This window comes from Jatropha curcas, chromosome 1 (assembly GCF_041381405.1).
Source record: "Jatropha curcas cultivar XTBG-Jc1 chromosome 1, XTBG_Jcur_1.0, whole genome shotgun sequence".
NCBI lineage: Eukaryota > Viridiplantae > Streptophyta > Magnoliopsida > Malpighiales > Euphorbiaceae > Jatropha > Jatropha curcas.
The window spans coordinates 9,943,438-10,015,526 of record NC_143151.1 but is presented as its reverse complement, the minus strand read 5'-3'; the positions used below and the strand labels follow the sequence as shown (position 1 = coordinate 10,015,526).

The 72,089-nt window shown below is 35.4% G+C and overlaps 1 protein-coding gene and 1 long non-coding RNA gene across 2 annotated transcripts; one reads left to right on the top strand and one right to left on the bottom strand.

Annotated features, from left to right (window-relative positions):
• Window positions 1-33,300: 33,300 nt before the first annotated feature.
• LOC105646304 (sec23/sec24 transport family protein) lies at window positions 33,301-41,504 on the bottom strand. Its single transcript, XM_012232131.4, has 14 exons — window positions 40,969-41,504; window positions 40,703-40,768; window positions 40,047-40,100; window positions 39,775-39,947; window positions 39,390-39,576; window positions 39,093-39,238; window positions 38,858-39,012; window positions 38,585-38,666; window positions 38,393-38,508; window positions 36,249-36,347; window positions 35,903-36,026; window positions 35,137-35,414; window positions 34,084-34,298; window positions 33,301-34,007 (listed from the first exon to the last, which is right to left on the bottom strand). The coding sequence occupies exons 1-14, from the start codon at window positions 41,294-41,296 to the stop codon at window positions 33,796-33,798; spliced, it is 2,235 nt and encodes a 744-aa protein (XP_012087521.1). The 5' UTR covers window positions 41,297-41,504; the 3' UTR covers window positions 33,301-33,795.
• A 23,909-nt stretch (window positions 41,505-65,413) lies between these two features.
• LOC149498973 (uncharacterized) lies at window positions 65,414-67,716 on the top strand. The gene is made up of 3 exons (XR_016322956.1): window positions 65,414-65,791; window positions 66,456-66,521; window positions 67,384-67,716. It is a non-coding gene; the product is annotated as an uncharacterized LOC149498973 (long non-coding RNA).
• The last annotated feature ends 4,373 nt before the right edge of the window (window positions 67,717-72,089 follow it).

Genomic DNA, 72,089 nt, shown 5'->3' with positions numbered 1-72,089 from the left:
TCGCCAACCTGGAATTGGAGATTTCCGACTTCTGACCGTTGTTCGTGACATGCCATTGCACCATCATACTCTCTTTATGATGATCAAGGGAGAAATGATGTGTTGGGTCAAGGATATTGCCCTTCACATCACCGACTTCAATGTTCATCATCGCAGTTGTCCACTGCTATTACAAGCCTGGGCTCTGGACAAATTAAGCCTGATTCCTCCGGTTCCGGCTCGCTTAATTCCAACCTATGGGGCTGCCATTTTTCAATCTCGGTCTCGGAGACGCTTCGATTTTGGGGGTAACCCCACTATTCGGTGGACTTGTCCTTGGTGGAGGATTAGACTGGTCACGACCGGAAGTATAAATCTTAACTATGTGTTGTATGCCAGTCTAGACCGTTCTATGGCCTATTTCCCAGATAAGATCAGCCGTCAGTATGGGATGATACAGTGTGTTCCCAGAGTCCATAACTTTGAGAGTGGTCTGATAACACCACATCTGTTGACCAATTTGGCTGACCGTTGGCGAAATCGAAACACCGTGTATTTAGATGAAGGAATGATGCAGGACACCGTGACACCCGCGTATGCCAACTGGTTCTTTACCCCATAGTGATGTCATGCTCTGTGAAAATTGGCTTCTACTAATAGGCCCCACTAGAATAAATTGTTGTTTGTTGCTTTTCTTTTGTACTCAGGCCATGAGCTTTTATTTGAATGTATCTGCTCTCCTTTTAGTTAATGATCCCGATGATCTTGTCTTTATTAATTCCTGCTTTCTGCAGACATGAATCAACAACAGACAACAAATTTTTTCTTTCGAAATCGTTTGTTGCGTTAGTTACTTGGGCCTCCTGCCCTCGGGTTAATAAATGAAAGCTCATAAAAAAGAGATTATTCTGTAAAGATAAAAGCTTACACTGGGAAATAACAAAGAATGGGGTGACTATTTTATTACCTGCACAAATCAGACAAAAATAACAAATGTAACTTCTTTTATGTATGCATGAACCTATGTAAGTACTAAGGCTTATTCACGGTTTTATATTGATCTTTCCAGGGAAATCACTGAGAAAATGGTGTTCGTCCCTCTGATCAATGTCTTAAAAGAGTTCATTGTTTAGGCAGGACCAACAGCCAGAACATTTTAAACCAGATGAGTCGATCTTTATTTAAATAAGCAGAGAGGAAGGTCTTGCATTCTTCGACCACAACCCCGGAACAAAAAGAAAAATTTTGAAATTCAAATCCTTTATTGATCTTACTTCTTTTCAACATTATACAGAAGTAAAAAGAATTTATTTTAATACAATGGTCATTTGCTCTAACTATTCGATTTCCTATTCTCCTTCAAGTCGAGTTGATGACGTTGAGCAACCAATCACAAATTTATCACGAACGCATGGCATGGATTCTGCATTTAAACTAAGCACCACACGTTGATCCCGAAAATTTTATTTTATTATTATTTTTATTCATGCTCTAACTTTTGCCTAGGCTGCCCTTTCGAGTTTTCAACCTAGCGAGCTTAATTTTTGCCTAAGCCGCCCTTTCGGGTTTTCAACTTAGCTAAAATTTTTTTTTTAATCGAAATCATCATTTCAGGCATAAAATCTCTTCATTTGATCCTGATTGACAATTCGGTTGACAGGCTCCCCTTCCATGGTGATTAATTCAGCGGCGCCTTTTGCTAATAGCTTGTGAACTCTGAACGGTCCGTGCCAGTTGGGCTTAAATTTCCCACCAGGATGATTCTGGGCTTCGTGATCCAATAATCTGATCAAAACCAAATCTCCGTTCTTTAATGCCCTTGGATGTACTCGTTTATTGTAGAAACGAGCAATTCTTCTTTTTCTCATCTGATCCTGGAATCGAGCGTTCAGTCTTTTTCCGTCTAAGAGCGCCAAATCTTCATACCTCTTTTTGACCCATTCTTCTTCGGTCAGACCAGCTTCTACCACAACCCGGAGAAACTTCTTTTCGAGCTCTATCGGTAACACTGCCTCCATTCCGTATACAAGTTCAAAAGGAGAGGCTCCATTTACTGATTTGAATGTAGTGCGATGCCCCCAGAGTGCGAAAGGAAGTTTCTCAGCCCAGCTTCTGTACCTTTCACACATCTTCGACAGGATTCTCTTGATCTCCTTATTCGCAACTTCTACTGCGTCATTAGCCTGAGAGCGATAAGGAGAAGAATGGTGATGTTCAACCTTATATCTATAAAGCAATTGGCCAACATCTGCTTGAAAATGAGAACCATTATCTGTAACTATGTGATGGGGAACACCATAGCGACAGAAAATGTTCTGTTCAATGAATCTAGCCACATGTTTGGCGGTTAAGGTTTTGTAAGATTGAGCCTCAATCCATCTAGAGAAGTAGTCAACTGCAACCAATATACACTAATGGCCGTTCGATGCTGCTGGTGAGATTTTGCCGATGACGTCTATACCCCATGCAGAAAAAGGCCAAGAAGGAGTTGTTGGATGGAGTTCAACAGCAGGTAAGTGGCTCTTATTGTCATGATATTGGCAAGCTTTGCAATGACACACATACTAAACACAGTCACCTTCCATCTGCATCCAGAAATAACCCTGCCTCATGATTTTTCTCGCTAGGCTCATGCCGCTTAGATGAGTACCGCAAACTCCTTCATGCACCTTCCTCATTATGTCTTCTCCCTCTTTCTTACTCACGCATCTCAGCAACACCCCATCCCAAGCTCTTCCATAGAGTTCGCCATCTGCTAGAACATAATTCAAAGCCATTTTTCTGAGAACTGCACGGTCTTCTTTTGTCGCATCATCAGAAAAAGTACCGTCTTTCACATACCTCAGAATATCCATAAACCATGGTTCTTCCTCCGGCTCTACCTGGTTCACAAAATGTTCTTTATAGCACGGGATATTGGCTGTGGTAATGATAAATGGCTTCTTCGGAACTTTACTCAAATCCTGCCAAGCCGATGCTAAGTTTGCCAAGGCATCTGGAATTCTGTTATAGGTTCTTCCTATGTGAGTGAAAGTGATCTTGTCGAATAGTGCTGCCTTTTTCAACAAGTACTCAACATAGGGCTTCAATCTTTCTTCCTCTACCTTCCATCTCTCGTTAGCATGTTCAATAACCAATAACGAATCTCCTATTACCTCGACCTCCTTAGCGCCAGATGCAAGGAGAGCTTCCATCCCCATAATGCATGCTTCGTATTCTGCCATGTTGTTAGTGACCGGGAACAACAGTCTCTTGCACATCGTGGTAACCTCGCCATTAGGTGCTTCAATTACAATACCAGCTCCGGCTTCGTTTCTGTTGGCTGATCCATCAAAGTACAATTTCCAAGCCCCTGTTTCGATACATAGTAAGTGCTCATCTGGAAACTCCAATTCCCAAGGTTCATCAATTGTAATTGGATTTTCTGCCAGGAATTCTGCTACAGCCCGACCTTTGACCGTTTTCTTTGTTACAAATTCTGCATCCACGCTAGACATCTGAATTAACCAGTTAGACAACCGTCCTTCTAGAGTAGGCGTTTTCTGCAAATACTTCAAAGGATCAATTTTGGAGACAAAAGTGACCTTGAAGGAATCAAAGTAAGGCCTCAACTTCTTTATTGACCATACTACCGCCATGCATGTTTTCTCTACCAAATTATACTTCTCCTCTATAGGCAGTAGTTTCTTGCTAATATAGTAAATGGCCTTTTCTACTCCAGCGGCGTCCGGTTGTACCAACATTGCTCCAACTCCTGCATCTTCTACAGACAGATACAAGATCAAAGGTTCTCCTGGTCTTGGTGAACTAAGCACCGGTGGATTCATCAAGTATTTCTTTATGTGATCAAAGGCTTTCTAGCAATCCTCATTCCACCTAACTGGCTGATTCTTTTTCAGTAGCTTGAAAATTGGAGCACAGGTGATGGATAACCTCGAAATAAACCTGCTGATGTACTGAATTTTACCCAAGAAGCTTCTAACCTGATGTTTTGTTCTTGGCGGTTCCATATCCTGAATGGCTTTTATTTTGTCGGGGTCAACCTCAATCCCGTTAGGCCCCACAACAAAACCTAACAACTTCCCTTTCGTTACTCCGAATACGCACTTCTTGGGATTGAGTCTCAAGTTATACTGCTTAACCCGTGCAAAGAACTTTTCCAACATCTCTGCGTGTTCTTCCTGTGTTTTTATCATGATCACCATGTCATCCACATATACTTCTAACCCTTTATGGATCATATCATGAAATAACGTTGTAGCCATCCTCTGGTATGTTGCCCCGGCGTTCTTCAATCCAAACGGCATTACTTTGTAGCAAAACATTCCGAAATCCGTGGTGAAGGCCGTCTTGTGCTTGTCCACTAAAGCCATCAGTATTTGGTTGTATCCCGAGAATCCGTCCATGATAGAATAACATCCCATTCCGGCAGCACTGTCGATCAAAACATCTATGTGGGGAAGTGGAAAGTCATCTTTAGGCGAGGCTTTATTCAGGTCCCTGTAGTCAACACAGACCCTTATCCTCCCGTCTTTCTTCAGCACTGGGACTATATTTGCCAACCACTCCGGATAGTGAACTACTTCTAAGAATCCTGCATCCAACTGCTTCTGGACTTCAGCTTTGATCTTATCCTGCCACTTTGGTCTGACCCTTCTCCTTTTCTGCTTTACTGGCTTAACACTCGGATCAGTAGGAATGAAGTGCTCTGCTATTGATCTGTCAATCCCTGGCAAGTCCACATAGCTCCAGGCAAATACCTCTGAATTTTTTCTAATGCATTCTTGAAGATCCTGTCTGAGCTCAGGTTTAAAGTCTGATCCGATTTCGATTATTCTAGGATCTTCAGTGGTGCTTAAGTTAAATGCAAAATGATGCAATGCATTTATGTCAAATATGCGTGTGGTATAATCAATGCCATGAACATGACAATCAGGAAAATAAGAAAACAAGTAGTCAAAGTTCACTTCCATTGATTGAAATAAGAGAGGAAAACCATCCATATTGTTCTCAAAACAAGCATCAGAAAAACAAAATACAAGATTAATTGCCCGTTCAATACATTCATTACAAGTGTTCTTTATTGCCTGGATTACTTCATCGGCAGCTGCATCTTCTTCTTCCTCCGGGGTAGCTTCCACTTTCTCTTCCACCGGCTTCATCTTCAATACCTTCCTCTCTGCCTCTTCGGCATCTTCAACAGCTAGAACCGACTGGAGGATTCGTGCCTTGGCCTTCTACTCTTGCACCAGCTTGGAAGCTTCATCCCCAATCCCCAAAAAGTCTTTAAACTCAGATATCTTCTTTGACCACTCAGATTCGGTGCTTGCTTCCGTCATACACACCATAAACTCAGTTCCATCCACCAGCTGGTCCAAGGACGGTTCGGGCGACTTGATCAGCTTCTCCTCATAGTCGGTCATAAATATCTCCAAGCCGGGGTAGGTCTTCCCCCTACTCTGAAATTCTCCTTCGGCTTGTGGAACAAAGAAGATATGATTCAAGTTTGACCCTCTGACCGGAGACCGAATCTCATACCTTTCCTTTTTTCTATTTTCAGAGTATCCCAATCTGCGCTTGTCTTGCTGTCCAAGTGCCGAGGAGAGAGGTTCAAACCTTCCTTGCAGCTCCCGACCTAAACCCTTGTCGTACTGCCAATGCATCTTCTTCATCATCTTCCTTGAGAAAGGACTCATTCTATTCACTGCACTCTTGCTCTTGGTGGCGGGCGTATCAATCACTGCCACCTGAAAACCCGATAATGGTACCGCCAACTCTAAGCCTTCCACTGTTGCCACATTCAGATCCTCTTGCGCATTGACTGTCACCACGTCTGTACCCCATGGAATTTTTACTTTTCTGTGCAGAGTGGACGGAACTGGACCTAAAGGATGGAGCCAGGGTCTTCCCAACAAAAGAGCATAGTTGGCTAAGATGTCAAGCACAACCACATCTACCCAGCTTTCCATGGCCCCTATGGATATCTTTGCTTTAAAAGTTCCTTTTGCATTCCTCATAGTGTTGTCATAAGCTTTGACCACCATATTTGATGGTTCAAGTTCTGACTCTTCAATTTTAAACTTGGATAGCATCTTCAATGGGCATACGCACAGTGCCGATCCGTTATCCACCATTACGTTCCGGGTATCACGTCCATTGACGGCGATCTGGATGTACAATGGCTTACAGTGGTTTCTTCCTTCTGGTGGGAGGTCCGAGTTAAAGAAAGTGACCTCGCCTATTCTTCGCTGTAGCACGTTGATCATATCAACACTTTGAATCCGAGCCGGCACTCTGACAAAAGTCATGGCTTCAAGTAGAGCTTCTCTATGCTCCTTAGATGCTATCAGCAAGTCCCATATTGAAATATCTAGTCTTGTTCTTTGCAATTGACTCAGTACCGAACTAGCGGTCACCCCACTAGGTATTTTATTCTGACTGCTTTCTCCAACCTCGACAGTCTTTTTGTGCCCTTTCATTACCTCTTCCTCTTTTTTTTTCTCTTTCGGCTCCTCTCCGCCTTTCTCTGTTACTCTCTTCTTTGTTCCATCAGCAACAATCTCTTTTCCCTTAGCCTGTACACTGCTCTCGGGATTGTATACTCGCCCACTGCAGGTTAAGCTCTGGACGCCAACCTCATTCACGTCCTCCGCACTGCTATAGTACCATTGTTCTTCTTGGTCCGCTAAGCTCTTTTAAATTGCAAGCTGGAGTTGCTCATCCTCATCTTCTGGCACATCACCCACCTTCACTGTGATGCTTTTCTCAATTTCTATCTTTACTGGCATCTTCCCTTCCTCATCGCTACTCCAATCATCCCATATGTTCAACATTGCGCAAATCCGCTCCTCCCATTAGGCTTCCGCCAATACCACTTCTTCTGGTAATCCACTCCCGATCGCGTTAACCGATCCACCTGACTGAGACTTACGGGGTGGATAGTTATACTGATATTGGGGAAGCGAGTTGTTCTTAGTGCTGGGCTTGTTCCTCTCCGAAGGCTTGGTAATTTTCCCGCTGTCAATCAGATCTTGGATATCGTGCCTTAATTTGAAACAATCGTCAGTCAAATGTCCCTTGCACTGATGGTAATCACAATTTCGATCCATATATCTTCCTCGCATGGGCTTAGTCGGATCGACTGGCAGCTTCGACAGCACTCCATTCTTAATGCATGATCTTAGCACTGTACTCAAAGGTCTTCCTAAATCGGTGAACTCTCTTCTGATTCTTTCATTAACTGCTCCCACTGTATTACTGTTCCCCGACTGGTTCTGATTACTACTTTCGGCATTCCTATCACCATAAGAAGTCCGGTAGTTGCCAAACCCTCTATTCTTCTTCTTTTCCTCCTTGTACAGCTCCTCAATGTTCAAACCAGCGCTTTGAACTAAAGCAAAATTAGTGAGAGGCTGGGTTAACATCCTTTCCTTGAAGAAGGGCAACAAGCTCCTACTGAAGATTCTGATCAACTCTTTGTCTTTTGGCCTTGTCTGAACTCTATACAACTTTGTTCTCCATCTCCTATAGTAGTCAGAAAAGCTTTCGTCCTTCCCCTGTCTTAAACCCTCCAAATCGCGCAAACCGAACTCGTCACTCTCGTCGGTCTTGAAATGCTTGAGAAAAGCGGTCTGCAGTTTGATCCAATTCTTCTGAACCTCCTCATCTAGACCATCATACCACCTCCGATAGTCCTTGTGTAATGTTTGCGGGAATGCTCGCAAAACATCTTCCTCATTGTACCGGTTCATCTGAGAGACTCGGAGAAATTCGGACAGGTGAGAACGGGGATCATTGTCTCCTTCGAATATAGTATGCTTGAATGTCTTAAATGAGGCAGAATTGGTTGGGTGTAAAACATACTCGATTATATGAAAGTTGGTGACCGGGTCTTTTTTCTTTACTGCAGCCATTTTGTCAAATCTTTCTTTCAGCTCGGCAAGTTGCTTGAGCACATCATTCTCGATGAGGGTAGTGTTTCCCACAGAGGTCTGATTATCTGACACAGGATCTGGAGTTTGCCTCTCTTCAACCACAGGTTGGCTGCTAGAAGGGGGAGTATTTTGGTTTTGGGCCCTATCTTGGGCGAGAGCAGCGGCTACAATCTGAGCAATGGTCCTTATCTGAGCTTGCGAAAATCCGGGCTCATCCCCTATATCATTTGCCATTTCTACTAGATCTGGATTGGGCTCTGAATCTGATGAACTTAAATAGCTCACTGAACTGACTGGAATAAACTCGGGGATTGGGGATGTTCTGAATAGACGCTGACCAGGATGTCGGTTCCAAGCTCTCGAAGCAGTTTCCCGGGAAGGATCAATTTTGACAAAAAATTTCTGAGTTAAAGAGGGTCCTGCATGTATGCATGCGAAAATGAAAGCACATAGGATGAGAAATGCATTTCTAATGTGCTAAGGCCAGCATGGAAATAAGATCTCGATTTCGACGATTGGACCAAAAATTCAATATGAATAATACGTCAATAACTTATTTTGTATTTGAACATTTTGGGCATTATCTGTTGTCGACCGTTCCTTTTGGATTTACGATCAACTATTTTCTTTCAAATCCCTAACTTTTGCCTCAGAATGAAAGAATCTCCGAGCGGGATTTTGCCATTCATTATTTTGTTGTATCCTTACTTTTTGCCTTGGGACATATGGCCCCAAGCAGGATTTTCATTTCATTTTGTTACAAAATTTTGTAATCTCTCACTTATTTTCAGATAATGCGAGAAATGTAAAAATACAAAGGAATCACAACCCCCTTATATCTCCCTTTTCTTTTGGGTATTGATTCACTATAAGTGATTGCATAATATTATTCGAAACGAATATGAAGTCCAATCTCAAAATCAAGGTCAAATGTCCATACCGAACATTAGCTCTTATTAATGCATGGCTGAAAAGAAAAATATTACATGGTGCATGAATGTCACAACATATATTCAGTTTATATCATACAAGGGAACGGGTGTTGGGAAATGCATGCCTTCCAACCTTATTTCTCCCACACACAGATTCCATTGGTATAAAATTCCGACATCTGTTTCCTAAGAATTGGTCTAATCTTGACAACCAACAGAGGGTTTTGAGATTGACGATTTCAACTCTCGAAAATGAATGTGGCACAACAACAGCAAATAGAACCGGGTATTTTCCTTAAGGGAAGTAACTACGGCTTTTAACTATATGCATTGGCTTTAGTCTTATTGGGCTTAACAAAGTCGGGGTTCCGCAAACAGGATTCGGGCTTTGTTGGGCCTACTCCTTTTGACGCACCTTTAAGGTACTAGGCTTGCGGTTGGTAGTAATGTTAATTCTCGGATGGATGCACCTAAATCGCATGGTTTAGGCTAGATCCACCATCAAACTTAACACCAGTACCGAAGGGTAGTATGGGTAGAATGAGGTGAGAAGAGTGAAATGCGAATGAATGCAAAAATCCTAGAAAGAAAAAGGAAAGCATTTTAAACACATACGGACGATTAAAAATTTTCCATCAGCTTTTCTAACCAATTTTATTTAAAAAGTAGGCTTTTTAGAGTCAATTCCTAATTGCAACCACTAAATTATTTATTAAAAATAACCGGGGATTAGTGGGTTCAAATTCTCCAGTGAAGTCGCCAAACTGTTTTCGCCCCATTTGAGATCCCTTCAAAACCCCGGATGGATTTCGGAAAACATCTCTTTTTATTATTTATCGTTGTTTATTTTGGAAAAAGGTGATAAAAATCTTTTTTGGATACGCGATGCCGATAAATCGGTCTTATAAATTATTTTTGAGTCGCCACCCATTTTTTCGGCAATGGGACCGTTTCCAATTTTAATTTTATTAAATGACTCCATTTAACCCATTTTTATTCAAGGCCAAATTATTTAGAAAAACTGGTCAGGCGAACCAATGAGGTTCTGGGTAAGGGAATTGGGTAAGTCGATCCGTTGGAAACTGACGCCTGGAAAACCGGCCTCTTTTAACCTACGATTTCTAATTGATTTTATTTTAGAAAAAGCCAATTATTTAACTAAACCCAACCCGAATAAACTGAACCGAGTTCCTATGTGGAAAATTAATTAATCGTCCCAACTAGATTCATTCATTGCATTCATCATAAATTAATCATCACATCCACCATTCATCCATAATACATATTAAATAAAATTAAAAGACCCGCTCTTGCCTTATGGTTAAAGGCGGGCCACATACCGAGTTTAATAATATAATCAATAATAAACAATAAGTAATAAATCCTAAAATCTCATAATCACAAATAATTAATCGATCTGGTTTGATTAAGACTTAATTTGCCCATTATTGATCATTTTCCGGATTAAGATTAAAAATCTATCTAATGACATAAAATTAAAATGAGATAAACAAAATATTTTGAAATTTAAAGGCAGTCGCGTCACGCATCTGTTCTATGAAGAACAGTCGCGTGAAGGAACTTTATCATTTATTCTGGAACTTGGAACAGTTGCGTCATGTGGGTGTTCTATAAAGAACAGTCGCGTGACGGAACTCTAGTTATTGTCTTGGAAATTGGAATAGTTACGTCACGCAGCTGTTCTATGAAGAACAGTCGCGTGACGGAACTCCTAGCTACGTGACGGAACTGTTCGTGACTTATTTAAAATCCTCAGGCATGTTGATTATTTATTCAAAACAAAATATTAAATACAAATATACAAACAAAATGGAAACTAAATACACGAACAGCTGCGTCACGCGGGTGGTCCAGTCCAGGTTAAGGGCTTTTGGACATGAACAGTCGCGTCACGCAGGTAGTAGCTGCGTGACGCGGCTGCTCTGGTCCGCAACTACCTTTCAAACTACATTTTTTACGTGTTCTTTTTGTCAAAAGTGATTAAACTCAACTCAGAAAAGTCCAACAATAGGGCAAAACTACACCTAACCAATAACAGATCAACTAAATACTATGAAAATAGGATTTTTAAAAGATAAAAGACTAGAAATGAAAAAGAAAATTTAAAATGGTTACCTGGCCCTCAGATTTGAGGATTGCATGCACCTTGATTAGCTCAGGAAGACAGTCTCACAATCCCAGAAGCGAAGTTACCACGTTTTTCACAGAACAAAATTTTTCTCTCTTTCTTTCCTTTCTCTCTTTTTTCTCTTCTTATATTTTTATGCTTTTTGATTTCAAAAACTAAGTTGTTAGTGGTTTGATCTTCCTCAAGTTTACTCACTTGAGTTCTTGGGGAAGAAAACCCTAGCCGTTTAATGAAAACTTAGATTAAAACCTTAGGATTTTTAGAGAAAAATGAGAGAAAAGTGCAAAAGTCCCGTTTTTAGTGTAAAATGTTGTATTTATATGGCTACGGCAACAGAACATAGTCGCGTCACGCAGGTAGAAGCTGCGTGATGCACCCGTAAGCTGCGTGATGCAGCTTACTTTTCGTACAGTTGCCGCGTATCCATACAAATAGTGCAGGCCGTTGCACGGGCGCGCGCCAGAGGTGTCAGCCTCGTTAGAGTTGCGTGACGCTACTAAGAGTGCCGTCAAGCAGGTAATAGCTGCGTGACGCAACCCTAACGCGGGTCAGACTCCTTTGGGCCGGTTTGATTCAATCTTTTGGTTTAAACACTTTTGGTTGATCGTGATGCCTTATCCCTTATCCTCATATCATCATCGGGTCAGGTGGGGGCATAAAATTACGCGTCAACACATACTATAGAAAACTTCGATATGAACCTACTGTGAATCCTAGCACTTTCCCAGAAGTTACCTCGAACACACACTTCTTTGGGTTTAACCGCAGCTTGTACTTAATTACTCTATCCATGAACTTTTCCAAGGCTGTTGGATGCTCTTCTGGTGTCTTCGTCATGAAAATCATATCATCAATATACACCTCTAACTCCTTGTGGATCATGTCATGAAATAATGTAGTAGCCATCCATTGTTACGTAGCCTCAGCGTTCTTTAAGCCAAACGGCATTACCCGGTAGCAAAAAGAACCAAACTCCGTCACAAATGTTGTCTTGACCTTGTCTAGTAATGTCATAAGAATCTGGTTATATCCTGTAAACCCATCCATAATGGAGTAGCATCCCATCATTGCTGCATTATCAATCAGGATATCAATATGAGGGAGAGGAAAATCATCATTCGGTGATGCTTTGTTCAAATCCCTATAGTCCACACACATTCTGACCCTTCCATCTTTCTTAGGAACTGAGACTATATTCACTAACCATTCTGGATAGTGAACCACTTTTAGAAATCCTACAACTATTTGCTTGGTCACTTCCTCTTTAATTTTCTCGGCCCATTCCAGTCTCAACCTTCTTCTTTTCTATTTCACTAGCCTAGCTCAAGGATACAGGAAAATTGTGTGCTAAGCTATAGATCTATCTATCCCTGTCATGTCCTTATAACTCCATGCAAAGGCTTCCTTTTTGTCCTTGCGCCTCACGCTTATATTGCACGCCACACGTAGTGGCGTAAGGCCTTTTCGAGAACAGGAAGGCTTCTAGTGTTTATTGGGTGTAAACAGGGGATCTAGGCAATAGTGGTGTGAGGCACTAGGAAGTGGCGCATGTCACTCTTGTTAACCTCATGACATAGAGGTGAAAACTCCTTGTTTGATTGATCTTAGGTCTCCCTCACAACTAGACCTAAAGAAGGTGTTTTAAACACCGAAAAAGAAAAGAAAAAGACGAAGAGATGGATTAAAGGTTCTCAAAAACTACCTTTGATAGTTTCCCTTGAAGATTGAATAAAAAATAGATGAAGAACCCAATTCCTTGGTTCTCAATCCAATTCTCAATCCAATGATCCGAATTTCTAGATTAAAGTGTGTTTTTTTTTAGGATTTCAGCTTGATCATAGGGGGTTTTTTGATTGATTAAGTGATAGATCTCAACTTAAATCCAAGGTAAATACACGTTGCCTTAAGATTTAAAGTTGAGTTTTAAAAATGAAAGAGTCTCCCCTAGTTTCCCCTAAAATCCTCCCAATGGCACACCCCCTAATGCCTATTTATAGGCAAATGAGGTTGGGTGGCCCCATTTTAGGACTGACGTGGCAAAATGCCACTGTTAGGCCTCACAACGGGACCAGGACCACATTTACAAAATTAGACCAGGTGGCACGCAAATTGAGATGGTGTACCGGGAAGCGCGTCGGGCGGGCCTAGCAAGCTTGTCGGGCCCGATTTCGTCGTGAAATCCCGATAAATTGAAAAGTAAAAAATGGTTTAACACGTGGATAATGTCAGCCACGGACCATCAATTCTAAAACTAGGGACATCAAGAACCCCGATCCAAATTTATGTGAAAAATGGTGTATCATCACTGAATCTTTTAGAGGCAAAATTTAAGCATCTACAAACACCTTAGCTCTATCTGCTCCATGCCAAATCATTTGACAAAACCTACTAATTTCAAGGTTTGTGTGAAATTTCCAAACCACTTGATAAAACCTACTAATTTTATTGCCATAATCACATATCAACTTAGAACTTGCATCCCTATTTGTGTGCAATCTTGTCATTACTATTCTTCTATGTCTTCTAACATAGATATTGTGTTCTTTATTCTAGTTTCTGTAATGCTACCGTTAAAAGCTTCACACGAGTTATTGTCTACAATATCACATTTTACCTATGTATTGAAGTAGGCTATGCACCAGTGACTTGGATGTATGTGGATAATATCATTAAATCTTTATTTTGACATCTTTCTTAGCTCATTCATGTTTCCTTCAAAGTCAAGCATGTTGCATGACTTTACACATGCCCCCAATTACTGATGAAGTTCATTGCATCTGTGTTTCTTCCTCTAATTGGTATAAAGGTGTCTTGCACGATACCTTTGCTCACACAGAGTCAATTTCTTATAAATGGTACCAAGTAATCCTTGAAACACACAACATTAATAAAGAAATCATTAATGCTTAACACAAAGGTCATGAAATACAAAGAAAGAATGCATGAACTATAATACAAAGAAAGAATGCATGAAAGTTGAATTTACCTTTTATTGGTCAAATATAAATGTTCGCTCACATATAGTCAATTTGTCATAAATGGTACCAAGTAATCAATGAAACACACAACATTAATAAAGAAATCATTAATGCTTAACAAAAAGGCAGTGAAATACAAAGAAAAAATACATGAAAATTGAATTTACCTTTTGTTGGTTAGATATAAATGTCCAACCTTCACCATCAATAGTGCCCAAATCCATTTTTAAATGATCAATGAATCAATGCCATGTTGATTTGCACTCCACATTCACAACAACCCGTTTAGTAGGAAATATCTAGTTATTACCATCTCTTTCTACTTTAGTTGACAATTCCCCTTTAATATCACCCTTAAGAAAGTACCCACCAAGTCCAACTACCTTCCCACCCAACTAGAAACCCTTTCTTCAATACATCAAAGTAAATGTACATTATATCAAAAATAGTAAACCATTAAAGATAGGCCTCCGAACTTCTAATTGCTACTATTGTTATGATTTGATCTTGCCACTTCACCTAAATAATCCCATAGTTTGGCATATTCACCCTTGGAGTCCATTCAATCTTGCCAAATATATCAATTTTATTCTCCTCAACTTATAATGTTGACTTCCACACCAAAATCATTCTTAACTTGCTTTACAGGTCAACTAGTGTCATTGTTTCACATGCGCTAATCTTAGGCAACACATGCTTTGCCATCCACTTTGCACTACATCTTTTATTCTTGAAAGAAATTGAGCAAGTATGCTCATTTGTGAATGTTTTTAAAACTATGTCTTGCCTGGCTCCTTCCATTTATGTATAAATAATCCAAGGGCGCTCCTTCACACACTTAGCTCTAAGCTGGGTTCTTGTGTTCCTTATAAACTTCATCTCTCTTCTCTCCTAGATTGCAAATAAGGCAAATGCTCCTCAAACTCTTCAGGATTCTTGAAAGTCATAGCTAAAGCAAAATTTACCTGCTCAATTGTAGGGTCAAAGGCTTTATATTTGCCTTTTCTTCTCAAAGCATACTCTTGGTCACTTCCTTCTCCATCAGTGCTCTCTATGTTAATATATCCATCAAAATCTGCATAATTTGTTATGTCGCCACCATTTTCATTTCTAGTAGGCTCAGCATTTGCTTGGACATTGGATGTTTGATACATTAGGTCTTGTATCAACCTCACTTGCTCTCTATTTCTTTCTCTCTCTAAACCTTCTCATACCAACTCTTGCTTCTTATAACTCCTAATCTCTTGATATTCATTCATATTCATTCACACTCAACTAACTCTTCATCTTCATCTTGAGCCTCATCATGATTAACATCTTCCACATCTAGTATATCCCACCTCAACATTTACAACCACATAATCTCCATTAGTAGCACCTACATGTATAATTATAGCTTCTCTCTATAAGTTGACCCCTCTCTCCTTAAGATCCAGTGGCTTATTACTCTTCTCTACTACCTCATTTACTACTTCATTTAATTCTTTAGTTGTACTGACACTAAGCCTAGTTTTGCTTTCTACCCTAGTGTCACTCAACTCACTACTAGGCATGGCCACCGGTTCGGTTCTAACTGAAACCGAACCGTACTGTAGACGAACCGAAATCAGCGGTTCAAAATTTTAATCTGGAACTGGCAATTTAAGGGTCGATTAAGGTTCATATGAATGTTAAAAAATAAACCTGAAATTGAGATTATTTTTCTCTTACTAATAATGTTTTAAGGTATGTCCGTCAATTGTACAATGAGTATTCTAAATTAGTATCTTCCCTTCCTCAAGTATCACATCCACAAACTACACAATGCACTAAATTTCTTTCTACACAATTTACTTTCATGCAAAATGTTTCAAAAAAAACCAAGGGAGGGTCCATATTGATCCACAGAAATTGAGACATATATTAGCACATATTTTAGTTTTTAGGTGATGATGCGGATGGTGACCCAACAAAATTTGACATTTTGGGTTGGTAGAAAAAGCATGCAAATCGCTTTCCAGTCTTAGCTTCAATTGCAAAAGATATTCTTGCTTGTTCAATTTCTATTGTTGCTATCGAACAAGCTTTTAGTGCTGGTCAACAAATTTTAGATCCAACACGGTCAAGATTATCGCCAAATAATGTGGAAATGCAAGAATGCATTGACGATTGGACTAGAGCGGCATTGAGAACTCAAGACTAATAAAATTCCAGCGATGATGATGATTCCGGCTCATTAACGGGGACTAATGGCACCGATGACTAAATTTAATTGTAATAATTGGGAGATTATTTTCCATTGTAATAAAAAAAAGAACTATGTGATCTTTGATTTCCTCTAATTTTCAAGAGGATACGTAGGCAATTAAATTAAATTTTTATAATTTTAATTGAATTCAAGCCAAAAATAAAAAAATTATAATTTCTGTATTATAGTGAATTAGCAAAAATTTATAAATTTAATGTAATAATAGTTTAAAGTTAATAGAAGTTTTTCTTTTAAAATTTTATAATAATTTATTTAGTTAAAAAAATCTAAACATTTTAAAATTATTATTTATTTATGAATTCGGAATCAAAATTTTTTTAATTTTTTAAAAAATTTGTATAATACCGGAATCGAATCGGAACTGTAATTCGAACCGTCGATTCATCGGAACTATGCCAGAACTGGAACTGAAGGTTCAAGGGTCAGTTCCAGTTCAAAATTTTAAATATCTCGAACCGGCAGTTCAATGAACCGGAACCAGCGGTTCATTGAACCGGCCATGCCTACTCACTACCATTAGTGCATATATCTTGACCCTTAATGAGATCACATATAGTAGACAAAACTTATCGCTTGGATTTACTAGTCTATCCTTATACATTTTATGTTCAACGTATACTTCTATTCTTTCTTACTTTATCCCATATCACGCATATCTTGAATAGACCCATCTCAAACAATTCTATACCCATGTGATAAGTTGTTCTCTATAGATTTAAAATGAATTTGGACCACTGTTCTTATCCCCATCTCTTTTTGGATATTCTCAACAAATCTTTTCAATGAGCAATTACCAATATCTACCTCCACTTGCATAAAATCACCACCCACATACTCCTTATTCACACCTCTCTCATCAGTCCTGAAAAAATATCATTGTAGTACACATCAGTTAGAGGAATTGTCATTCAATCGTATTTAAAATCACAAAATGCATAGTTTTTTTAATAATATTCTATATATATATACATTTCAAAGTCAAAAAAATCAAAAGTACAATAAAGAATCAATTCATCTAAACCCTTAGACTTTCTATTCCCCTCCGATCCCAAAATCTATGTAAACAACTTATATTGATAAAAACACAATCTTAATATTTGAGAACACAATAGTAATAAAGATTGTGTCTTCCTTCAACTCAAAGAAAAATGCATAAAAAAAACAAGATTACAAATCGATATTTCATCCTAACTTGTGATAAAACACGAATGAATCTTAAATCTATAGTAGCCAAATCATTTTCTAACTATAGTGGACAATGAATCTATGATGAAGAGGACTTCCATGAAACCTTGAATATCCTAGAAACTGTCATTAAGTATTGTATGGGAGAAGGGGTTTTCATAGACATGATGATCAAGAAAGTCAAGATTTTCGGATGAAAGTTAATATTCCAAACTTCATTGACATTTACAACATAAAAAAAAATTCTTGGATCGAATAACTATGTAGAAAGATTCTTTAACTATATGGAGACAACTCCAAAAAGAAAGGTCAAGATAATAGCATGTTAATTGAAAGTGTTGGAATTATAACTGATCCCTAGTGGGGCTCGCGGAAAAATGCCAGTGGTAGAAGTAAAATAAAATTACCGACGATAAAAATTAATAGCGCAGATAAAGATTTAAATTACTATTACCACACATACCTCCAATAATTACATATTTGACATTAACGATCGAATCCACCAAAAAAAATAACCACGGTAAAAAATTAAATAATTACCGTAAATGCCAGATGAAAAATAAGGACATCGAGATTTACGTGGTTTAACCCTTCAACTGTTATGGGCTACGTCTATGAAACTTCGAATAATTCTTCCACTAAAAATAGTAAGTACAAAAGAGATTACAAAAATTGTGGCACTCTAAGTGTTTCCCAAAAAAAACACCCTAAAAATTATAATCCTCACTATTTTCTCTCTTTCCCAATTTTAGGAACCCTTTCCTAAAATTTTCTCTACACTTAACTATGTAGACTTCTTGGTTTTGTTTTTGTGCGATTTATTGAGTGAAAATTTCTCCTATTTATAGGAGAAGGGGATGCGTTAATCAACGCGTCCACCGACAGCGCGCAATTAACGCATCCATCTTCGTGTAGCCTTCTTTGAACAAAGAAAAAAAAATGTGTCTTTCCCCTTTTTTTTCTTTTCTTTTTTTTTTAAACTTGTGTGTGTCCCACATGTCGGAGGGACCCACAACAATTCTCCCCCTCTTGACTACATGGTGGGACTCTCCATTCCTGCCGTTTTGACACATAGTTTGAACTTCTCCTTCGGAACAACCTTTGTCAATATATCTGCAGCATTTTTGTCTGTGTGAATCTTTCGTAACTGGAACTGCTTCTCTTCAATGGCAGATCTAAGCCAATGATATCTTACATCAATATGCTTTGTCCGCGCATGATACATAGTATTTTTGCTCAAGTCTAATGCACTTTGACTATCACAATAAACTATATATTCTTCCTGCTACACACCCAATTCTTGAAAGAATCACTTTAACCAAAGCATTTCCTTTCCTGCTTCTGTTGCTGCAACGTACTCTGCTTCGATCATTGATAACGAAACACATTTTTATAATCTTGACTGCCATGAAATAGCTCCCCCTAAGAATGTAAATAGGTATCCTGATGTAGATTTTCTTTCATCAAGATCACCGGCCATATCTGTATCTGTGTAACCAACAAGTGCAAGCTTTTCACCTCCAAAAGTTAAACATAACTTTGAAGTTCCTCTTAGGCATCTGAAGATCCACTTCACTGCTTCCCAATGTGTCTTCTGGGGATTTGACAAAAATCGGCTCACAACGCCAACTGCATGAGCGATATCTGGTCTCGTACACACCATTGCGTACATCAAACTTCCGACCGCTGAGGAATATGGAACATTTGACATATCTCCTTTTTCTTTCTCTGTTGATGGGTAGGATTTCTTACTCAACTTGAAGTGAGCGGCAAGTGGAGTGCTAACTGGTTTAGCATTCTTCATATTGAACCTCTCTAGAACTCGTTCAATATATTTTTCCTACGATAACCATAAACTGCAGGACTTTCTGTCTCGGATAATCTCCATTCCGAGAATTTGCCTTATCGATCCCAAATCCTTTATGTCAAATGCTTTTGACAAATCACTTTTTAACCTGCTAATCATGTGTGCATCTGGTCCAACGATTAGCATATCATCAACATATAAGAGAAGGATGATAAATTTACCGTCAAGGAATTTCTGGATATATACACAAGGATATGCATCTGTCATTTTGTATCCTTGATTCACCATGAAAGAATCAAACTTTTTATACCATTGTCGCGGTGCTTGTTTCAACCCGTACAAGCTCTTGTTCAAGTGACAAACCATGTCCTCTTTTCCCTTGACCTTGAAACCTTCTGGTTGTTCCATATAGATTTCTTCCTCTAGATCCCATGTAAGAATGCGGTCTTTACATCAAGCTGCTCTAACTCAAGATTCAAACTAGCTACTAGACCTAGCACAACTCGAATAGAACTCATTTTCATAACTGGTGAAAAATCTCATCAAAGTCAATACCTTTCTTTTGAGTAAAGCCTTTGACAACCAATCGAGCTTTGTATCTCACTAGGTTGCCATCATCTTTCTTTAGTTTGTACACCCATTTGTTCTTGAGTGTTCTCTTCCCTTTTGGAAGTTTCACCAGCTCATATGTATCATTCTTTTTCAAAGAATTCATCTCCTCTTGCATGGCCTTTGTCCAGCAATCTATGTCTTTGTAAGATTGCACATCTTAGAAGCTCTCTGGCTCCCCCTCATCAGTAATCAAAATGTAACAAGAACTAGGGTACCTTGTAGATGGTTGGCGTTCTCTGGTTGACCTTCTTAACTGAGGTTCAACTCCTTCTGGTGGAATGGGGTTCTCTGGCTCCCCCTGCTCAATAACCACTACATCACTATTATCATCTACAATCATCTCTTGATCCCCCATGACTGGCTCTTCTTCTTCTTCTCGTTTTGATTCTGGCATTCCTCCTCTCGTGACATCATCTGTAGGAATGCATCCTGGTTTAATATCAACAACACAATCACTTGTGGATTCTTCACAAGTTGTATCTGCCACAATCTCATTCTCGTGGAATACTACATCTCAACTCCGGACAACTTTCTTTTTCACTGGGTCCCACAACCTGTAGCCAAACTCTTCGTCTCCATAACCGATAAAAGTGCAAGGAACTAACTTATCATCAAGCTTTGATCTCTGCTCCTTCGGAACATGCATAAATGCCTTGTAGCCAAATACCCTCAGGTGAGAGTATGAAATATTTCTAACTGTCCAGACCTTCTCCGGGATATCAAAATCCAAAGGCATTGAAGGTAGTCGGTTGATTAGGTAGACAACAGTATTGACAGCTTCTCCCCAAAATGGCTTAGGTAAGTTGGCCATTTTAAGCATGGTTCTGACTCTTTTAACAATGGTGCGATTCATCCGTTCAGCAACGCCATTCTGTTGAGGCGTACCAGGAACTATCTTTTCATGCCTAATACCATGCTGACTACAATAATCTCTAAACTCCTTAGAGATGTATTCACCACCATTATCTGTGCGCAAACACTTCAAAGGCACTCCAGTTTCCCTTTCCACCATCGCATGGAGTTGCTGAAAGTGCTTGAATACTTGGCCCTTTGTGCACAACAAATATATCCATGTTTTTCGTGAGCAATCATCAATGAAGGTTAGAAAATATCTACTTCCTCCAAGTGATTCAACCTCCATGGGACCACATATGTCAAAGTGTACCAACTCCAACTTATTGTCTCTTCATCTAGAGCTTTTCTGAAATGAGACACGATGTTGCTTCCCAAATAAACAATGATCACAAGGGTTTATTTTACCTTTGGCTAATGGGATGAGGGACTTCTTAGCCAACATATTTAACCCTTTCTCACTAACGTGCGCCAGCCGCCTATGCCACAAATTTGGTGAAGCATCATCTGCAACTGTATTCAATTGATCCGCACATATTGTTGCGTGCGTCTTATACAGCGAGTAGCATAATTTTCCTCTCACCCCCACCAAAGACCTTTGGTGAGTTTCCAGTTACCATCACCTGTATGGTGGTGATAGCCTTCCTTGTCCAGTACACTGACAAACAACAGGTTCAACCGAAGATCGGGAATATGTCTCACATTTTTAAGTACTAATGTGCACCCGACACTTATCTTTACGCAGACATCACCAATTCCCACCATTTGCGAGACATTATTATTTCCCATTCTAATAGTGGCAAAATCTCTTGCTTTATAAGTGGAGAAGTATTCCCTTTTTGGAACACAGTGGTATGAAGCACCGGAGTCTACTATCCACTCGGTATCTGCATCTCCAACATGACAGCAATCTGCATCATGAGTGACTAAAATTATCTCACCATCTTCTACTAAGACTGTAGCAGATGTATTTCTGTCATTCTCCTGTCTTCGGTTTACATTATCTTGTTTGAGTAAATGGCAATTCCTTTGAGATGACCCTCCTTGCCGCAATGATAACACTTTCTCATTTCTTTGGACTTGGATCTACCACCTGATTTTTCATGCCTTGGACCTCTACTCTTGCTCCGGCCCCTATTCTTTGTGACAAGGGCTTGTGAACTGGTACTGGCAACGTCTCTTCTTCATAGCTCTTCATTGAGTAGTCTATTTTTTACCATAGACATTATTACCACTCCATTTGGAGCTAAGTTACTCAATGATACTACAAGAGTATCCCAACTATCCAGTAGAGATCTCAACAATAGGCATGCTTGCATCTCGTCATCCAAGGACATACCGCTAACTGCTAACTAAGTTACGAGTCCTTCAAAATCGTTCAGGTGCTGTGTATCTGATCACCCCTCTGACAACTTTAAGTTCATGACTTTACGAATAATGAACACTTTACCTTGAGCGTTTGTAGCCTCGTACATATTCTCTAATTTCTTCCAGAGAACTTGGGAATCTTTTTCATTTCTCACGTGGTTGTACAGACTAGCATCTATCCATTGGCGTATTGTACCCAATGTCTGCTTTTTTAATTTGTCCCACTGTCTTTCTTTCATTTCTTTTGGCTTTGCACTGTCAGCTTCAATTGGATCATACAGATCTTTGCAATTGAGGTAGTCCTCCATTTTGGATTTCCATATTGAATAATTCGAATCCGTCAATTTGATCATTGCCCCGTCGTTAGCCATGTCGAATTCTGAATCTGACAAAATTTTTCGATTCACGAAATTCACTATTCACGTGAATAGTAGCTTTGTAGAAAACTGACAGAATTTACCAACCAGGCTCTGATACCAGTTGTTGGGATTATAACTGATCCCGAGTGGGGCCCGCGGAAAATGCCAATGGTAGAAGTAAAATAAAATTACCGACGATAAAAGTTAATAGTGCCGATAAAGATTTAAATTACTATTACCACATATACCTCCAATAATTACGTATTTGACATTGACAATCGAATCCACCAGAAATAATAACCATGGTAAAAAATTAAATAATTACCGTAAATGCCAGATGAAAAATAAGGACACCGAGATTTACGTGGTTCACCCTTCAACTGTTATGGGCTACGTCCACGGACAAAAAATTCAAATAATTCTTCCACTAAAAATAGTAGGTACAAAAAAGATTACAAAAATAGTGGCACTCTAAGTGTTTCCCAAAAAAAACACCCCAAAAATTATAATCCTCACTATTTTCTCTCTTTTCCAATTTTAGGAACCATTTCCTAAAATTTTCTCTACACTTAACTGTGTAGACTTCTTTGTTTTGTTTTTGTGCGATTTGTTGAGGGAAAATTCTCCTATTTATAGGAGAAGGGGATGCGTTAATCAACGTGTCCACTGACTGCGCGCAATTAACTCATCCATCTTCGCGCGACCTTCTTTGAATAAAGAAAAAAAATGTTTCTTTCCCCTTTTTTTTCTTTTCTTTTTTTTTCAAACTTTTGTGTGTCCCACATGTCGGAGGGACCCACAACAGAAAGGTGGAGCCTCCGCTTCGTAGGAAAGGTTGTAAGCTAGAAGGGAGCGAGTAAGCAAAGGTCTAGTTCGTACATAATATCAGATGAAGTACTTTTTGCTGTAAAAATTTCTACTATCAGATTTTTAACAAATCCTCTTCCAACAATACCAAGGTGTCAACGAGACGATCAAACGGTGCATCAATATACATCTAAATTCATTACGCTAGTTGAAAGAAAATAATATTCATAAATTTGAAGGACAACATGTTACGAGATATTTAGAAGGATTGAACCTACAATTAAAGACTAAATTGAAGTCCAAATGTTAAAGACCTTATTGAAAGTTGAAAACATTGCTACAAAAGTAAAGATGATGCAATACGAAAGAAGTAAAAGAGTTTTTGACTCTTAGAAACCTCATGTTCAAGTGTTCAAGCCATAACTCATGAATGTGAGAAGTATGCCAACAATCATTTTAACAAGGAACAATTCCAAAAAGTATGGCAACAATCATTTTAACACGACATAATGTGAAGTTGTAGATATATATATGTGTTATCACTAACTGTTTGGGAGGCCATGGTAATTTAATGTTAATGCTCAACACTCAGAAAAAAGCAACACCTGTAGCCTAGAGAAAGAGGCAGTGAAATACACCCTAATGCCATTGAAGCACAAACCACAAAGGAGGCACAAACTTTCTTCACCATCACAAAGGAGTTTGAGATGGAGACAAAGGATACAAGGCAAGTACTTGCGTTGATAGTGAAACAAATCCTTCTGGGGAAAGCAAAGCTACAAGTGGACGAGCCTCCTAAGTTGATCCAACCATTATTAAAAAGAGTTTAAGGAATTGTTGGATGCCATACCATGGTTTCCACTCATGTGCAACATCCAACAATAAATTAATCTTATACCAAGTGTAAACTTTTCTAATTTTCCATACTATAGAATGGGTCTAAAGAGGAAGAGATACTTAAGGAGAAAGTATAGGAGCTCTTTCGAAAAGGGCTAATCAAAGAGAGTACGAGTCCATGTGTCGTGCCCGTGGGAGTTAGAGGAAGTTTGTAGATAGTTGCACTATCAACAAAATAGCGATGGGTTATAAATTTCCAATTCCTCGACCAGATGACATATTGGGATGGATACCATAGATGGTTCATCAAGTTAGACTTGAGGAATAGATACCATCAAATTTGCATAAAGCTTGGTCATGAGTAGGGATGACCATGGTTCGATTTCAAACTGCAACTGAGTTGAAATCGAACCGGCCAAAACAAACATTAAATCGTTAACCTAGTTCCCAACGGTAAGCGAAACTGTGTACTTAAGGTTTGGTCTAAAGTCGGTGATCCTGGTTTGAAACCGTGAAAAACATGTTTTTAAATAAACTCTCAACTTATTTTTTACTTTATTATAATTTTTAAATAAATTTTAACAATTTTTATTAAATTGGTTTAGTGTTTTTCAATATTAATATTTATTATTATTATTTATTCAAGCTATAAATTTTAAAAAGTTTGAAATAAAATATCTAATTTTGGTTCCAAATTAGAGTTGGCGGTTCCAAAACCGGCTAAAAGCGGTTCAATTTCGGTCCCACTTTTCTTATTATTGGAACCAAAGGTTTTGGAACCGAAACTGGCAATTCTGAAACTATGGTTATGCCTAGTCATGAATGGAAAACAAACTTCAAGATAAAAAAATGGGCTTTACCAATGTACCTAATACCTTCATGAGGTTTATGAATCAGGTATTTAAGCCTTTTATTATGCAGTTTATGGTTGTTTATTTTGAGGACAAAACTATGATAAAGAACAAAAAATTTCTTTAATGATACAAAATGTGTTTTTTACCGTTAGATTAGAAATATCTAGATATAAATCATTGATTGAAAATTTATTGAATAACTTGTTACTTATAGGATATGTTATAAAGTAAGTTATTTAATGTAAATAAAAAAATATTCTTTCCAACAAAGCTATAAAAAATAAAAAAATTTCAACAATAAAAAATTATCTAATATCAAATTCATTTATCCAAAAAAATTATTTAGAATTCTAATAAATTTATAATTTTTTATTTATTTTATTGTTAAAACATTTACAATGTATTTATTCAATTAAAAGCATACTATATATAAATGGCTTTTTATTATCTTTTTATAATTTTTTTAAAAAATTGAGAAAGTTAAATGATATAATTCAAATGTTTGACTTAAAATGTTTCTCCCATTTTTTCTAATAATAAAATTAATTCTCCTAATGTATATAATCAAATTTGATATCATAAAATTTCATGTGTCTATTAATATTACACTTATTTGATTTAAGGCTTTTACTACAATACAGATTCTATTATTCGATGAGATGTGGCAAATGAACCTGCTATAGCAGGTTACATTTTCTTTGAAAGATATTATAACAGGTTACTTGATTGATCTTTTTTTTTTTCGAATTGCATTTAAATTGTCACGACCCGAAACCATGGGCTGGACCGGCACTGTGGCTTAGGTAAGAATAAGGCCCCCAAGACCCGTAGTAAGCTTGAATCACTAAATTCAATCACATCACATTTGATCATATGAACAATAAGCCCATATTATTTATATAACAAATCTTATGATTATACTATATATTGGCCCAAATCCAACATTTCAAATATTTCATAACTTGGGCTCAATTACATTACACATTATCTATGATATGGGCTAACAGTCCGTATGCACCTATAGTTCTCTAAATCATCAACCTACAGTTACCCATTAACATGATTACACTCGTACATAATTGGATTTATCATGATCCAACAACTGTGGAGTTCAATATCAAATAGTAATAAATAGGTTCTTGTACATAACGCTCACAATTTAAATAATTATTGAAATTAAGAAATTACTTTTCTAGCTCTATGGTGAAGGAAACAGAGTTTTTCCCTGGACAAAGAAAAATCTACTTCATGGAAAAGTTAAACAAAGAAATGAGTTTTGTAATGAATAATAAATATCGCATAACACAAGCATTCACACAAAATGCTTCCTAAAATACTAAAATGAACACACAAACAGTCAAGCATATGGCACAACATTAGCACTCACAAGTAATTACACCTTCAAATAATCAAACAAGTGTAAATTGGTCAGTGGCATCACCGAAACCTCCGATGAGCCGTCCTCACACATGGCCCATCCTCTCATGACGTGTGCACTAGTGAGCTGATCCCTCATACATGGCCGACCAATCTAATCCTCACTTGACCAGCCCTCTCATTTTTTTATACTCTCTTTTCTTTCCATACCAACAGGAGGCCACCCTATGGTTTTCCATATAATTAGTATCATCAAATGCACATGGGGGCGCCGATCTCCCCATACATGGCCAACGATATCGAAGACCGCCCTCACAAATCCAATGGTGACCCACTTCATCCAAATTCCACACACACGGCACATCATCATCACAACACATCTAATCAAACATGGCATTTGAATGCAAGGACATTAAATAAACAAATATTGTTATGCAAACACATAAATATACACATATATACTTAAGTATAAAGTAATGAATATTTATGCTATAAAAAGAAATAATTACTAATTAAATAAATAGGTAATTATAGCATTACGTGGTAATGTAACTATGCATTATGCAGATGGTAGTGCACTATTTATTAGTATTTCAGTAATGAAGAAGAGAGGAAGCTCTTGGATTTTTGATTCGCGAGAGCGATGGACAAACTCGGACAATCTAATAAATTATAAATGCAAAAGGAAAGAACTGAAGTAAATAAAGAGATTTCTTTTAAATATATCAAATTAAAGAATTATTCCAAGCAGACTTATTAACTTATCCATTAAATATAACTAGCCTAGATTCTATCGAAATTTCGGCATCACCTCCCCTAAAAATGGGACTATCAACCTTTTTAAATATCCCAATAACAGTAATTATTATTCAATCAAAACACACAGCTCGTCCATCGGGCAATTAAATAAATTTATTTCCCTTCTTCCACCCAAAGTAATCACATCAATTTACAACTTAAAGTAACTTTAAACCTGTTACCACTTTATTATCAATCATTCTAGCCCATTCACTAAGCACCAATGTTTAATTTAAATTAGAATTCAATAAAATACATCTTCTAAGTAACCAATTCACAACTTTTAATGTGTAAGTCATTTGAAATTTTCAAATAACAACATTATACAATAACTAAACTGTTCATAAGCCTTTTTGCTAAATCATTATCCAGGGTTTATATCAAGCCATAGCTTTATATTATTTAGTTAATAACACTCAATGAAAACTTACTCACATTTTCTATATTAAAATTAATCATCATAATCCTTATTAAATTGATTACCAAGTGAAGATTAAATTAATAACATTAGGCAAGCTCTACTTTTCCCAAATTTATGGAATTTGGTCTAGCTAGCTGCTGCCATTTCAGTAAACATCTCAGTTACTAGGCTAAAAATTATCCTAAACATGTTTAATTATCCATTTCCCACCAAGATACAATTACACGACATCAGTCCTCATCTTAATATTTCCAAAACTCATAAAAAGAATAAGCAATTTGGTTGCTACCGTTTTAGATCTCTCATGTTTATAATCGGGACTTGCATGTAACTTGTTCGGTTCGATGAAGTAAAAGATATGTAACTTCATATTCTATCTCACTATAAAGAAATATACAAAACTAGATGATTGTTTGCTGCCATATCAAAGAAAATCAGAGTTCTTTGTTTAAAACTTATAATTTATATGCTAGCCTAACCATTTCCTATCAATAATTTGATATAAGACATCACTTCCTATTATAATAAAATATAAACAATTTATCAAGTTAACTGCTGCCATATCCAAAAGTCTAGATTTCTTGATTAAATTTTTATACTTTCACATTAACTAACTCACTACCCTACCAAAAACTAAATTTACAACCTTGCTTTTAAACCTTCATACTATCAACTCATAAAAGCAAATAAAATAGTCATTGTCATAATAAGAAAATTACAGTCTCCTTGTCAAGCTTGTAAGAAATTCATTAATCTAATCATTACTATATAAGAATTCAACTCATAGCTTCAATTGCTTATTAATTCAAATACTTCTCCTAAAAATTTTTCTTAACAGTAACTTAGCACCTAGTTTTTCCTCCAATACCATGATTCCAAGCAATAACCTTCAAGTTAATTTTCACATTAATAGTAGCTAAAATTAAATGTATATTGTTATTCCCTAACAAGAATTATATTCGATTAACTATTTAGTCGAAATCAACTTAATCATCTGTTGACTCAAAGGTCATTTTTATCTTGAAATTTTGATGATTATGCAAAACAAATAAATTTAATATTTCTTTTTGTATATGCTAATATTAATTTATGCAGAATTTCTAATATAAAATTGCTAAAGAAGGCTTGTCCCTAAAAATTTAAGATTTTGAAAACCATGAAGATTATTGAAGATCTTTTTTTAGTGGTTAGTATCTTAAGATAATTTGCTGGATAGAGAGAATATTCTTTTATAAGCACAAAAATATTTTTCTTCTCTCTCAAAAGGATTTTTGGAAGTTACCTTAATAATAAAAGTCAAAACTTAATCTTTTAAATTTACTTACCTAAATGAAAAAGATTTTGGCTTAATTATTTTTAGTAACAAAATATTTGACAGAGATTTGCATATCTCTGTATTTTCAGAAATCATTTTATAAAAAGGAAAGTCAAATCTTTTTCTTTATTCTAGTTTCCTAAATTAAAAGATTTCTTACTCAAATATTTTTGGCAACAAATATATAAAGATCTTTTCGTATCTCTCATTTTTTGAATGCCAAAAATATTCTTTAAACTAAATATCATGCTTTCTAAACGGGATCTTCATCCCTCCATAAAAGACGTTTTCCTCTTGTGAAAACGTGGGTATTTTTTTTTAAGAGTAGGAGTCCATCGATCATGTATTTTTAATCTTTTAAAGCTCTCTCTCAAAAGCCCTCTTATTTCTTTTCATCTTTTTGCTTCAAGAAATATTTATAAGAGAAAAGAAAATTTAATAACAACATTTTTTGAAAAACAGTTTTAATCTTTAATCTGTTTTTTAAATCTGTTTTTTATATTTTCTGTACTTATAATTGCATTTCTCTCTGTCTATATAGATTTTGTTATCTGTTGTAGGTTAGAGCTTTTTAATTGAACAACTTTTGTGTAATAGCTTAGGTAAAAAGCTATGGTGTAATAGGTTATCAAGCAAAACATTCTCCTTGTGTGAGATTCTAATATCTTGATTTGAGTTTTTGTTCTCTGCAAAAATAGAAAGGGTTGAGGTTGACTAGAACATTTGAAAAATCTAGTGGGACAAGGGTTAAATCTAGGTGTTAATCTATTTTCTTGTAATGTTGGTTTGTCTCTTACCCTTGAAAAGAGATAATATAGTGAAGGATCTCAAGATAAGTCTTGAGGAGTGGATCTAGGCGAGTTAGTGCCGAACCACTATAAATCCCTATGTTTATCTTCTTTTATTTTCTGAAGTTCTACTTGATTATATTTTATTTACACAACTATTAATCTTTTTAGAAATACATTGTTAATGAATTTCTATTTCTAAACATGAATAAGTTTTATCTTTGTGGAACATTAGAACTCTAGATTTCCGTATTGTGATTACTCCAGGTTCTTATCTGTCCTTCTATATTCGGTGTATTCACTATATGAATTATAATCAGTTTTTTAATCTTGCTTAAAGTTTTGTGAGACAGTTCTAAAATGCAATAACTGTTTTTCAGAATCTTTTTAAGTAGCAATCAACTTTTTGAAGCAGTTCTAAACGCAATAATTGTTCTTCACAGAATCTTTCTAAACTTGCTTGAGCTTTGTGAAGCTGTTCTAAATACAATAGATGTTCTTCAAAGAAACATTCTATTTTTGCAACAAGCTTTGTGAGGTAGTTCTAATCTTGATAACTAACTCTCACAAACGCTTTCTAATTCCGCTGCAACAGAATTCTGATTTTATTTTTGAAAGTTAAATTTTTAGAAAACCTAATTCACCCCTCCTCTTGGGTTGTGCCATATATATATGAGACCCACATCATCTAATAGTTTTAAATTTGGAATTTATACCAAAAATGAGGAACTAGGTCTTAGAGCGTACCAATCGAAAATCAGACCACGATTCCACGATCCGCGCGAGGAGGAGATGATTATGCCTCTTGGGGCCTCGTCGGTCGATTGCCGCACCACCACCGTCACCGCCGTCTATGGTGTCCGAAAAACCATGGCTGCTCGGAATCAAGCGCTCTTCACACCATCTGGCTCGATTTCTATCAAGAGTCTATTTTTGGCATTAGTTGCATGAGATCGGCCTTCTATTCGACCGGAGTGGACTAGATAAGAGCCAAGTGCCATCGTTAACGTTGCCATTGATCGCCGAAAAGAGATTGTAGCTCGCAACGTTACAGCTCTCGCCGGAATCAAAAGCGGGCAGAGGACTCAACGTTGAGCAGCGGTTAGAGGCTGGTGGTGTTGCTGCGATTCACTCAAACGAAAACAGAGGGGAGAGAGGAGCTGAGGTGCGACGACAGAGAGAAGGCGGCTTAAAGAACTCTGTCACACTCATCTCTGGTGACCAGAAAAACAAGAGAAAGAGGGATAAGAGGAGGTCGGCCACATGTCTGTCACTGAACCCAGAAAGAAGAAAGAAAGAAAGAAAGAAAGAAGAAGAAGAAGAAGAAGAAAGAAGAATCTAGGCTTCTAGACTATTCCAATTCGATTCGAACTGATTTGGTCCAACTCAGTGATTTGGCTCGATTTTTACTTAGTTTACGTGTTTTTCACTTGGTTTTCAAAAAATTCAAACTGGTTTATAAGTTTGGTTTAGCAATAATAAAATATTTTATACTGAATTTCATTGGTTGAAATAAAAATTTAATTTTTAAATAAAAATTCTACGAAATTGAATTTTCAGGTCGTTTCATAAATATACTTAATTTTTCTCATAATTTCTTTTTCATTTTTTAAATGGTACAAATCAATTCATAGTATCTCAAAATAGGATTCAATAAATTTTTCTTTTCTTTTTTTTAAGAATTAAAGTATTTTAAATTAAAAAATAATACAAATATTAGATAAAATGTAATATTGAAAAACTTCTGAAATTTAAAAATATATAGACATGACAAACAATCATATTGATTTAAACTAACAAAAAATATATGTATAACTTAATTTTTTTTTTTTTTAATTGATAATGACAATCTTGAAATAATTTTAATGAACATAGTTACATTTTAGTTTTTCTAAATAATAGTTACATCTTCGTTAATTAGAAATATCCAATTAATTACAAATCTAATAGTAAAAAGTATTTAAAAAAATATCTCATTATGAAATGCATATTCAAATAATTAATAAAAATTATTTATTTAAATAATTTAAACCATATTCTATAGCTCTTAAAATTTATTATGGTGTTTTAAATCAAGTAAAAGATAATTCTAAAAAAGCAAATAGTTCTTTTTAGGAGAAAAAGTAGCTAGTTAAAAGAAAATAAAGTGAAGGATATATAAATTAAATTGCTAATAGTATGATAATATAATTTAATAATTATAATATTACTATTATATTTAATAGTTAGCTTATTTGTAATATTGAAAAAAAAATAATTAAATATTTTTTCAGATATGAGAACCATTTGAATTTACATCCTTGAAAGTTGAAAATGCTTATTTAACTTCTAAAACTATTTCTATATATGATAATAAGAAAGTTAGATAAAAAGTAATAATATTACTAATTTATTGTTAACTTAATATATGAGTCGTAAGTGTCCTTATGTTAATTAAATTCAATGGCTCATATAATATTATTTAAATCTAATGGTAAAAGAAAGTCTTTATAGGTATAAAAATTTCTTATTCTCTACAGTAGCTGAGCTGTGAGGGCTCTTAGCCACATGGATAGTTTAATGTGCTCATCAGTGCCTGATCCTGAGATGTGGATCATCCAAGGCATACTATCATGGCGTACTTCTCTTATTCAAACTAGGATTTGAAACCAAACTTCTCCTTAAGATGATAGATGAGGTAATTCAAGTGCACTAACACTGAGATAAAAGCTAAGTGAGTGAATGGAATTAGATAGCCCAATAGTCCTAGCTATAAATGATGGATACCGGGCGTTGTGCATATCGACCCATGCAATGCTGTAGCTAACGCATTAAATATCCCGCCTGGGGAGTACGTCTTACCCTTGATTTAAAACCATAAAATTAGTTAGTCAAGCTAAATTTATTTAATTTAAAATTGTTTAATTAATTGAGATTTTACGTTTGTGTAAAAGTCTATATAGTGTTAATTCTCAAAAAAAAAATCTATATAATGTTAATATAATTTTACAAATTTAGAAAAGAAAACAAATAAATAAAATAAGTCATTGTGACCTGCAATTGAAGATGTGTATTGCAACCTCACAATTCTAAAAACCTTAGAACTAGAATCGAATCGCAACCCCCAGTTACAGTTCCAATTCTGGACGGGGCTCCAATTTTGCACGATTTCCATTTTCCAATTCTGGACGGGGCTCCCCCAGTTACAGTTCCAATTCTGGACGGGGCTCCAATTTTGCACGATTTCCATTTTCCAATTCTGGACGGGGCTCCTATTTTGCACGATTTCCATTCTGATTCTAACCGATTCCAAATTCCAAAAACCGGATTTTAGCAGCTGCTGTTCTTCATCGTAGTAAAACCTTATTTTGATGAAATATTGATCTTAGGCATTTTAGACAAACAAAACATCTCTCTCCTCACTATCATTTTCTTATTTTGATGAAATATTGATCTTAGGCATTTTAGACAAACAAAATATCTCTCTCCTAACTATCATTTTCTCGAAATATCAGTCTGGTTTAACATAACTAAAATATAGAAACAAAATAGTATATTTAAAAATCAAAGAGTCATAGTTGATTTTAACATAATATAGAGATAAGATTATAATTTTTCCATAACATATTGAAAGTGCGAATAAAATAACAAGTTTCTACAGTTCATTATTAGTAGTACAACTATATAAAACAAAGTTATTTAGCTGTTCGAAATGTAGCAATTTAGCAATAGAAAAAGCTCTTATCAAAACAGCAAGAGTACTCCCCACCAGTATCAATAACTGGCTCTAATTGAAGAACCCAAATTGAATACATAAAGAGGAAATGAACGAGGAAAAAAATTTCCAAAAAAAAAAAAAAAAGAAAAAGAAAAAAAATGATAAGTACCTAGGAAAGCAACTTTTAGTACAGTTTTATTAACATCTATCAAATATGCAACCAAAAACACACAGGCAAAATTTCCGATGCCTGCAACCTTAGCATACAGAGAGTAAACTATGTTCCTAGATCTAATCTGTATTAATGAGGAAGGGGGTTTCCAACTGATTTAAGTAGAAAGATTTTCAGAAAAGAAAAGAAAAAAAAAAAAAAAACACTTGGTCCCCAAAAATATAGGTTTGAACTACAGAGGCCGTTTTCTGTATTGATATTGGCTGTCTCTTACCCAGTTGAACCACCTGCAGTAAATGTGTGAGCTTAGCAGTTTTCTGGTCTTTTTATTTCATGTATTCCAACACGCTCTGGGTGATGTCCTCAAGGAAAGAAACAAAGCCCATTACACTTGTGAAGCCTTGACCATCAACATCTTGTTCCTCTATGAGGTAATTCTCAAAAACGGAGGCATCATCCTGCCCTCCCCGGATAAAAATCAATTTAGGAGTGATACACCTATCTTGCTTCAATTTGTTAATTGTACTTCTCAATAAACCTAGGAAGAAAACATGTCTTAGAAAGCACGTTTCTTCTGCATGCAAACAGTGTAACAAATGATAAAAACAACTTACAATCATGAGGTGGAGGGAAAGGAAGTGAGGGATCTGCTGTAGAAGAATAGAATACAATTAGAGTTGTAAATGCATCAAGGAAAAATATTGGACTGCCACTGGTAATCAGAGCAGCTCGGCTCAAAGAGTGGCGAGGATATGCTTGTTTATCAGGCGTAGAATATGACATTAATACTGGATATATGGCATGATGAAGGGAACTTGGTTCGAGAGCACTGCACCAAAATGAAAGGTTTCCATGGTTAGCTTCTCATAAAAAGAAAAGTACAACTAAGCACATGAAGGTAGTAGTTGCCTAAGTTCGTTACATATTTAAAAGTAACAATTAACAAAAGCCAGAGCAATAAAACTAATAACACCATATGGTTAATCTTGATAAACACATAATTGAATCACAATGGTTAGCAGTAAGATATTAAGATGATGATTTAAGGAACAAATATTTCATCAAACTGCCAACACATGCCAGAATGGGGGCACAAGTTGACATCACATAGGCCCATCAACTGTGCCAGTATGATAACACACCAAAGTGAAATATTGTATTGTATGCCTTCTTATTTTTGGACTTTGTGAGATGGGTAGGTGCATGAGAAGCTGGAATGTGTTTTTGTATAGACAGCCAACTGAGGCTAAGAGGTTATCCAGTAAAATATTTAAGATGATAAACACATAATTGAATCACAATGGTTAGCAGTAAGATATTAAGATGATGATTTAAGGAACAAATATTTCATCAAACTGCCAACACATGCCAGAATGGGGGCACAAGTTGACATCACATAGGCCCATCAACTGTGCCAGTATGATAACACACCAAAGTGAAATATTGTATTCTATGCCTTTTTATTTTTGGACTGTGTGAGATGGGTAGGTGCATGAGAAGCTGGAATGTGTTTTTGTATTGACAGCCAACTGAGGCTAAGAGGTTATCCAATAAAATATTTATTCTAGTCTCTCAACAAAAACTGTTGCTCAGTTTTCATTTTCAGTTCCAACATTGCAAATCAAAACACTGATTGTTCCAACAACAAATGTAAACATTAGATATACCTGAAAAGGCATTGTAGGTAGATTCGGTAGTCAGGATGAACACCTTCTTCATGGAAGCAGAGTAGAGGATTTCGAAGCAAAGCAAAAACTAGGCGAGGTAAGGGCTGTAGTTGTGGACATTGTGAGAATGCAACATCGATCTGACCATTCAGTGAAGTTCCATTCTTAAACTGAACAAGTTTATATGCGTCATTATACTGAGCAGCAAGTATTACGAGCCAATCATGAAGCAACATCCTGCCCTCCCTAACCCCTTGCTCCAGAGAGGCTAATATAACCTATAAAGTAAATGAATGCATAAACAATGTAATGAAATCTGATATGAGAATAATCAGGAAGAACTAATCCATGTTCACATTTGCCTTAATTAACGTTATAGTTAATAAACAAACAATTCTTTTAACAAGCAAGTCACTCTTAAGTAAAAACTTCATAAAAATCTTATTGTGCAGCGAATCATTTTCTGCCTACGAATCTAAAGTTCTCTTAGTGTGGTACTTGGTTGTAGGAATTATAATTAACTAGTGTTTTGGAGTGTTCCACACATCTACGTGCCTCTCATTTTAGAAATGATGAGAAACTTGGAAAGAATGGGAAAGTGTGTCCTCAGAAACTCAGAAAAATAATACCTTTGTACATTATTTAATTTTAAATTTAAATTGATCATAATTTTCCTTTTTTTATTAGCAGCCAGGTAGGCCACACAAAACATGCACTGGATCACTAATAGGGTCACAAATGTATTATTCAATGGAGGAGATAATACCTTGTGAACAAGTATTGATAGAACTGCTTCAGGATCGACACTGTCATAGATTTCATGAATATTTCGGGCAACTCCAAATTGCAAAGTTCGGATCCTCAATCGTCTTTGAAGGGAATGCTTGCCTCTTCATAAGCATACAGAAATTAAAATTTAGACCATAAACAATGAAAGGCAGTCAATTAGTAATGAAAAATTCTCTAGTGGATAGCATGTGTACAAGGCTCAGGAAAGTAACCGCACAGCCAACTGATACGCCTATCTGATAAATCATATATCTAAATCACACAACACTCTTGATCATTTATATCAAGTGAAATGACCAGTTAATGTATTAATTAAGTCGTACCCACTTGCGGAAACCAATCCTGGACTTGAAAGCTCTTCCGGGGGCACTACGACTGTGTACTGAAATGCAATTTGTACTACAGGTTGTTCTGATGCATATCTGCAAGCAATAAATACAACCTTTGATGTTACAGTTTGTAAATTATGTTCAAAAGAAGCTCCAACAACTTTTAACATATAAAAGAAATCAATTGTCAATTACCCCCTGACAGAAGGAAAGGTGACAAGGAGAGGGAAAATAGGAAAAATCATGTAGGAAAAGAAAAGGCTTCAGACCCATATCAAACTCTTCAAAAGATTGTCAGAATAAAAGGTTGAGAAAATGACACATTTTTGTTATACAATCAAATTAACTCCAAAAAATGTATTGCAAATTACAGCACTAAACAAATATATCAACCATTTGTGTTCATATTTACCAAACACAAATTAAGCATGCATAATTGTATTTGCAGAGAATTAAATCATCATATATAATTGAGGATCTTAGGCTCTGGTTATTTTCAAAAAAGTAACTTTTGAGATTTTTTCAAAGGAAAATGTTTCCCTTGGAAAATATTCTCTAAATAGCTCATTTTCTATTGGTTGGCAGTAACATTGAAAAGTAGTCTAAAAAAATTAAAAATTTTAATTTATAAGACTGTAAAATATCTTGAATTATTAAAACTTTTATTTTTAACATTTATTGTCAAATGTGAAGAAAAAAAAATAAAAATAATAAATTGTGGTAATTGCTGATAATTGGTGTTAGTGACCAGTGGTAGCTGGTGATAGGTGTTTATTAACGGTGATCGCTAGTTGTAACCACCAGTAATCAGTGGATTAAAAATTTATATTCAAGACTTTTCTTTTAGTTATAATAAGATTGTTAATGTTTGGAAAATATTTTTCTTACTTAAAAAAGAGGTTATTTTCTTTTTCAAATGGCTTATTTTCGCTTTGACTAATTTTCCAGAGCACCCCAAATATTAAAAACCCAAAAGATATTTTTTAGGAAAATATGTTCCGGAATCAAACAGAACCTTATGCTACAAAAAAAAAGGGGGATGTATTATATCTTTTCACAGTCAAAAATTCAGACTCTTTGCTCTTTCCTAACTGATAATTGATTGTAAAGCTTTACTGTGATAGATAAATCCAAAAAGACTAATCAGAGAATACATTGCTACGCTATACCTTTGAACCATGATCCTATCCATAGAAAAAGATCAAATATAAATATTGCAATTGTGAAAGGTAAGAATAAATAAAAGGTTAAATTTGGAATAGAAATGCCAACTAACAACTCAACTATTTATTTTAAAGTCAAATGTATTGGCTGTTTCTGACAAGTGTGGCTTAAGACTAAAAAGCAATTACTTTCTTTCTTTCTCTACTTTTTTTTCCTTTTATTTTTTTGACCAACAAAAAGGAGAAGAGGACAGAAGAAAGTACTCCTAAATTGCAGAATCAATAGATATCAGAAGCAACAGAAATATATACATAGTCCATTAAATTCTTGCAATAAAATTTTCAAATAAAAATACCAAAAATAAAGTAACATCAATAAAAGTAATTCGCATTGCTCACCCACTTCACCCTAACACAAGTAATGAAAAAAAAAAAAAAAAAAAAAAAAAAAGAAAGAAAAAAAAAAACTCCATTAGTGTCAGTTAAAACGTGGATTACCCCTCGTACTGCGTTTCCAAAACGTCATACTCAAACAAAAGACACACGCTTACTGAAACACGAAAATTAGCAAATTGAACGAATCAATTGTTATAGAATACTTAGAGTCAAAATTTTAATTAAATACCTCCAAATCTTAAACTTTTAAGTCTTCTAACTATAGTAGTTAGTCACTTAGCATATTTAATAGGTTTTAAAATGTACTAAATAGTTAAACATTTTTTATCCAATTTAATAAAATAAGCTTTCAATTATATTATTTATCATGCATATAATTCAAAGCGAATTTAATAAAGTTTTTTATTGTACTGCGTACCCACAAAGCGTACCTCATATAAATTACAAAGTGTCGTAACCCATACCCATAACTGTAGCGCATACTGCGGCGTACCCCGTTTTAAGTAACATGGAGTTCATCTCTTCAAATATTAAATTTTACCACATATCAAATGACATTTAGCTATATAAGGATTATACCTGGCAAAGCCATCTGTATTCGCAAAATCAAAATCATAAGCATATGTAGCATAAGAATCACAGCAAATAATATGCTGAACATTTTCGTACTGTGGGTCTGGGAAGAAATGACCATACTGCAACAAATAGTTTAAGAATATCAGAAATTTGGTACAACTTATTGAAATATTGAAGAAGATGACATGCACTTACAGAATGACCAGGCTTAAATTCCGAAGAGGTCCTCAATCGAAGTATACAACCAAAAGCATATGGTCGACTTAACATCCGATAGCTGCAATTGGTTCATTATAGAGAATTCATTTAATGTTAAACAATTGTATGCTTTACAGAAAGAAAAAATGCCTTAGCAAAAATGCATTAGCAATGCTTTCCCAACAATTTAAATTTTGATGCCATTTTCATTGACATGATACAATATAAAAGCCAATTGGAGCAACAATTGCAAATACATTAGATACTCACATGTCTTGAGGAAGTGTTGAGTCATCAGTATTTGAATGCAAGAACAATGAGCCTCCACTTTCAATACTGAGAAACTTAAGAGATGCTAAATCTGTATATTCATTTGTAACAGCAAATATGTCTACACAAACACCTGCTTGAACGGCGACAGCAGCCTGTAAAATAAATGTCAATGCACACATTTCCCAAAGCTTAACATTCAATATTAGTAAACAGAAGTTAGAAACCAAAATACCAGATCTTTATAGAAAGGTGTCTGCTCAGGAAGTAAAGCCCTGTCTGCATCCTCACCTTTACTCGCATATTGCTCACCATACCTCCTTGTGTCTAGTTGCCCAGCTCCATAATCAGGAGGACCAGACATGAAAGCAAAGACTCTAGCTGCAATTATACTTAATCAGCTGATGACATTTGCATATGTTCATATATATCAAAAGGGGAAAAAAAGCAATGGAAAAATAATTAACTAGCTGTTATTCATTTTCATTCTGCACATAAAAAAGCAATATGAGTTTCAAACTGAGTGACAGACCTAAAGCAAATGTGTTTCCATACTCTGATCCAAGGTACTTGAATAAGGCTTCCATTGCTACACCAAAACCTCGCCCGCCCATCAGAACACCATCTAGTCCTTGACCTGCACCAGTGGTTCTCTCCCATGCAGTTGTTGGCCTAAGCGTGTCAAGTGCAGCTGTAATACGGTCCTTACAAGTTTCCACCTGTAATAGGAACACTGAATACTCGTGACAAAATATTTAATTATAAAGCATGTAACTGACAACACAAATAAAAGATCCCTATCCAACTAAAATATGCATTGCAATGGACATCAAATTTTTATGTTTGCTCTTTAGCCTCACAAAAAAGAAATCTCATAAAAGATAATAAACCCCTAAAAAATCAATGGACTAACATACAGGGGCTAAGAACTGTAATAAAGGCATGACATCTTCAAGCTCGATCAGTAGGGTGCCCTCAGTATCAGGAGGAATAAACACATTCTTTACAACTGGAATAGGCCCTTGGACATCATACAACCCTATCTTGTGGCTGAAAGTTGCAAGTCCAAACAAAGAACCGGGAGCAAGAGCTACAATTAAAGGGAAACAAAGGTTGATGTTATAAATCCTTCCAGAAAGGAGTAATGGATCACTTTGATATAGAAATATGAAAATAAAAAGATTTCAACCTTCCAATGCTGCTTGCAGCGCACTTTTAGTAAGCTCCAAAAATTCCTCCGAAGCTGTAAATAAATCATACAAGCTTATTAAGCAGGTTCCAGATGCTTACAGCAAAAACATGAAAACATAAAAACCACACTAACTAACTGAAACTATTGTTAAATAAGAAAGAGCATGTATTACTTCTAGATATGAAATACTACTCATACATGCTCAAATGACAACATTAAATATTATCCTCTATTCTTAAACCTAGTAAAGTTCTACACTTTACAATTCAAAGCCATAATTTTTAAGCCTATCCCTCCTGAATAGTGCAAGATTGCTATAGCAATTTAAAATTTTCTTCTGATTTCCAGCATTTAGCAAAGATCAGAACACAAAAAAAAAGGGCAAGAAGAACCTAATGTAGTGGACCAGCGCATGTATAGCCCTTCCAGATGCCAAGATTATGTTAAATTGAGAATGTTGCATAATTCTTTTAACAGGCATTTAAGTTGTTTAAAAAACTTGTCAGTCTGCTTTTGATTCTAAATAATTACAATCACCATGGATCATTCTTCTGATTTATTCAAGTAAATAAATGAAAAAAATTGCATTAGCAAGCTATAATTACACCGAACTATAAGTTAAACCACTACAAAGCCAATCAGCAAAATCTTACACGATAAATCAATAGCAGCAACATAGACTGGACGAGCTTCCATCATTTCTTCCTCTGAACCCTCCACTACAGCACAATAGCGTTACAAGAAGTTAAAGAGAATTAATCAGCATGGTATTTTTGGATGCATAAAATTGAAGACAAGCAAGAAATCAAAATTCACAATCCACAAATACAACAATACATCTGGAAGACAGAAGATAACTTCCCTTATTTTATAGGCAATTAAAACATAGTGATGAACAAAAGACATTAAACTCACTTACTAGGCAACTCGAGATCGACAAACGACGACATCATTTCTGCACAAGACTGAGGGTGCGAGTAACGCGCAATGGCACGAGAGGTAAGGCCATTGAGGGTTCCACAGAGAGAGCAGGACCAGGCCCACTGTTCGAGCTCGCAAAAGGTGTTGAAGTAGGCGTAGCAATTCTCGCATCGAGGTAATAAATGACCGTCGGATCCATAAGTAGGCGACTGGCTGTTCTCGTCCTTGGAAGCGAATGGCGTAACGGTGACTCCCCATGGGAGACCTGATGACTCCTGCGCGTCTTGGTCCATCGGGAACCGGGACACGGTTGCTCGAACCGCCATAGTTCTTCGTTTCTTCTTCTTGTTTTTTTTCCCCCTTTCCCCTTCGCTTTTTCTTTTGGTTTCTCGGGAAACAAACGGAGACGCAATGAGGAGGGAGCCGTCGAAGAATTCTCCGCAGAGTGGCCTAGAGAGAGCTCGAGGATCTACGTGGGAAGGACCAGTGGGGTTATGCCACGTCGGAAAAAGTCCGCGAGCGTGGCATAGATGTTCTTTGCTGGCTTGCGTTCCTTTGTTACCAAACACATAAATCGAGTGCTTTTAAGCAAAAATGGTGTGTTGTTCTTGATTTTCATTTTGATCCGTTAAATATTTCAACTTATAAAATTATATTTATTAAATAATTTAATTGATATATTAAATACTTCAATTTATAAAATTAAATTGGTTAAATATTTATTGAATCGTTAAAAAATATGAAATTTATTATTTTAGAAGTTATAATAACCACATATCATATTAATATTTTACATATAAACCAAAAACGTCAAAAATTTATTAGTTCTAGTGTGACGAGGTGTGAGATTATTGCAAAGAGAGAAGTTGAGGGTGCCATAGGGTTGATTTTAAAATTCAAGGTGCCACAAAGTTTTTCTGTTAAACTTGAGGAGTTATGATGCGGAGCAACTTACACTTCAATATAAGGAAGATTTGGATCGCTGCAAACCCAAGAAGAAGGGGTACGGGCCGTGCCATATCCAGCATGCCCGTGCCAGCCTCTAGAAGTCCAGGACGCGAGACACGCCCGAGCTTAAGAAGCACAGACACACCCATGTCACAGCCAGCCTGCCCGTGCTAGCCTCTAGAAGTCTAAGCACGCCCGTGCCATGTCAAGCACACTCATACCGACGAGTCTAGTTACATTTTGAATGTCGGCACACCGTGTCATGCCAAGCACGCACGTGCTAGCCTCTAGAAGTCCAAGCATGCCCATGTCATGTCAAGCACACTCGTGACCATTCTGCGTATAAATAGGTTATTTGTATTAAGAGCACATTCATTATTCTTTGATCATTATTCTTATTCAATAAACTTCCTTGAGAGTTTAATACTCTAATTCTTTCGTCAGATCAAACGTCATTGATCAAAACTATTGATAAAGTATAAACGTTATTCCCATTCACGTGACCATTCTGCGTCAGTTGATATCAGAGCCGAAAGGCGAAGCATCTCCATGGCCGATAATCATGAGACACAACTCACAGCCATAGAGGCGAAGTTCAAGGAGTTAATCAAACAGATTAGAGAGTTGACTCTCACCATTCAACAAGGCAATCCACAACCTGCAGCTGCAACAACAGTTCTGAATCAGCATCAACTAGATTATGCAAGACGCCAAAATAGTTTTGATGGAGGCCGAGATTAGAGGCAATGGTGGCAATTTTCATGAAGGATACAAGATAAAGGTAGACCTTCAACCCTGCTCAGGATCACTAGATATAGAAAGCACTCTTGACTGGCTAGCGGAGGTCGAACGATTCTTTGAGGTCATGAATGTTAAGGATGAACAAAAGGTTTCCATTATGGCGTATAAACTGAAAGGAGGTGCAGCAGCATGATGACATTCTGTTCCAAACAAACGCCATCATCGAAAGATTGAACCTGTGCGAGATTGGATCTTAATGAAACAGATGATTGAGCAGCGTTTTCTCCCTAGTGATCACTCCCAAATCCTGTATAATAGGTACCATGACTATTTCTAGGGAAATCAAAAGGTAGATAAGTATATAGAAGAATTCTTGAGATTATAGGCTCGATGTGACAATTGTGAGACTGAATCGCAGCAAGTGGCTCATTATCAGAGGGGAATGAATCATGACATAATGTGTATGATGGGTGTAGCTGCAATTTTCACTTTGGCAGATGCAATTGAGATGGCCAAAAGTACGAAAGATAGAATTAATTGGCAACTTCGATAACCATCTAATCATAACCAGAATTTCTGGCAACCTTATTCATCCGAAAATCAATAGTTCAATCAAAATTCTGGTAGGCAGAATTCAAGGGCAGCAAGTGCTGCTACTAAGCAGAACTTACCGCAGATCCCAAGAGAGGAAAATAAAGACTCCTAAGGAAAGGCTCCCATGGCAGACAAAAACAATAAGTCGAATCCTTATCAAAAGCCAATTGGAGATTATTGTTATCGTTGTAGAAAACAGGGGCATACATCTAATATATGTCTAGAACGTAGGAGGGCTAATGATGGGCATTGACAGGTGAATGTAGTAGATGAGGTGACTGAGGTTGAAGAGGTAGAAGACGAAGATGATGGATCCATGGCTGGTTATGAAGATGGAAAAGTTACATATGTTGTTCAGAAAATTTTGTGTTCTCCAAAACAAGAAAGCGAAACTCAACAAAGAAAAATTTTCCAAGCTAAATGTTGGGTTCATGAAGCGGTGTGCCGACTCATTATCGACAGTTGCAATTATGAAAGTTTGATAGCCAAGCAGCTGGTTGAAAAGCTAAAGTTACCCATAGAATCACATCCTTCGTCGTACAAGGTAGGGTGGATTAAAGAGGGTCCAATAATTGAAGTAAACTGGATTTGCAAGGTTCCTATATCAATGGGAAAGTCGTACTCAGACTCTGTTAGTTGTGATGTGTTGGATATGGATGCTTGTGGAGTATTGTTAGGACATCCATGGCAGTTTGATGTAGATGCATTGCATAAGAGAAGAGAGAATTCATACCTGTTCACTTGGAAAAACAAGAAAATCATTGTCTTACCTTCTGGATCTTCTGCCAAAGATTTTAAAATGGAGGGTAAATCCATAGTAGCTGTTTATTCCAATGTGCATGAATTATCTGGTGCAATTGAGAAGTCCGGAGGTGCGTTGGCATTACTGATCAAACCAGAGACCAGCTCTAATGAAGAGGCACTAGTACTCCCACCAGTTAAGGAGTTGTTAGATCAGTTTCATGCCATAGTTGAAGAACCATCTACACTTTCACCTTTGCGGGACATTCAATATCAGATTGATTTTATCCCTGGATTGAAGATACCAAACCTGCCCCATTATAAGATGAATCCAAAAGAGAGCCAGATCCTTCAAGAACAGGTAGAATAATTATTGAAGAAGGGACATATCTGGGAGAGCATTAGTCCTTGTGGGGTTCCTGCTTTATTAGTACCAAAGAAGGATAGGACTTGGAGAATGTGCGTGGATAGTAGAGCTGTCAATAAGATCACGGTGCAATATCGATTTCCTATTCCTCTTCTGGAGGACATATTGGACCAATTGTCAGGGTCTATAATATTTTCCAAAATAGATCTCCACAGCGGGTATCATCAAATCAGGATCAAGGAGGGAGATGAATGGAAAACCGCATTTAAGATTGAGGAGGGGTTATACGAGTGGTTAGTTATGCTGTTTGGGTTGACTTATGCACTAAGCACATTCATGCAACTTATGACTCAGGTTTTGCGCCCTTTCTTATGCAAATTTGTGGTTGTTTATTTTGATGACATTTTAATTTTCAATCGCAGTGAGGAAGAACACCTTCAGCACCTTCAACAGGTGTTGGATGCTTTACAGAAAAATGAGTTATAGATCAACCTTAAGAAGTGCAGTTTTATGACCGAGCGGATTCTATTTCTTGGCTGTATTGTTAGCTCGGAAGGAATTTATGTTGATGACAGAAAGATTGAGGCCATTCGAAATTGGCCTATTCCCAAGAACATCACTGAAGTTAGCAGCTTTCATGGTCTCGCTACTTTCTATAGGCAGTTCATCAGGAACTTTAGCAGCATCATCGCTACCATCATCGATTGTTTGAAGAAGGTTAGAGTTCATCAATTTTTGTGGACAGAAGCTACAAATAAAAGCTTTAAAGAGATCAAATATAAGCTTACTTCCGCCCCTATTCTTACTTTACCTGACTTTGATAAATTGTTTGAGGTAGATTGTGATGCTTGTGGGATTGGAATTGGTGGTGTTTTCTCTCAATCTGGAAAGCCTATTGCATTCTTTAGTGAGAAATTGAATGAAGTTAGACAGAGGTGGTCTACCTATGAGCAAGAGTTATATGCAGTTTTTTGAGCTTTCAAGACTTGGGAACATTATTTATTAGGGTGTGAGTTCATTATTTACACTGATCATCAGGTTTAACTCATTTTCAAACTCAAAAGAAAGTGAACAAGATGCATGCGCGTTGGGCAAAATATCTTGGTGCTTTCCATAATGTCATTAAGCACAAATCAGGTACTTGTAACACAATAGCGGATGCTTTGAGCAGAAGAGCAGCCTTGTTGATTACAATTAGGCAAGTGATTGTGGGGTTCAAATTTCTTAAAGATCTATATGCCTCGAATGAAGATTTTGCTGACATATGGGCAAAAATAGATGCTAAACAGCCTACCGACGGTTTCTTGTTCATGACGGATATTTATTCAAGGAAAACAGGCTGTGCATCCCTCGGTCTTTCCTCTGGGAAAAGTTAATCTGAGAAACCCATAGTGGAGGATTGAGTGGACACCTAGGGTGAGACAAGACTATTGCGAGGTTAGAAGCTCATTTCTATTGGCCACAATTAAAGAAGGAAGCAGGGAAGCTAGTCCAGAAATGCTCAATTTGCCAGACACAAAAGGGCCATTCTCAAAACACTAGTCTTTACCCTTCGTTGACTGTACCGGAACAACCTTGAGAGGATTTATCTATGGATTTTGTGTTGGGTTTACCACGAACTCAATGCGGAGCTGACTCTATTTTTGTAGTTGTAGACAGGTTCTCCAAGATGGCACACTTTATCCCTTGCAAACAAACTAATGATGCCTCACATATAACAATGTTATTTTTCCAGGAGATTGTTCGGTTGCATGGCATTCCCAAAACCATCACATCTGACCGAGACACAAAGTTTCTGGCTCTTATTTGGATAACTTTGTGGAAAAGATTCAACACTTAACTTCACTACAACAGTACCGCTCACCCCCAAACTGATGGACAAACTGAAGTGCTGAACTAGACTCTTGGTAATCTCCTTAGGTGCATTTGCAGTGAGAAGAAGAAGATGTGGGATCTTGCTCTTGCCCAAGCGGAATTTGCTTACAACAGTGCTATCCATAGCTCTACCAAGATGTCACCTTTTGCAATTGTTTACCAGAAGGTACCAGCCCATAATCTTGATCTCCTTTCCCTTCCAGCAGGTGTAGAGAAGAGTATTGCAGCTAATAACTTAGCAACTGAGCATGTGGAAGTATTCAAGTAAGTGCAGCAATTCATCACTGCTGCCAATGAAAAATATAAAGCTGCAATTGATAAACAACAGCATTATAAATCTTTCACTGTGGGTGATTAGGTTATGACCTATCTTTGCAAGGAGCATGGCGTAGGACAATAGAAGCTTGATTAAAAAAAGATTGGGCCATTTCAAGTACTTAAGAAGATTAATGATAATGCCTATATGCTTGACCTTCTCGAAGACATGAAGATTTCCAATTCAATGTCACGGATTTATTCCCTTTCTATCCTAATGATGATCACTCGAGGTTGAGTTCTTTTGAAGTGGAGGGGATGGATCCGGAGCAACTTGCACTTCAATATATGGAAGATTTGGATCGTTGCAAACCCAAGAAGAAGGGGCACGGCCGTGCCATATTCAGCACGCCTGTCCCAGCCTCTAGAAGTCTAGGATGCGAGACACACCCAAGCTTAAGAAGCACAGACACGCCCGTGTCACAGCCAGCCTGCCCGTGCTAGCCTCTGGAAGTCCAAGCACGCCCGTGCCATGTCAAGTACGCCCGTGCCGATGAGTCCAGTTACGTTTCGAGTGTCGGTAACCCCGTGTCATGCCAAGCACACCCATGCTAGCCTCTGGAAGTCCAAGCATACCCATGTCATACCAAGCACGCCCATGCCACCGACCTTGCTAGGGTTTGCCCAGTTACGACTTTTATGTCATTTTTTTAGGGTTTTATTTGATTAGCCTAAACCTATAAATAGGTTATTTGTATTAAGAGCACATTCATTATTCTTTGATCATTATTCTTATTCAATAAACTTCCTTGAGAGTTTAATTCTCTAATTCTTTCGTCAGATCAAACGTCATTAATCAAAACTTCTGACAGAGTATAAACATTATTCCCATTCACGTGACCGTTCTGCGTCAAGTTAAATTATGTATTCATCCATTTATAACTGAACACTACTATTTGGCTCACTGTGATCCAAGATAATGGCATCTAGATTGATAAATAATTTTGGATAGTTTTTGGAGAGATAAATGGGAGAGGAAAAGGATTTAGTTTTGGATGGAATGTAACTTATTAAATGTTATTATATAAAAAAAAATCAGTAATACTTTTTCCACAGCTAATAATTGATAATTGAGTTGTTCCCTAATGTAATGAGCTGCATGCATATTACCAATCAAAAATTGAGTTGAGCATATGATGAGAGAAGATGGTTTAGGATTTATGCATGGCATATTAATGTAGTGTAGCGCCATGCTAGAGTGATTGAGGTAGCAAAGAAATTGCATGCTTATTGATGATTATATCATGTGGTAAATGTATATCCATTAATCATATCAATGTTAGGGCTTAATTTTAGATTAGATTAGCACCTAAATTGTCTATATCTAATTGCTTAAAGCACAAAAAGAGTTCCAATAGGGATAACTGAACAACAAGAATAACAAACATTCTAGTAAAAATGGGCTCCAAAAGAGAGAGGTAGCAGTAAAAGCATACATTTACTTGAATTATTTATTAGGCATCGAGAAGCATGATTATTGCCCCCATGGATAGATTTCAATGCATAGGGCATTTTGATAATTTACCATGTCTAAAGACTGTATTTTATTAACACAATGCGTTTTATGTTAATATATCATGCATATGTCTTGTGTTAAATTCTAGCCATTGGACGAGAAAATACTAATTAAATCTACATAATTTTATAATAAAGACAAAATAGAGAAAAAAAATAAATAAATGCACTACAAGATAAAATTGGTGTGTGCACCAAGATTTCCTTTACCCATTAATTTTTAACTAAGAACCTAATACACTATCCATCATAATGGAAGGATAACAATTCAAAAACATGCTTTTACACACAAGTTAAAACACAAGAACTGATTACTATTCTCTCATCCATTCTATTAACCAAAAGTCTAAAGAAAACACACTCTCATCTCACACCACTCCCCACACCCATCAATACTTCTCCTCTCCTTTGTTTTTCCCTCTTTTCTTTCTTTCTTCTTCTTGTTTCTTCTTTTCTCAACTTCAGCGAACGCATCTCTCCATAAGCTCCATGAAAACTTCAGTTTTCTTCACAAGAATTAAGTATACTGGAGAACTAAGACCTTAGATCACATATTTGGAGTTTGTTTTCCAAAATTCAAGCATTAATTAAAGATGAGTTTAATTCCTCTCTTAAAAGCTTTCTTTGTCTTTCTCTCTCATCTAAAACCTTCTTGTCTTTTAAATCCATGGCTAATCTTGCATTCTCCATGACATTTGCATCATTTTTATATGTTCATTTTTCGTTCTTACTTTTTAAAGCTCTTATTTTCCCTTGATTTAGATGGAGACACCTCCAAATCCAAGGGAAAAGAGAAGTTGGAGCATAGCTTGTGGATTTTCTAGCTTTTTAATCAAGATTTGTGTTTATTTTTCCTTTTCTAGATATATTTAAGTATTTTGCATGATTTCTTGCTCTTCTTAGTTCAAAACTTGTTTTTTATACTTTGTATGAGTTATTCCCATGCAAAGTTACTTAATTTATGCAAGATATGAGTTTGTGTGCTTTTGTGTATGGAAACTCCATGAGGCCGAAACACTTAAGCTTCATTTTGTGATTTTTAGCTTGGTTTTCCTTGATATAAAGTATCAATCTCTTAATTTATGGGTTAATATTTATGTTTATGCATTAAGTGTAAATTTTTGGAATTTTTCTGGTGTTGAACATGGTTAGCCGAACCTCCTAGTAAAGTAGTTTATGTTTATGTGTTAGTTTTCTTAGAGAAATTTTGTAAAAAACTGCTCTAATTTTCTATAAGTAAATAATCTTTTAGTTTTCAATAGAAATTTTGGAGAATATACATATTCATTATGAAAGATGCAAAATAATTTTCTGTTTCGAAAAAAATAAGGAATGCATTCATTTGTAAAAAATAAAAAATCATTTCTCATTTGGAAAATTAGAGAACGTGTTAATTTATTAAAGAAAAACAAACTATTTTCTAAAATTTTAAATTAACACATATTAACATCAAAAGAAAAAGACCGATATTAATAATTCAATTGATGAAAATATATCTAACTTAAAAATATCTTTAAAAATTTAATTAGAGAAGATAATATATTTTACTAACTCACTTAAATAGATAATTATTTATATTGCAATATAAAATATAATTTAAGAAATAATTAAAAAATATTTCATTTCATCAAAATATATATTCTAATGTCTATTATCACAATCATTCCATATTTGATTTACAATGATATCACTAATTATTCTCATTTGCATTTGTTTATACTTTTATTGTACCCCAAGACTTGCTTCTTCCTACACATTAAATCCTTCTCTATAATATAATATGATTAATTCATCAGTTTTATCTTCCATTTTGATAAAATTATACAACACATATACAATATAGTTTCATATTCAAATATGTCAATTTGGAAACTGTAAAACTCTCAAAATTCAAGAAAATAGGAGAATTATGAATTAGTTCCCTTTTTATGCTTAATTTTGGATATATATTGGAGTAAAGATGATTATACTTGGATAAGGATTGTGAGAATCCTATTATTTATTAGTTAGAGCTTGTTTAGAAATCTAATATTCTTTATAAATTATTCTTTTATATATTTTATTATTGTATATTATCAGTAGTCCCCCCCTTGGTTATTTGGTCATTTATGTCCAAAGGAGATGTTAATCATTACATGCGTACTATTTGTGTGTTTTATTTGAGTTTTGTTGTGTGTGTTTTTTTTATTTATTATTTGTTTTAAATTGTCGTTGTTGCCTTTTGAATATGAAGGTTCTTGTCTGCACCTATCAGCTCAAAAAGGGGCTTTATTTGAGGAGATCGAGGCGATGGTTCGTCTGCCAAAAGGTACTTCAAGAGTCATTTTATTAAATGAGGGTGACTTTTTAGTATCTCACCCCTCTATATATAGAGTGGTTGCCTTCTATTTGCTTTATCCCTACAATTTTGAGTATCAAAGCATCTCTGTCAAAGAATTTTCTCTCTTTAGTTTTTCTCGCTTAAGTAAGTTTTATATTTTCTGCACTTTTTTCTTTTTATTTGCTAGGATCATAGGTTCATCTAGTGACGAGGACATTCAAGTTTTAATTGATCAATCCGAGGATGAGAATGCCGAAGCTATTGATTCTGGGGTGGACGAAGTCAAAGGTAGGAAAGAGAAAATTAGGATCGCCGACGTTCCTTCCGACATTGATGAAGGCGAGCTTCTAGACATATGTTCAATGTATGATGTTACGCCAGAGTATAAGTTAGTAAGGCCTTCAGATTATATGAGAGTAAACGAGTTGCTGGACAACGAATCTATCATGTTATACAAAGAAAGTTTCTGATCTAGAATTCGATTTCCTTTGCCTGAGCCTGTGAAGTCATTTTTTAATTACTATAACATCACCATTAGTCAACTTCATCCTAATGGTTTGAGGTTGTTATGTGGCACAGCAGAGTTAGCTCGCTGTGATAGGACAACCCTAACGGCTTGGGGGGTTTGGGAACTTTATAATTTATATGTCCAAACCAATGAAGACCACTATTTCCATCAGGCACGAAATAATTGCAGAGTTTTCTCTAAACGATTGAAGATTTCCTCTTTAAAGAATTGGAAATCGAAGTATTTTATTGTTTGGTGCTCGAGTGGGTACAGAATATATACCTAACCAATGGTCTGATGACCCACTTCGTCATCTTCCTGCTTTGCCCACCCCTGAAGATTGACAGTGTGTGGAGTTAATAAAGGCTAGGGGATTGAGATTGGTGAACCTAAGGCAGGTGATTGCCAAGGGTTATCTGATCTATTCCCCTAGTGGGCCGGTGACCTAATCCTTCGCCTTTTGGCAAGCTTCACTTTTAGTTGTCTATGCATTGGTTCCTTGTACTAACATTCTTTAATTTTTTTTCTCCTTTTTTTTTGTGTAGAAATGGCTCCTAAGAAGGCGAGGTTCTCAAAGCTATCCAAAAGTGGCCAAGGCTATGAAGAAAAAGGTCGAGGAGGAGAGTTCAGACAAGGAAATGCCCTTGGTGGTACTTAATCCTCCATCGATTGATGCTAGCACTACTTTAGAAATTGCTCCGGCCGAGCATATGCCTTCGAGCCCCTCTATCGAGCCTAGTAGAAAACGTCCTCAGGAGGTGATATTTCTAGTTCCTCCTCCTTTACCTTTTAAGGCTAACGATGCTCTAGACATTCGAGCCTATTTCCTGAGAAAATACGGGCCAAACTACAGCCTCCAAAATGATCAGCCGAGCCATGAGATGTCCCAGCACTGCCTTTTTCCTATTGATGTCAACTAGTATGAATGTCTTGATGACCTAGTGAGGAGGAACCTTGCTAATTAAGGTCTTTTTCAGGCAATAAATGCCAACAATCTCATTTATGCTCGTATAACTAAGTTAAAAGTTGCATAGACCACTATGGAGGTAAAGAAGGTTAAGCTGGAAGAGGCCCTGAAGGGCATGGATGCTGCATTAAAAGATTAGGAGTCTCAATATAAAGTTGAGATTGATGCTTGTAGTGCCGAGCTTAAGGAGCTTCAAAGGGAGAACTGATCTCAAGCTGAGAAGATTAAGCTCCTTGAGGATAAGAACTAAGAACTTTAGGATGAGCTTAGAGAACTTTGCGATCAGGAGCGCTCGGTGGCAGAGGACTTGGCTAGAGTTTGCTTGAGTCTTAGGGTTAAGATTATAGTTGAACTTAAGGCTCGATATCCGGAGAGGGACTGGGGTTAGTTAACTAAGTATATCCTGATGAGGATGAAGAGGAGGATGAACTAGCTGGAGATGAGCTTGAATTGGGTGATTCGCCCTCTTCTACCCAAGTGACCCAAGATCCCTCGACAGACGTTGAGATTGACAAGCAGGCGGATATCGAGGCCCCTTCCAATGTTCATGGGGTTCCTCCTGAGGAAACAGATTAGTTTTGTTAGGGAAATGTATTTTTGTAACTCTTTGTACTTATTGGAAAAACCTTTTTTAACATTTCCTAACTTATTTAATGAAGAATTTCTTCTTTTTTTATCTCTTCTGTGTGTCTATTTATGTATTTTTTTTAAGTATTAATACTCTTCTTTTGAGCCGAGATGTCGATTTGCCATATGAGTGTGAACTTTGTTTGAGTTGTTTCAGGCAAGCATTTTAAGTTTATATGTTTTTGTCCAAACCGGTGGATTGCTTAAATCCGAACTAATGGACTGTTTAAGTCCTAATTGGAGGACTACTTAAGTCTTATCTAGAGGATTGCTTGAGTCCAATCTAGAGGACTACTTAAATTCGATTTTAGAGGACTACTTAAGTCCGAACTAAAGGACTGCTTAAGTCCAAATTGAAGGACTGCTTAAGTCCGAACTGATGGACTGCTTAAGCCTAAATTGATGGCGAGCAAGTAAGTAAAAGAATATTGAAATATTTTTCTAAGTAAGATCTTTCAAGAAAAACTTAATATATCATGCCTTTCTAATCTTTATGAAACATAATATATTAAGTGAAAAAGACTTAAGATCTTCTTTCATCCTAACACTACCTTACACATTATTGAATGGAAATACAATATGCTTTCTTTAAGTTGTTTGCATTCCATGTTCGAGGTAGTGCAACTCCATTAACCTTTTTGAGCTTGTATGTACTTAGACTCAGCTTTGTGATTTCATATGGGCCTTCCTAATTTTGCCCCAGCTTGCCTACTCCCGCCGAGCCTTTCGCTATCTCAGCTTCTTGCCATACTTTATCTCCCTCTCTCAATTGCCTGCCTTGAACTTGCCTATTGAAGTATCTTTGCATCCTTTGTCTATAAGCCTTGGCTCGGACTGCTGCATTTCTCTAAGCTCTTCTACGAAGTCTAGGTTGATTTTCAAACTTTCATTGTTACTGTCTTCCTCATGTTCAATAGTTCTTTTACTGGGGATGCCTATCTCTACCGGTACTACTGCTTCGATCCCATATACGAGAGAAAAGGGGGTTTGACTTGTTGCTTGCCGAGATATGGTCCTGTATGCCCAAAGTACACTATTTAGTTGCTCTCCCCAGTTAGCTTTTTCTCCATCTAACCTCTCCTTTAGCCCTTGTAGTGTGATTTTATTTGTGACTTCGGTAAGGCCATTAGTTTGGGGATGGGCTACCGAAGTGAAGTGAAGTTCAATGTGCCAATCTTCGCAAAAAGATCTAAAAGCTTATGAGTCGAATTGCTTATCGTTGTCAGTGACAATTTTATGAGGTATGCCATACCTGAATATTACATTGTTCCTAAAGAAGTTGATAATCCGAGCTGGGGTAATGGTGCTGAGGGCCTTGGCTTCATCCCACTAAGATGTCTATCCCCCATTGAGTAAAAGGCCAAGCCGAGCCTAATGGTCATAGCTTCGAGGAGGGTTTCCTGGGTACACAATCATATTTTTGGCAAATAACGCAGTGGCGAACATCTTTTTTCATTGTTGGCTACTAATACCCTAAAAGTAGTATCTTCCTCAGCATCAGATCTGAGCCTTTATGAGCCCCACTTCGGAGGACTTTACTAGTGTAATAACCAGGACGGATGCGATTATGCTTTCGGTAGCAGCTAAGTATAGGTATAGAGGTTCATCTCTTTTGGGTATACTCAGGAGAGGAGCTGAAGATAGGAACTCCTTTATCTTGTCAAAAGCCAGCTGACACCTGTCACTCCACTAAAAATTCTTCAATTTTTTCAGGGATTGGTAGAAGGACATGCATCTCTTAGTTGAGCATGAGATGAAACGTCCCAAGGCTGTGATTCGGCCGTTCAGCTGCAGTACCGTTTGGATACTGGTTGGGGCTTACATGTCTAAGATTGCCTTGATCTTCTTAGAGTTCGCTTTCATTCCCCACTGTGATATCATAAAACCCAAAAACTTGCATGCTTTTACCCCAAATGTACACTTATTTAGGTTTAGTTTCATATTGAACTTGTTTAAGATTTCAAATGCCTCTTTCAAGTCCTTGGGATGATTTGCAGCCTGAGTACTTTTAATGATCATGTCATTTACATATACCTCTATCGTTTGCCCTATCTGGTGTTGGAACATGTTGTTGACTAATCTATAGTATGTGGCTCCTGTGGTTTTTAATTCAAAAGGCATCACCTGATAGCAATAAATATCCTTGTCTATAATGAAGCCCGTGTTCTCTTCATCTAGCTTGTTCATTCTTATTTGGTGGTATCCAGTAGATGCATTCACAAAACTATATATCTCATAGCTAGCTGTTGAGTCTACTAATTGATCTTTAAGTAAAGGGTAAGAGTCCTTAGGGCATGCTTTGTTCAAGTTAATGAAGTCTACACACAATCTCCATTTGTCATTGGGCTTAGGTACCAGAACCATGTTCGCCAACCAATCTGGGTAGTTGACTTCTTTTATAAACCCAGCCTACAACAATTTGTCCACTTCGGCCGCTATGGCTTGTTGCCTTTCAGACCCATGGCTTCGCTTCTTTTGTTTAACAAGTTTGTAGTTTGGATAAATGCTAAGCCTATGAGATATGATGTTGGAGTTAATCCCAACTATATCTCCAGCAGTCCAGGCAAAGCTACTGAGATTATCTTGTAATAACTCTTTCACACTACATTGTACTTTCGCGGATAGCTCGGCTTCTAAGGTTAAATGTTTCTCTGGCTCTATCTCCCACTTAACAAGCTTGCCTACAGGTGATAGGCGTGGATCTGAGGTGTTTTTGGGTATATCAAAGGGTTGATGCTCATCTTGCACTGTGCTTGTTTCCTCATTTGGCATCCACATAATGGGCAAGACGAGAGGTATCCCTTTTAGTGCTACCATGTATGCTTTTCGAGCTATCTTTTGATCCCCTTCACAGTAACAACTTCATCATTATCACAGTAAAATTTTAGAGTGAGATACCTGTTGCACGTGACTGCTCCCAACTCATATAGGGTGGGCCTGTCTAATATGGCATTATATGGAAAGTGTATGTCCGGTACCATGAAATCTAACTTGAATCTTCTTGAGATGCCTTTGGTTATGACCTCTATAGTTATATTTATAGATCCAGCTACTTGGACTGGTTTACCTGCTAAACCGATTAAAGGGGTTCGGACTGGCTTTAGCTTTGCTTGATCTAGCTTCAAGCCTTCAAAGACCTCTATGGTCAATAAGTGGACTAAACTACCATCGTCCACTAGGATTCTTTTTACCAAGAAGTTTTTGAGAACTCATTTTATTAAGAGATAGGTTGTCTCATGTTTAGCCTTTGTTGAGGTAGGATAGAATAGACTTCTCAGAATCTCCTTTTTCTAGCTGAGTTGCTACCACCTCCTAAGGATCCATCAAAGATGGTGTGGGTTATGCCTAAAGTATTGCACTGCCTCGCTTATTTTTCTTTCTCTTCAGTTTCCTTCCGAACTCTCCCCATAAATTCTTTTAGTTCGCCTCTCTATATGAGGTGTTCGATCTCGTTCTTTAATTGCCAACAGGCTTTAGTCACATGACCAACGTCCCTATGAAATTCACAATACTTTTTCTTATCTCGATAATTCGAGGTGTCTTCCTTCATATTCCTGAGATAGTTGAGTTTAACCTTGTTTCCATGGTCTCTTACCCAAGATAGTATTTACAAGCGTGGCCTGTTCAAAGGGGTGAATTCTTGGTCTTGCTATGCTCTATCATCTTTTGAGTAAGGTGTTCTTACTGTATAACTAGTTCGCAGGTATCGGAAAGGCGATCTTTTTTTGGGTGATCGTCTCCTTATTGGAGAGGGTTGTCTTTTGTTTGTGGATTTTCTTCCTTAGGTGATCTTCAATGTTGAGCTTCATAAGCCCTGTCTAGCTTTGTGTATTTATGGGCTCAGGCCATGAGTTCAGTAAAGGTGAAGGGAGGATCTATACTCAGACTCTCAAATAGTTTGTTGTATTTGCAATTCTTCGCCATATCACTGATTGCCACTTCATCATTCAAATTTTCTACCTACATTGCCATTCTCAAGAATCTGGAGACGTATTGTCTCAAGGCTCCCCATCCTCCCTTTTTAAATCTACCAGGTCAGATGAGATTTTCTTGGATGGCACACTCGTTATGAACCAAGCTTGGAACGTTGTAGCTAGTTGTGAGAATGATTGGACGGATCCCGTTTTGAGGGTCTGATTCCACTCATGAGCTACTCCTTTCAGTGTGATTGGAAACACCTTGCACATAAGGTTTTCATAGTTGGTTTGTAAGTACATTATGGTTTGAAAGTTCGTCAAGTGACTACAAGGATTGGTAGATCCGTCATAAGGTTGAAAGGTTGGGATTTTGAACTTTGGGGGGAAAGTTGCACCCAGGATGTTGGTTGACAAAGGTGAGTCCTACTGAAGACCATAGTCCCTTACCTCTCTTATTTCTCTGCACTCTCTAACCAATTCTTTGATAACGTTTTGGAGATTGACATTATCCATAACTAGCTTTATATGGCTCAGCTCTTGAGTATAGGGAGCGGCCATGCTAAGGTTTGCCTCTGATTCAGCTTCATAGAGTTATTCAGATGCTGGGTGACTTGGTCGCTTAGGTGATGGTGGAGGCGCGCCATGTTCTTTATGATGTTGATTCGTTGTGCACCTAAGGGCATTTGTTCGCCACCTTGATTAGGGGTTTCGAGTAGACTGGGGGGAATCACTTTTTTATTTCACTAAAGAAAAATGGAACAGGCTTGGTTGATTTTATTCAATAAATTGGTTTTCTTTATTAAACCCATTCATTGATCCTCGGAAAAAGGTTCTCTTACTTTAGTAAGAGTTTTATTTTGGAGTCGCTGTAGACACTTAAAATTTGCTCGTGAAAGGTTCAGTGATGATACATTGTTTTTTGTATAAAATTGGATCGGGATTCTCAATCACCCCAGTTTTCAGACCAATGGTCCATGGCTGAGATTATCCATGTGTTTAGCCATTTTACTTTTTCAGGATACCGAGCGTTTCGCGATGACTGGCCCAGAAAGCGCGTGGGGCTTGCCTGGCACACTTTCCAATGCACCGCCTCATTTTGTGTGCCATCCGGTTCGTTTTAAGAAAAGTGGGTCGGGTCCGGCTGCGAGGCCAAATAGTGGCATTTTTGCCATGTTAGCCCTAAATGGGGCCACCCTACCAAAGATCTAAATGAAACTTATGTTAACCTTGGATCCAAATTGAGATCTTCTTGCTCAATCAATCTAAAACCCCCTTAGATCAATCAAAAGTTCTAAAAACACATACTCTAATCTTGAATCTCTGACTATTGGATCAAGAACCAAGTGTTTTGGGTTTCTTCATCCATTTTTGATCAAATCTTCAAAGAAATCTTCAAAGGTAGTTTCTAAGAACCTAATCCTATTCATACACCTTTTTCTTTCTTTTTTTTTCAGTGTTTTGAACACCTCTTTTGGCTTTGGTTGAGAGGGAAACTGAGGATCGACCAATAAAGGGACTTTGTGCCGCTGTGGCACACTACCTAAGCCAGTGGCGCAAGCCACACACCACATGCGCCAAAATGCCCTGTTTTTGCCCTGTACATTCCAAAAGCCTTCCTGGTCTGGGAAATGCCCTGCACCACTATGTGTGGCGTTCACACACCATAGCTCCCTGTAGAGCAAGCCCCTTCAATTCAAAGGCTTTAAATGTATAAAAATTCAATAAATGTCCTGATTCAAAGATCCAGTGGCCAAGCTCCGACTTTAAAGGGTCTGTGATGTGTTTTAAGCCACATATGGATCAAATAAACAATAAGAACCAAATTGAGAGCCATGATTGGTGAATTTGTTCATCATCCTTGATGAACATCAAGAACATGAGCTTAAATCTTGGTTAACTATTCAATTTCTTGTCTTTTAATTAATGTTCTTTACATTACAAGAACTTTATTATTCTGCCATTTAATTTTATGCTCTTTAATTTATTGCCTTTATAATTGTTTTTGTGCTAACCCCTTTATTTATTAAATCTTGTACCTCTAACATGCATCATATATTCATTTTGTGAATACGGGAGTGTTGGTGGTTGGGAATGTATGTTCTATTGTTTTGTAAATATTGTTTGTCTTTGTGTAAATGTTGTTTGTTTGGATCTTTCATTTCTTGTTGTGTTTTAATGTTCATTATTGCAAAATGTGATGAGATCTTAAGGGATATCAATTAAAAATTATATGTAATAATTAATTAGGTTTGGGAAATTTGGAGGAGTGAGGGTAGATTGTACATTAGGAAGGGTTGTACTCTTTTCTCCTCTCCCTTTCTTTGTGGATGTTTGCTTTATGCTCTATGTATGAGATTATTTGCTTAAATGACATGTTTTCCAAAAATTGTATTGAAACCATTCTACATCTTAATTAAGAGTTATCTTATTATTAATCATTGTGAATTAATGGACAATAAAGGAGGCCGTTTTTATCGGCAAAATGGGTGTCTAATACCTTCCCATTTCGTACCTAACTCCCGGACCCGATCTCTAGTTTAAAACCGAATTAGTTGATTCCAAAGAATCGACTAATTTGAGGATTTTCCTAATAAGGGTGGCTTCTCCAAAAAAATAAAACTCTTATCAAAGCAATAGAACATTTTTTTGAGGATTAAATGGGTTTAATAAAAGAAAACTATTTTTACTAAATAAAAGCAATCAAGCCCGTTCGATTAGGTTCTTTCCAAAAATCCAAAAATTTTTTGGGGAAAACTGCGCGTCCTCAACCTGGCGACTCCACTGGGGATAAAAAACTTAATTAGTCTCTATGATGCCAACTTCAATAATTTATGTTTGTATTTCTATGCATGGCATGACTTGAGAGTTAACTAGTATTTATCCTTTTTACAAATTGATGGGATATATTATAAATTTATAATCAACTAGTTAATGATTGAATTTGGAATGAAAAGAAAAAAATGTGGTAATACCAGTTCACCTTCCTGAAAGGTTCTCTATTTCCTACCTTCCTCCTCCAACTCATGAGGCCCCTCAGTGAGTCCTATATGGCGGAGCTTACTGAACATGAACATGTAAGGAATATTCTAAATGGAGGATTGTCTATTATGTTAATTCTGCATGTCAGACAAGTATGCATTATTAGTTTGCATGATTGGAATGTTTTACTAGTGAAATTTTTTCATGGAGGAAAAATCAATCACTAAGAAGAAACCATTATGAGAATTGGAATTGAATTTTGCATTGAACATCGTTGATTCTTCAAACAAAATGAAGAATATTGATTGTGTTATCCAAAGAATCAATAATTTGCATTCTATGATTTTGACCATCGAATAAGTACATGAGATGTTCTATTTTTTTTTCTTTAAAAAATTAAAAATTAAAAAAAAAAGAACCGGTCACCAAAACCTGCTATATCAAGTGCACTTTACACGTGGAGCATGTATATCATTTCACTACCAATACAGAAACTCACTTATCTGTATAGTAGTAAAAGCCATAAAAGAAACTAATAAATATCCAAAATATAGTAGTGATAGAATACAAATATATAAGAGATTTAACTGTAATTTGTATATAAGACCTAATTATATTTTAGGATCAAATATTATTATTTGGATAGAATCAGAATAAGATTAAGAGATTTTATTCATATTCTTTCATGAATACATATCCAACAAGAATTCTAGCTACAACTATAATTAATGTCTTTCTACCTATATATAAAGGGATCAAACTCCCAACTCAAGTATGCAATATCTATGCAATAAGCAACGCAATAGCACATTCAATTACAATTATTTATTATTCTCTTACTGACTTAAACATCGGAATGGTTTCATGCTTGAGACCCCTCTTTTCTTCCTTCTCTTCCTTTTTCGTCCATGTCTTATGGATTTTACATGGGCGCTATGGTTGGATTTTTTCTAAATCTATCAAATTGGTGCGGTGAGCATGAAATACACCTTCTACAATAAATACATAGTATTAAAGTGAATCTTCTTCAAAAAAAATACAAAGATAAGATCTTACTCTATATATTTTCATTAATAATTGCATAGTAATCTGATCTATATATTTTATAGGTATACATGTTTTATTTACATTAACCACGAGATATTGATAGATTAAAAAAAAACTTGTACTTGGGTTTCGATGGTTTATAATCTATATAACCAACGGAAAAATGGACTTGTCTTTGCCATATAATCAAACAATAATAAAAAAAAAGAGAATTAATCCACGTAAAAAGTCTTAATGACAGTTGAAATTGAGCATAATTTGAATGCATGTGCATTGGTTTTTGAATTAGCTTAGCAATTGAAAAAAAAACAATATTTTCCGTTTACCTTTATCTTGAAAACCATGAAACTCATCAAGGAGCTTCTTTAAAATCATTGTTTTATGGATATCATGTGCACCTCTTCTTTACTTCTATAGCCAGGATTACTGCGAAAAAAGAGAAGGATAATTTATTTTTTGATTTTATATTCAACAACATAATTTATAAAAAGCCGTTTGAAAATTCACGTTTTTTACCTTGTCATTTTATTCTTTTAATATTTAATCAAAACATCGAAGGGCCATTTGACAAAAGTCGAGAAAAGCTTCACACTATATATATATGATAATAAGTGCTTTTGTTCACCTTAAAACTAAGATTTAGAAAATTTCTAAATTACCTTGTCTTATCTGAAATACCCCATAATTTTATTTTCGAAACTTTTGAATTTCAATTAAATCAAAACTTTGGATTTTTGACTGTATGGGTTGCAAATTCCTGCCGTTACCGGCGTAGACAACCTTCAAAGAGGCTTTTGATCAACTCGCCATCGCCTCATGAACAATTTCCCTCCATCAATTCTAGCGATGAAGCTTGGATGGCGGAGGTACAGCGGCTGTCGAAGCTATTTCGGCAAATTGAAGCAGTGACTCCACAAATTGACATCAGAATTGGGTTCCCTATGAAATTTCGAGCCAGTGGATGTAAAAATCCTCAATTCCGGTGAGGCCCAATTTTGCAGCCACCGTGCACGGCTGCCGGCGGTGGCAGTCTGATGACTGGATGGTGACTCTCCGGCGAGGACCCAAGGGATAAAATTTTCCTCTCTTTGCAGTGATAACGAATCTTCAATCTGATTTTTTATCGGTAAGTCCTAAGTCCCTACACTGTATTTTCTTGTAAACATTCAATTAGAGTTGGTTAATTCAAGTTACTGAAGAATTAGAACTTAATAAGTTAATTAGAGATTTTTATTTAAAAATATGATTTACAAGCTTGTTAAGTAGAAAACAGAAATTCTTAAAATTTAAAGTTATTCTCTAGGTAATATAGGAAATTATATAGAGTTAACTTATCTAACTTAATCAAGAAATTAGTTAATTTTAAAGTAATTATAGGATTATGAAACGCGAATACAAATCACCTAAATAGATTTATTAACTTAATCTAGCTAAACTCTAATTTAGTTTAGTTCAATCTAGCCGTATTAGACGATAGGACTGCCATGTTTTCTACTTGAACCTTAATGATACAATTTTACTAATGTATATGTATAAGTGTAAATATACAAGTATACACATAAATATAATTGAATGTGCTTAGTTGTGATGTAACTGTAATTAACAAATGATAAAGGTGATTATTGATGTTGAAATGTTGGAGGATGGGCTTGGATCGAGTGATTTTGCCCAATGGATGGGTTGTGTTTATGTTGATTATTTGCGATTATAAAACAGGTAGGATGTTTAGATTACAGGGGAGACGCTGCCGGATTTTTAGTAGAATAATTAGAATAAAAACAAAATAAATCTAACAAGTTATAATGGTTACAATAAATTAAATAATCAAAGTAGTTCGAATTAATCATGCTAATTAGGGTAAATTAGAAACTTAACATTAAAGGTTCAATGTTTAGATATTATTATTTAAAGTTTCCTTTTATATAATACTCTATAGGAGACGGGGGAAAAGCACTTTAATAACCAATAGCAAATAAAAGCTTGAATTAGGAATTCATGGAAACTATTACAGGTGAGTAGTATTAGATAACTCATATTGCCCATTGCATATGCATAAATGCATACACGAGTAAATGTTATGTATTCATACATGATAGATAAATTCCATCTAGGTATAGATGCATTATTTGAGGAATTGCTATTTGTGTTGCATTATCCGTTGCTAATGAATATTGTTTGATTAGTTGAGGCATCTTTTATTTATGCTTTATTTTTGTAGAATTGGAATGAAGTGGGTCAATGTTGGGATTGTGAGCACGATCTTCGATACCATTGGCCATGTATAGGGAGATTGGCGCTCCCGTGTGCATCTGATGATATGATATGGATTGGATGATGTGGAAAACCACAGGGTGGCCTCCTGTTGGTATGGAAAAGAAAAGAGAGTATAAAAAAATATGAGGGCTAGTCAAGCGAGGTTGAGACCGGTCGGCCATGTATAGGGATCGGCTCCCTGGTGAACACGTGATGAGAGGCGAGGCCATGTGTGAGGATGGCTCGTTGGGGATTTTGGTGAGGCCACTGACTAATCTCCACGTAATGTGATTATGTAAAGGTCTTAATATTCGTGATTGTTGTAGTTATGTCATTAGTGTGATCGTCTACATGATCATATAACTATTCAGATGACTAGATTAATTTATTTATACAGTGATTGTATGGGGTGAGAGGGTTAATAAGTTTAGGCACTCACCCTTACCTTAATATTTTTTCCAGGTCCTCCAGTAATTCATTGTCCTCTATCCCCAGACGCTAGAAGATACCTCAATATAATTTGAAATTTAAAGTTCTTAGATTGTTCTATAATTACGATAATAATGTATAATAAATTTAGAAATTAATAATGTATTACTTATTAGAGTTCCTATTATGTAATACATTAATATGAACCTAGAGAATTATGAAAATTGATTTATTATTGAATGTTGATAATATTGGCCTGAGTTCATTTCTAATGAATAGGAAATTTGTTTGGTATAAATTTTTGGCTTACTACGGGTTTTTTGGCTTAAGCCTACTCAAATCCTAGTGCCGGTCCGACCTAAGGTAACGGGTCGTGACATTATCTTTATGATATTTTTTATCTCATCAATCTAATGGTCTGACCATTAAAGTGTATATATATATATATATATATATATATATATATATATATATTTGGGGATATGCGAAAATCTATTGGTTTAATCCTATAATTATTTAGATAATAACTTTGTAACCTGAGTTTATTATCTCCTAATTTTACAAGATTATATGTTGGATGTTCTTATAAAGGTAAACTATATTTAATATTGTGTTTATTTTTTACTTGTCCCTATTGTCTAAAATCTCTTAGGATGGTAATAATTGTATTATTAATAGGATATTTATTTGTTTAAGTTATATAACTATATTATTTAATAGCCAAGTGTCAGCTTTAGAAATTCAATTATATATATATATATATATATATATATATATATATAAAAGCTAAAACAAAAAGAAGGTTTGAGGCGTTATCTTTGTTCAGCATTCTATTTTTCTTTTTTTAGAAAATTTAAAATTTTTTTATATTTTTCTGTATTTTGATTAGTCAACTCAAATAAATTTTTCATTTAATATTTAATATTTAATATAGATATTGATAAGTTTTTAAAACCTAATCCAACTAATAAAAATTTAAAAATTAATATTTTATGATAATAACTAACACTTTTGAATCTTTATCTATCTAAAACTATTTGGCTGTATATATTCTTCTTCCATTTAATCTCAATTTTTATGTATTTTATCTCTACGCTTTTTTTCTTTCACAATGATTTATAAATAACCCTAAATCAAATTAATTTACATATAAATAGCTGACTATTTGGCTCTTTGTTTGTTGAGTTTTTTATTTTCTTTTTTTATAATTTTTATGTTATTTATTCATTTTCTTATTTTTTGATTGGATTGTATTTTTAAATAATATATTTTTCTTATTAGTTTGTAGATAATGTTTGTTTGTGAGTATTTTAGTTTTTTTTATAATTTTTTAAGTTATTTATTTTATTTTCCATTTTTTGATTGGATTGTATTTTTAAAAACATTTTTATTAGTTTGTAGATAATTAAAATTTTGAATTTTTTAAAAACCTAAATGTTTTGGATTTATTTATAGTTTTAGATAATAATAGTCTTTTATTTTTTTATTTTTCTACTGTTACTATTCTACCTGTAAAATGTTAACGTGAGCAATATATTTTACAATCTATGAAAGTGTCAAATCTCATCTTGACTGATTTTATTTTTTCTAAAAGTTTTTATTGTTTCTAATCAAATACTTTTTTTTAAACAGGTTGCTATCATATGAATCTTCAAAGATTTTCATTCTTATGTTTTTTATGATTCTCTTTATCACTTTTACCATAACCTGGTAAATGTTCTCAGCTCAATTAGACTTGAAAATTATATTTTCTATAAAGTTTGAACTTTTATTTTTCTTTTTTAATTTTTTTTTATTTTTTGGGTTGCACGGCTAGCATTTTCTTTTTTTTTTTTTTTAATTTTTTTTGTTTTTTTATTATATTGCCAGTCGTCCCATACAATTAGCAAGTATTGTTTGGATACACTCCCACGTACATGAGTTGTACCCATGAATTGATTTTATTATATATATATATTCGTGAATATAGGTGAAATAACCCGAATTTTTATTTTTAAAGATTTTTCATTTAAATTTAATAAACTGACAGCGTGGAAAATGTATTTAAATATTTAAATGTGAATTAATAATTTATACAGTGATAAACCGAATCGAAAATCAATTAAAAATCGAAAAATTAAACAAAAATCAAGATTTGGGCCGAAATCGAACCGAATCAGCCCAAACCACTTCTAGAAGCCTCTCTCCTCTATATCCAGCGCAAACTTCACCCTCCCCTCGCCATTTTCTGCGCCACCTCCAGTCCACCACTGTCACTGCCACCACCGCGACGCCACCTCTGCTCTCTTCTTCTTCTTCTTCTTTCTTTCCTTTTTTTTCTTTCTTTCTTTCCCTTTCTTCTTCCCTGCACCTGCGTTCGCATCACTGTCCAGTAGCTCCAGCAGCTCCAGTCGAGCGCCACCGCCGTTCTCACTGCCGCTCGTCACCGGAGCAGCTCTGTCGCTCGTCCCGCCTCGTCCTAGCTCACGCAGCGCCACCAGATCACACAGTCAGGCCCTCTGTCAGGTCTGTCACGCCTACAGCAGCAGCACCAGCTTCAAGCCTCGCTGCCAGCCGCTCCTCCGCCTCTCTCCGCCACTGTTAGTTGGATCCGGCCACAGGCAGTTACTGCCCTTCGATCCGGCACGCGTAAAAACTCTCGATCTAGCGAAAATTTGACAAAAGATTATATTTTGGGGGTAATAAAATTAATGCTAATAATTTTAGTTACTTAAATTAATTTCATTATTGTAGTTAATTAGTTTAGTTAATTTAATTTAGTAATTGTGAGTAGTTAAATTAAGTTAATTTAATTTTCAGTATTGATTTATAATATAAATGTTGATACACTTAAAATCCTTTGGTTAATTTATTGAGGAATTTTGATGATAATATCATGAATGGAATGAAATGAAGAATTGAGAATTAAAGGTAATGTTGATATTGATATTCGGACGGAGGATGAGAAAATTGAATTGATTGATTGCCCGATGGATGGGCCGTGTGGTTTGGAGTTATTAGATAAATTGTTGATATTTTAACAGGTGGATAATCCAATTTTTAGGGGAGATGTTGTCGAAATTTCGGTAGAAAATAAAATGAATTTCGGTAGCAAATAAAATTCATTATAGAAATTTAATTATTTATAGAGAGTAGAAAATAATAGAAAATAAAATAGATTTCAGAAGAAAATAAATAAAATAGAGTTCGGTAGAGAAATAAAATTTATTATAGAAAAGAAATTAATATCGAGATTAGATTACGTAGAAAAATTAATAGTATAAAATAAAATTCTAAGAGTGGTAAAGAAATACTTTATCTGATATAGTTACTTTTGTTTTGTGTCATTCTTAAATTTCTTAGATCGCCCGGGTCCATCTAGTGCTCCTCCAAGACAGAATCAAAGCTAGAACTTCGCTCTCCATCACTGTGAGTAATAATAAATAATGCATATCAACATGCATTTGCATAGCATTTTGTTTACAAACCTTATATATATAAATATATATATATATTTTTATATTAAAGCTCATATTTATTTTATGTTGCATAATTGTATATTTGGATGGATTTGGTGTAATACGTTGAAAGAATTGTTTGATTACTTGTGCTGTGCATATACTGTGCCTTGTTTGTGTGGAATTGGGATGAAGTGGGTCACCATGGGTTTGTGAGACTGTTTCTGTTATATGGATCCTGATTCTGATTTCTGTTATATTCTGATTCTGTTATATGGATCCTGATTCTGTTTCTGTTAGCCGGGTAAATGGGAGATCGGCGCCCCCGTGTGCACCTGATAATTCTGTTTATTTTGAAACCACAGGATGGCCGCTTGTTGTTGCGCACCTGAAAATCTAGATTTGATTGCAGCCCGCAGGGTGGCCTCCTGTTGTGAGCGCTTGATGATCTAGATTGGATGGAGACCACCGGGTTGCCTCCTGTTGGTATGGAAAAGAAAAGAGAGAATGGAAAAACAATGAGAAGGCTGGTCAAGTGAGGATTAGACCGGTCGGCCAGTATGGGGGATCGGCTCCCTGGTGCACATGTGAGAGGATGAGCCATGTGGGAGGACGGCTCATTGGGGGTTCGGTGACTCCACTGACTAATTTCCACGTGATGTGATTATTTGAAGGTGATATTGTTTGTGGGTGCTGATGTGATGCCATATGATTGACTGTTGTGTGTTCATTCAGTATACTAGGGTGCATTTTGCTTGAGTGTATGTGGTGTGTATTATTTATTATTATTCACTGAGTTGCAAAACTCACCCCCTTCTCTCCAAACCTCCCAGGTACTAGGAAGCAGCTGATTTGAATGAAGCTCTGCAATCTTCTCCGCAGAGTTATAAATGTAAATTTTATATTTCTGTTATTTAATTTTGGATGTATAAGTTACTCTATTATCAGAATATTATTGAACTCCGCAGTTATAGGGTCGTGTATTTCCAATTGGGCCTTGTTGTATGCGTTGTTTTATAAACGGTTGGTTGTATTATTAGACACAGGAGAATCAGTATGCCCATATTATGAACGTGATTGATAATGACTAGGCCCAAACTAAATTTTATTTGAGATAATTAAAATTGGGCCGGATTGTATAACATTTATTTACATTTATATCTTAACTTGTATGGGCCTACTGTTCCTATTAAATGGTATGGAATGTATCGTTGAGTAATTAGGCTTACTACGGGCCTCGGGGGCCTTATGCTTACCTGGGCCCTAGTGCCGGTCCGGCCCACGGAAACGAGTCGTGACAATAGGACATAGTTTTAATGTTGCCTTTAGAAGATTATATTTATTTATTCAATTTGCGGATTTATTTTTATCAATTTTTTATTTCTCAATTGGATTTCAGCGTTACTTATAGTTAATTTCTTATTTCTTGTAGTTAATAGCTGCTTGATATTTGTTTAACCATCATTATTTGCCTAGCCACCGTAACCACCATGATTTGGCATAAGTTGTTGAATTCAATTTGCCTGACCACCGTATATCTGTGATCCTTTTTTATTTTTTATTTTATCTATTTTTCAAAATATATTTATAATACATATTTTAATAAAATAAATTTTCTTATACAAATCAATTTATATTTATGTCGTAATTTAAAATGTACTTATAATTAATATTATTATCTTTTATCCTATCTATGTTTTGAAAATTATATTCGAAAATAAAATTTAATAAGATAATTATGATTTTTTTTGGAAAACTATATCTCCTTATTAAATTTTTTTTCCCACACTTATCTATATATTTTAATTGGGTAACTTTATTTTTTTCAAATTTATTTCAAGATAAAACAAAAACTAATCTATATATATATATATATATATATCTTTTTTTTTTCTCACATAAATATCTATCTCTTAAAATTTATAAAATGTTAATAGAATATTAATGGATATATTTGTATTATTTTGTAAAATATATTTATCTATGAAAATTAAAAGTTATTTTTTCATTTATTTATATATTTAATTGGATAATTTATTTTTAAAATTTATTTAAATGTAATAAAAGATTAATAGATATATACATATTTATTAATTAACATACAATCATACTTTTTTTCACAACTATATCTATCTATGAAAATTAAAAGTTAATCCCTCATTTATCTATATATTTTAATATATTTATTTATTTTTCTAAATTTATTTAATATTAATAGAAAGTTAACGGATTTATACAAATTATCAAATCACTAGATAATTATGACTTTGTTTTTTTTTAAAAAAAAAATTATATCTACTTATTAAAATAAAAGTTATTTCATCGTTGATCTGCATATTTTAATTGGATAATTTATTTTGCAATCAATTGAAAAATAATAGATACATATAAATCATTAAATAACTAGATAACTATGATTTTAAAAAATTTTATATCTATCTATTTAAATTAAAAGTTATTTCTTCATTTATCTATATATTTTAATTGAATATATTATTTTCAAAAAGAATATTTTAAATATTATGGAAAAGTAATATATATAGATTATTAAATAATTAGAAGTTTGAAATATTATATGATTTTGGAAATCTATCCCTTGTCTAATTTGACATTTATATTAACTAATCTATATATATGCTTTTTACCTTACAAAAATTATCCATATATATAATGTATTTGCAATTGATATGTAGTATTGTTGTAATTGCTACAATAAATAAGATATTAATTAATTGATTTGTTATATGTATTGAGTTTGTTCATTTACATTATCAGCTTAATAATAATGTTGTTTACTTTCCTTCAAAAAAAAAAATATTTACCTATATATAACTAAAATGTACAATTAACTAAGAATATATTTAAAAATATTTATGATAATGCAAATAATGTTATAATATTCATTATTATAAATCATTTTGATATTTCCATTATTAATTCATTTCAAGTATAATTTTATATTTCTTCCTAAACATTTGATAATTCATAATAATTTATAAAAAATAATAATATAATTAACTACAATAATTATTAAAATAATATTTAAAGAAGCGCGAAGTGCGGTTTTTCCTAATTTTGAGATAAAGAAGGAGATTATATTGAAAAAACTGAGTTACTTTTGATATCAATTTAATCTCAAGCTTAATCCGTTTATTTCTCATGTTAGGCGAATCGTGTTTACGTGCCATAATCTATTTTGACACCTCTAAAAATTATATAATAAAATGACGTAAAATGCATTATAAAATTTTATCTCGTTGAAAAAGTTGCAATGCTAAGATGTGCATTCTTAAGTATCTTGCAAAACATTTCATCAAGGTATGCAATAGCAAAAGTCATACATGGTATAACGTGTAGTAAAAAAATGAATACACACTATTAATGTATTTTTCAATGGTGATAATAATTATGAGAATGTAAATACTTATATTGAAATAAGAAATTAGGTATTTTTTTATTTTATGTTTATGATTTATTATAATTGATTGTTTATTTATAATATATTATACTTATTTAGTGTAGTATGTCCTAAGCGTGTGGTTGTCCTACTTTTTTTAAAATTGTCTTATCCCGTACGCTCTTGTATCTTGTGTCATGTGTCCATACAACCTAACTTCTGGTATATAAGACTACCTCATTTACCAAGTTAATCAACCAAAATTTTTTTTTATTGCCAAGAAAAAAGAAAGTGTTTTTTTTTTTAAATTTTTTTATGTCTTTGTTTATTAATGAATGATTAGAAATACTCTCGTTACAACTAAAAACATATTTCAATAGTCTTAGTTAGTCATTTATCTTTGCCATACTCTAGAATTATTTTCCATCAAAAAAAGATTTTTTAATAAAAACTACGATAAATAAATTGAAATTAGAAGAGGTTAGCTCAAAGTTGCACATTGATCAGTTCAGTTATCAATAAACCTAATTTTAAAAATAAAATCAGTCCAACAACCTAATTTATAATTCTAAAAGTTAATTTAATTTAATGGTTGGGATTTTATGTATTCTAATTTAATTTAATGACATTATCTTGATGGGATGTAATTAATAGATATTATCTTGATGACAACTATAGATTGTCGGATTCGAGCCAAACACGGCCATATAAGTTTTTTGTGGGGTCCATTTGCATTGTATACGAAGTATAAAAAGATGCCCACATTTTGTATTGTATTATTATATAGATTTTCATAAAGGAATCAAAGTGAAATGGCAATGTTTTATGAGTTAAAAGCAGCAAGAAAGTCGGATTACAAAGTCAGACTCGAGCAAGATTTTATGTCAAAACCAAGTTGGATTTTTAGCCCATAAGTTGGGCTGTAGACCTTGGATTTAGGCAAGGTTAGGCTCATTAGAAAGCTGATATGAAGAGCAACTTCTTGTATGAAGGGTTCAGAGGCTGATTTGGTAAGAAAGACATTCAAAAATGGCCATGAAATCAATAAAAGAAATCTGCCTCATTCATTCAAATATTCTTTCATTAATTCAAGGATAGTTGTTATCTCAATATTTTTGGGAGAGATTTTTCTTTTCTATTTTTCTTATTATTTAAGTATGGATCATTCTTGGGAATAGTTAGTTTTAGTTTTTATTCTTCGTGCTATTTTATTTTGGGGATTATAAGCCATGAACATGAGTGGCTAATTTCTTCTAATTTCAATTCTAGGGATTCGAAATTCATATGCTCGAAGTATGACAGGTGCTTAATCTAAATTATTTCTTAATTGAAAATCTATTGTTTCTTGTATTCCTTGTGTTTAATTTATTGAATGATTTATTAAGAAGGTCTGTTAGTTAATTGTTTGATAATATTAATTGCTAATTCATCTTTATAATCTATAATTGTTGTGTAAGATTAAATGATTATAGCAAATATGTTTTATCGATTATGTCCCAAATTTTCAATAATAACTTATAAAAACAATAGGTGAATTAAACAATTCATGCTTCATAAATTGTTGTTCAAGCTTAACCACTTCCAGTCATTAAAGCTTTTATTAAAGTGAAAAGGATTGCTTAGTACCAATTTATTTAGTAATTAGAGTCAATTTGGTGCTGGGCTAGGATTGGCATACATAGAGGAGTTAAGGGATTTATCATGTTGTTTGGTACGTTTCAGTTAAGTATTCGAAAAGAGATAATTGCATATTTCTTGTCTATGATCAATTCATGCATTGGATTGTGAATCACCTTAAACTGAATCATTGTCGAGATAGAGTTTACAATTAAAATTTAGTTATTAATTTCTAAATTCATTTTTTTAGATTAAATATTGCAAACCAACCCCTAACCCCCCTCTCTTTTTATCTATAAATATAAAATTTAATATTTCAACCTCTAGGGTTTAGCCTGGATTTACCACTTGTTACGGTTAAATCTCAATAATTAATTTTGGTGGATTCAACACCCATCAATTACCTATGCACTATGATGCATTATTACAAATCGAGGGCCTAATGCAGTCAGTATGTAGCTAACATATTAACAGTTTTATTATATTTTCTTGCTTATTCCACTATATGGATTTCAACTAATAAAT

Excerpts from the sequence above, each read along its gene's own strand:
- LOC105646304 (XM_012232131.4), bottom strand. The coding sequence starts at position 41,296 with ATGGCGGTTCGAGCAACCGTGTCCCGGTTCCCGATGGACCAAGACGCG. Across the intron at positions 39,948-40,046 it reads GCTGCAAGCAGCATTGGAAG|CTCTTGCTCCCGGTTCTTTG; the intron begins GTTGAAATCTTT and ends CTTTAATTGTAG. Across the intron at positions 36,348-38,392 it reads AATACAGATGGCTTTGCCAG|ATATGCATCAGAACAACCTG; the intron begins GTATAATCCTTA and ends TATTGCTTGCAG.